This window comes from Myxocyprinus asiaticus, chromosome 16, assembly GCF_019703515.2.
Source record: "Myxocyprinus asiaticus isolate MX2 ecotype Aquarium Trade chromosome 16, UBuf_Myxa_2, whole genome shotgun sequence".
Lineage (NCBI taxonomy): Eukaryota > Metazoa > Chordata > Actinopteri > Cypriniformes > Catostomidae > Myxocyprinus > Myxocyprinus asiaticus.
Window position 1 is genome coordinate 11,204,888 of NC_059359.1, and position 71,834 is coordinate 11,276,721.

The 71,834-nt window shown below is 38.3% G+C and overlaps 4 protein-coding genes and 3 non-coding genes across 11 annotated transcripts; 1 reads left to right on the forward strand and 6 right to left on the reverse strand.

The window, feature by feature from the left end:
* Nucleotides 1–1,239: 1,239 nt before the first annotated feature.
* On the forward strand, nt 1,240–20,671 carry LOC127454484 (T-cell differentiation antigen CD6-like). Of its 4 annotated transcripts, none has more exons than XM_051721732.1 (14): nt 1,240–1,382; nt 3,331–3,396; nt 5,605–5,895; nt 6,149–6,457; nt 8,854–8,913; nt 9,018–9,155; nt 10,541–10,657; nt 11,471–11,620; nt 12,690–12,776; nt 15,382–15,465; nt 16,224–16,334; nt 16,425–16,502; nt 18,988–19,101; nt 19,283–20,671. In XM_051721732.1, exons 1-14 carry the CDS (start codon nt 1,331–1,333, stop codon nt 19,399–19,401), a joined length of 1,776 nt encoding a protein of 591 aa, XP_051577692.1. In that variant the 5' UTR covers nt 1,240–1,330; the 3' UTR covers nt 19,402–20,671. The 4 variants fall into 4 exon arrangements, with proteins under 4 accessions (XP_051577692.1, XP_051577694.1, XP_051577695.1 ...); XM_051721734.1 differs by having other exon boundaries at nt 16,428–16,502; XM_051721735.1 differs by having other exon boundaries at nt 12,693–12,776.
* A 66-nt stretch (nt 20,672–20,737) lies between these two features.
* Nucleotides 20,738–27,251, reverse strand: LOC127454496 (cilia- and flagella-associated protein 418-like). Its single transcript, XM_051721761.1, has 6 exons — nt 27,049–27,251; nt 26,593–26,689; nt 26,391–26,446; nt 26,167–26,232; nt 25,834–25,929; nt 20,738–24,058 (listed from the first exon to the last, which is right to left on the reverse strand). Exons 1-6 carry the CDS (start codon nt 27,186–27,188, stop codon nt 23,899–23,901), a joined length of 615 nt encoding a protein of 204 aa, XP_051577721.1. The 5' UTR covers nt 27,189–27,251; the 3' UTR covers nt 20,738–23,898.
* A 150-nt stretch (nt 27,252–27,401) lies between these two features.
* Nucleotides 27,402–27,483, reverse strand: trnas-aga (transfer RNA serine (anticodon AGA)). Its single transcript has one exon. It is a non-coding gene; the product is annotated as a tRNA-Ser (tRNA).
* A 2,471-nt stretch (nt 27,484–29,954) lies between these two features.
* Nucleotides 29,955–30,026, reverse strand: trnae-cuc (transfer RNA glutamic acid (anticodon CUC)). The gene has a single exon. It is a non-coding gene; the product is annotated as a tRNA-Glu (tRNA).
* Nucleotides 30,027–31,134: 1,108 nt separating this feature from the next.
* trnae-cuc (transfer RNA glutamic acid (anticodon CUC)) lies at nt 31,135–31,206 on the reverse strand. The gene has a single exon. It is a non-coding gene; the product is annotated as a tRNA-Glu (tRNA).
* A 126-nt stretch (nt 31,207–31,332) lies between these two features.
* On the reverse strand, nt 31,333–33,732 carry LOC127454493 (tRNA N(3)-methylcytidine methyltransferase METTL6-like). 2 transcript variants are annotated; one of them, XM_051721756.1, is made up of 5 exons: nt 33,155–33,732; nt 32,933–33,067; nt 31,935–32,105; nt 31,709–31,850; nt 31,333–31,600 (listed from the first exon to the last, which is right to left on the reverse strand). In XM_051721756.1, the coding sequence occupies exons 1-5, from the start codon at nt 33,419–33,421 to the stop codon at nt 31,443–31,445; spliced, it is 873 nt and encodes a 290-aa protein (XP_051577716.1). In that variant the 5' UTR covers nt 33,422–33,732; the 3' UTR covers nt 31,333–31,442. The 2 variants fall into 2 exon arrangements, 1 of the variants encoding a protein (XP_051577716.1); XR_007899562.1 differs by having other exon boundaries at nt 31,452–31,600; nt 31,709–31,818.
* A 3,031-nt stretch (nt 33,733–36,763) lies between these two features.
* On the reverse strand, nt 36,764–57,514 carry LOC127454491 (R-spondin-3). The gene is made up of 6 exons (XM_051721753.1): nt 56,756–57,514; nt 50,867–51,061; nt 50,565–50,708; nt 48,208–48,354; nt 47,926–48,105; nt 36,764–37,632 (listed from the first exon to the last, which is right to left on the reverse strand). Exons 1-6 carry the CDS (start codon nt 56,847–56,849, stop codon nt 37,433–37,435), a joined length of 960 nt encoding a protein of 319 aa, XP_051577713.1. The 5' UTR covers nt 56,850–57,514; the 3' UTR covers nt 36,764–37,432.
* Nucleotides 57,515–71,834: the final 14,320 nt, after the last annotated feature.

Sequence of the window (71,834 nt, forward strand, 5' to 3'; positions counted from 1 at the left end):
ATCAATATATATCAAAATGACAGTTGTGGTGTTATCAGTACTGAATTGTGTACACATATTTATAATGTACAGTCTATTTTATAAACAGCTACTGTCATCATCCACCAAATTTAGCTAACAGCTATTGATAAAGCTGGCTAGCTAGCTAACGCCGACATAGGCTATCTTATAAATGCAGTCAATGTATCATGCAAAGAAAAGTGATTACTTCAAACTACAGTCTCGCATAGCCAGACCTATATCCACACTTTATTTTAGCCCTGTTCCAGCACTGGAGAGTCAAATATAATATACAGTCTCAAAGTTTGTAGTAAAACAATCATAACTGTGTAATTTTAATTATGCTACCTCATCTGTCAGAATAATGCCGGTGAATCACGTTCAGTCTCTTTGTATGTTACGTCATTGTTTTGGCCGATGCTTGCGTCCCTATGGAGTGTGTGCATGAGCATGAGCAACAGGTAACTGGCTGCAGTTCACTTAACGGCCACAGGTGTCATTAATATCAAGGGTTTCTGAATCTTACATACTGCACCTTTAAAGTCTACATGAAAGAAAGATCCAGTTATGCCTTGATTGTAATATCAATGTAAATATTGAGCATTTACTTCTAAATGGTTTCCTAGTCAGATTTATGTACAGTACTACAAGCCAGTAATTGTATACCTGTGTAATGCAACAAAAAATAACCCAAAGGATAATTGGGGAAGGAGATGGATATCTGTTTTTTTTTTTGTGGTGTAACTGAAGTCCGGGGTAATGAGAGGGGGTTGTAGAGTGAGGAGAGGGCTTTGATGTCTTAAACAGCTCATTCTGTTTCTTATAATTTGGGGCTGAAGATAATGGACTATTAATTTACAAAAAGTTGTGTTAATTTTTACCTCTTTTAATTAATTGCATGCCAGGTGGATTTTAACAAGGGAAATATTGACGACTTCCTAATCGATTCTGCATAGCTGAGTGTTTTGTTCCTTAATAAAAGCCTTTGTAAAAATCAGTCTAGAATGAATGAAAGGGGGAAAAATCTCTGCTACAAAACTCATTATCTTTTGAAACATATTTTGGACCAATCCTATTAATATTAAATGAAAGCTTGCACATCACGACATCATTTGTACTTGACCTGTGACGGTAGCAAAATAGGGTGTGTGGTTGTGGTAGTTTATGCATGTGTGAGGCTTGAATTTGCCCCGCAGTGGAAACCTCAGCCAGCAACTGCGCAAACACCATATGCTGAAGGAACAGGGTCACATACTTTATTCAGTCTCTGAGACTAGACAAATTCTCTATAAGAGAAAAACCGAAATAATTCTGGCTATCAGACTGAGAGATGCTGCCTCTGCTGCTGTATATTGTTCTCCAGGCTGTGTCCCTATCTCAAGGTAAAATGTACGGTTTGTGTAGGCAGACTGGGTTTTTCATCTAGAGAGCATGTGTTCAGCTGCGATATATCGTATATTTTTCAATATATTTAACATTTTGCCTAATATTGTTTTAAAAAAGGACCCAAAAATCTAAATCTAGTGGTTCCTGATGATACTTTAGCAGAAAGCTTGTACAATACTCAAAGGGTATTTCACAATTCACCTAACTGTAGCACTTGAAAGAAAATCACTATCATAGATGGAAAGTCAACAGTGCTAGTTAAACAAAACAAAAGACTGCTTTGTGTAAGACGACTTTGTGGTTACAACAAAGCAAAATTTAACTACTGCAGTGCAATGCCATTTGTAGTTTTTTGTAGTTCATTACGAACGTTTTCTTAAGAGATGTTTGCACAAAGTGCAACTGGAGATTCATTTATGTGCTTGCAATGCACTTAGATGCAACAGGACACAAATTCACTGTAGATTGAACAACAGTTCTGTCACAAGACAGAACAATGAATTGGTACATTATTAAAATGGTAAGACTGTGAATACTGTTTAAGACTTTTCATATGATGGCTAAAAATCAGAACACAACAATTCATATGGCTGAATTTCGTCCGACAGTCCGACATTTTTAGATGGAATTTTCTCAGGTTGTGTAAAACAGGTTAAGCATAAAGCATTTGATATGGCAAGCAGGCATTCACAAGTGTGTCTAAACTTACAGAATAAGATTAATGTTATGTGTTACTTTAAAATGTTGCTGTAAAGAATGCATTACACAGACGAAAACCTGACAAAAATAGAGCACATTGTATTTTAATGTTTATCCGATGAAGCATTAGCAAATATTCTCAGCATTTTTTAATTAATTACACTTTTAAGACTATCTCTCTCTCTCTTTGTAAGACAATAAATCTAGTTTCCTAGAGAATATTCAAATATTAAATACAAACTGAAACACTTATTTGAGTGTTCATTATTTTATATCTTTCAATACCCTGTTTAAATTACGTGTTAGAACGGCGTAAGGTTACACCGATTTTAAAGTCAACAGTGTACTTTTTCATCTTTCACATTTAAACAGCACATTGTTTTGGCTTGTGTAATGTGTAAATAATACATAGCGATATAAGTTATTACATTTTTTTTTTTTATCTGTAAATGAAGACCAAAAAGGGTATAGACAAGAAAAATGGGACAGTATTTTTAGATTCTTAGTATTTTCTGAAGAGCGAGAGCATTCCAGTTAGTCACTAATGCAATTACCATATTTCTGAATGGATTTCAGACTGTGACATTATTTTAATGCATTTTGATGACCAAGAATGTCGGCGGCCCCGAGCTTCCATTGTCTGTATGAGGCAGATTTAGAGACTAATTTAGATAAAATATGTTTTTTGTGCAATAGTCCTTTGTTAAATTTGGTTTGCACCATCTTATTTAACTATATTTGACTTAGAAAAAGCTATATTTACTAATATGTAGTTTGGTAATATTTTGACACTTTCTGCAACCTCATTAACAACAAAACTGTAAATCTATCAATTATGACAAATGACCAGAAAATGGATACTTTATATACACACAACACTCAATTCAAACTTATTCCAAGTTATGTACGTTAATCACATTTCTGTATTTATTTTGAAAGTCAGCCTTAGCTACATTGTCAAATGCAAACCTGTGAATATAACGTTGCATCTTAATGCACGCTTTACCGAAGCTTCAGCAAAAAGCGTTTTTGTTTGTTTTTATGTTGAGCTGAGCCTGCTCTTTCATGTATCTTATTGTTTTCTGTTGGCTTTGATGATGATTATTTTTGCGGCTGACAGCACATCGAAAGGCCGTGGATCAAACATTGCGAGCGCTCTGTTCTACTTTTGCAAACAGATCTAACATGCACTCAGGTAACATGTACTAAGCAAAACTCATTATTTTAATCACTTTTTGTCTCCAGGGCTCAACAGTACAGATGACCTTCCTCCGAAAAGTGTGGCAAATGCTGATCACTCTGACAAACAGAGTGAGTTGAATGATTAATTTTAGTTTAAAAAAGACTCATATGTCCTTCCATTGGAAGTATCATGTCTAGTTCCGTGTTTCTAAAGGTACAGTCATTGGCAATCTTCTATCTCGATCAAAAAAGCTTGCTTAACATTCAAACAGCACGCTGATCGGCCCTTAGATGAATCAAGCTGTTAATCAAGATGTTAAACAATATGCATCAGAAATGTGTTTGATGTAAGCCTGCTGGGACCTCAAATCATCAAACAGAACATAGAAAAGATATCATCAAGACCACCAGACAATTACACTGTAAGAGCTGTGAGAGCAATCTACCACCCCAGAGATAACCGGTTCATAGATTTTATTACACAGTCAAATACATTTTCAAATGATTAAGCACTGCTGAAGGGAATAGTTCGCCTTAAAATGAAAATGATGTCATCTTTTATTCTCTCTCATGTCATTCCAAACCCATTTGACTTTCTTTCTGCCATGGAACACAAAAGGAAGTGTTTATAGAAGAATGTCCAAGCTGCTAGCCACATAGGTTTGGAACAACATGACTAAATGATGACATACATTTTCATAATTTTGGGTAAGCTACCCCTTTAATAACTGCATTCAAGTAATGATTCAATTGATAAATGATGTGCATTCTAATAATGATGCTTTACACACACTTACACAGAGGGATCAGACTTGAGGAAAAAGCCCTTGCATTCGATGGGGAGTCCCTAATTGATATCCACGCCTCTCCACCAACTATTTTACTACTAACAGTTGAGCATCATACAAGCAACCCTTAACACTATTCTCACTTTGGTTCAGCCCAAAGAAAGATCTTAAGAATCAGGCATTATTCCACAGATATACACAAACACAGTCTGCATCCTGTAGTCACAGATCTGGAGAATTTCATGAGTTTAAGCCACACTGTGTAGGCAATGTCATAAACTTTCTAAAAAAAGTTCTTTCCCCAGTGTCCTCCATGCTACAGTATGACATTTCCACAGGAAGTGACTCACGGGATGTGGCTGTGTTGCAGTGTACTGCTACAAAGTTTTGCAACAAAACAATTCCCCACAGTTTAGATATTCACTTTGTTGTGTGGGTCTAAACAAAAGTCTAGTGTCTGCTGTATTAGAAATACGCATTGACAACAAGAGTCAATAGTCTCAAACAGGGTACAGTTTGGTGTCCCATTTCTTCTTTAAAAGCATTAGAAGCACAAATCCCACGTTTTTTTGTTTTGAGAACTATTAGGTATGTGAGAAACTATTATGTGACATAAAATTAACCAAGCACGAACATTAACTAGTTTTAAACACATCAAATGTCTGTATCACCCCTTTAAAGTGGTGATTTTGGCCTGCCCCACCTCTAAGGTCTTGACCTTCCTGACTGTATCCAACAATGAAAATCAACAAATTAAAATTATGATGTCATAATTTTGACAATGTGTTGAAATGATATTCAATGCATTATAGTAAAAATATTGTTTAATAATTATTAACAAATTTTAATGACAAAAAAAGATAATATTAAGCTGTGTTACACATTTTACACGCAACTGCACGATTGTCCTCTAATTAAAAAATATTGCTAAAAATTGTGACACCCAAGAAGTAACATCATTTAGACTTTTTCTGAAACATGTTGGAAAGACAATTAAATAATCTAATTCTATCAAAATTTTTATGCAAAGTTTGAGTTTTGATTTTACAGATTTCTGCATTCATCTAGCTCAACCGATCAACCAAATATTTTTCTATAATTTATGGGATTTATAAGTTTATCAGTTCAATTGAGGCTACATTTGCAGCTCTGTTACCCTTTCAGCCCTGGGTTTTATTTAAAATAAAAAAATTATATAACTTTTTTATGTTTATTTATATATATAAAATTATTTGCTAGAAAATAACAAAAGCATACAAATCAGGGTTTTAAACTATATGCATACATTAAAGCAGGTCATATAATATTTAATTTGACCTCCAGAGGTGGGCGATTAACAGTTTCTGAAGGTTAAGCACCTGTCTTATATTGCACATTTGTTGAAAAAGATGACCTCATTTTAGGCCACATTTTATTTTTTATTTATGCAAAAGTGGCCAGATCAGTACAGTGATGCAGTGCAATGAGAATGATAGAAACAGTTGGTAGACGAATTTGTGAAATGTTCAATTAATTCCATGAATGACAATTTACTCTTTCTAAACTTTAGTTGAGCCCTCCATGCTAAGCCTGTCTCGGGGCTGCTCTGGTGTTGTAAGGGCTCTTCACCAGAACACTACAGTGGATGTGACCCTCAACCTGCTGGATTCTCAGGAAAAGAAACAGCTTGCCAATCAAATCTGTGAAAGTCTTGGTTGTGGCCAAGTTTTTGAACATGGTGTAACTGCAACAGTACGCAGCGGCACTTGTCTTGCAGGCTGCATCCTTAGAGACTCAAAACTGCAAAACTGCACTACAGATGCAGACCATGACTGCACAAATGCAACTGAAATAATTTGCGGTGAGATCTTAGGCCTTCATTCTCACTTCAAGAGATGTTTTGATTAGCCCACCACTTTTGTTTCACCCTAAAGAATAAACTGTCATCATTTACTTACCCTAATATCATTCCAAACCCATTTGATTTTATTTCTTCAGTAAAACACAAAGGGAGATGTTAGGCAGACAGCTTTGAACATGGTTCATCCAATTAGAATTTTAACTTGGAAATATCTGTTTTATAATTGTGATTTGGTGATACCTTTGTCCTCCAGAGCACCAGGCTGTCCGACTGGTTGGAGGACATGACCGCTGTGCTGGACGCGTGGAGCTACTGCTGTCTGGGTACTGGGGAACAGTGTGTGATGATAATTTTGACATGAGAAGTGGAAACGTAGTATGCGCCCAGCTAAACTGTGGCATTGCAAAAAAATTGTCCAATCTTGGGGCTGGAACGGGACCCATTTATATCAGCAAAATGAAATGCAAAGGCTCAGAGAGCAACTTATGGGTATGCAATCTCAACGACACCACTCCCAGCAACTACTGTGGACATAAAGAAGATGCCGGAGTTGTGTGCTCAGGTACTGTACACATTCAGTATACTAAAAGGGCAAGTGCTAAATAACACAAAACTTTACAAGTGTTATGGCTTTTAGTCAATGTCTAGTAGTTTTGAAGCCATCTATATTTTAGTGTACCCTTAAAAGTTGACAAAATTAACCTTTAGCATATGTACACATACTGATGACTCATCCTGCACTACAGATTTTTGTCCAATCAGATGCTCCCTAGAATGAGAATGTCCCTCCACATAATACCACCAACTGTACCACCCACTAGCAAATAGCAAATCATGGTTCATGGCTGTGACATAACTACATATGTCCAGCTCAAACTTCTTGTTTCAATTTGAAATATGTCAACACAAATGAAAATTGTTGCTCATCAAATGATTTAATGGAGTCTTAAATATTAATGTCATTACATTGAATTTGTACACAGCAACCTTGGAGGTCAAAAAAGGTTGCGTGTGTTTGAGGTTTTAGTATGTGACCTCTTGAGGTGGAAAGTTACTATAATCTGTTTCATATCTTGGTCTGAGGCAATTCATGTAGGTCATATATATATATACAGGTACATCTCAATAAATTAGAATGTAGTGGAAAAGTTCATTTATTTCAGTAATTCAATTCAAATTGTGAAACTCGTGTATTAAATAAATTCAATGCACACAGACTGAAGTAGTTTAAGTCTTTGGTTCTTTTAATTGTGATGATTTTGGCTCACATTTAACAAAAACCCACCAATTCACTATCTCAAAAAATTAGAATACATCATAAGACTAATAAAAAAAAACATTTTTAGTGAATTGTTGGCCTTCTGGAAAGTATGTTCATTTACTGTATATGTACTCAATACTTGGTAGGGGCTCCTTTTGCTTTAATTACTGCCTCAATTTGGCATGGCATGGAGGTGATCAGTTTGTGGCACTGCTGAGGTGGTATGGAAGTCCAGGTTTCTTTGACAGTGGCCTTCAGCTCATCTGCATTTTTTGGTCTCTTGTTTCTCATTTTCCTTTTGACAATACCCCATAGATTCTCTGTGGGGTTCAGGTCTGGTGAGTTTGCTGGCCAGTCAAGCACACCAACACCATGGTCATTTAACCAACATTTGGTGCTTTTGGCAGTGTGGGCAGGTGCCAAATCCTGCTGGAAAATGAAATCGGCATCTTTTAAAAAGCTGGTCAGCAGAAGGAAGCATGAAGTGCTCCAAAATTTCTTGGTAAACAGGTGCAGTGACTTTGCTTTTCAAAAAACACAATGGACCAACACCAGCAGATGACATTGCACCCCAAATCATCACAGACTGTGGAAACTTAACACTGGACTTCAAGCAACTTGGGCTATGAGCTTCTTCACCCTTCCTCCAGACTCTAGGACCTTGGTTTCCAAATGAAATACAAAACTTGCTCTCATCTGAAAAGAGGACTTTGGAACACTGGGCAACAGTCCAGTTCTTCTTCTCCTTAGCCCAGGTAAGACGCCTCTGACGTTGTCTGTGGTTCAGGAGTGGCTTAACAAGAGGAATACGACAACTGTAGCCAAATTCCTTGACACGTCTGTGTGTGGTGGCTCTTAATGCCTTGACCCCAGCCTCAGTCCATTCCTTGTGAAGTTCACCCAAATTCTTGAATCGATTTTGCTTGACAATCCTCATAAGGCTGCGGTTCTCTCGGTTGGTTGTGCATCTTTTTCTTCCACACTTTTTCCTTCCACTCAACTTTCTGTTTACATGCTTGGATACAGCACTCTGTGAACAGCCAGCTTCTTTGGCAATGAATGTTTGTGGCTTACCCTCCTTGTGAAGGGTGTCAATGATTGTCTTCTGGACAACTGTCAGATCAGCAGTCTTCCCCATGATTGTGTAGCCTAGTGAACCAAACTGAGAGACCATTTTGAAGGCTCAGGAAACCTTTGCAGGTGTTTTGAGTTGATTAGCTGATTGGCATGTCACCATATTCTAATTTTTTGAGATAGTGAATTGGTGGGTTTTTGTTAAATGTGAGCCAAAATCATCACAATTAAAAGAACCAAAGACTTAAACTACTTCAGTCTGTGTGCATTGAATTTATTTAATACACGAGTTTCACAATTTGAGTTGAATTACTGAAATAAATGAACTTTTCCACGACATTCTAATTTATTGAGATGCACCTGTATATATATATATATATATATATATATACATACATACACACACACAGTATAATTGGGAGTGCTGGGACATTCTGCTGTAATTTCCATTTCAGTTGGTTTAAAAATAAGACAAAAGAGAGCTGGACAGGTTTACCACAGTGGTACTGAAATGTCAAGGCACATATATGTAAGTTTCAGATTGTGAGCATATTCATAATGACAAATTCTTGTTCAATTGTATTCCTTTGATTTATCCAATGGATTGAACATTTTTCATGTAGAAAGTACTGAGATCTCGCCCACAACAGACAACACAACCAAGTTTATAACACATACTGCAGGTAATGCTTCAGTTCCTTCTGTTGTAAAAGTAAAAATACATGATTAAAATGTGGTGACACAGTATAATAAACAATCTAGCTTTTTTCTTTTTTTTTTGCTTTAGAGACAACCGCAGTGTCGGCAATGGAACCCGTCAGTAGAGTTTCAGCAGCAGCAATTGGCTGCTTCATCTTATCTATCCTGTTACTGCTGTTTATTTTATCAAATGCTACTGTCTATGTGCATTTCAAAAGAGGACAGGGCAAGTACAACCACTTTTTTCCATTCTGCACTTTTCACTGTTCTTACAATATAGACAATGTCATAATATAGTGTTTGGAAGTAAATACTGTGAAATCAAGTTAACCTAAATATCTCATAAAAATTCTGCAGCAATTTAAATTTATAGGCATGAGATGAAGAGAGTGTGTTGTGGTTAAGAGCATAATTATGAAAAGGATTATCAATCGTACCAAAAGAATAAAAAAGTTGAATTGAACCAAACCAAATCATGACCATTTTTTTTAATTTTCATGATTTCAGGATTATTTAGTAAAGAATCATTAAGTGATTGTTTACTAAATATTTAGTAATTCACATTATTTAATAAAGAATTATATCAAATTGTTGTCAGAGTAAATCTTCACATCCCTATTTATAACCAAAAATATTAAGCCTTAAAGGGATAGTTTACACAAAAATAAAAATTCTCTCATCATTTGCTCACCCTCATGCTATCCCAGATGTGTATGACTTTCTTTCATCTGCTGAAAACAAACGAAGATTTTTAGAAGAATATCTCAGCTCTGTTGGTCCATACAGTTCAAGTAAATGGTGATCAGGCCTTTGAAGCTCCTGTGAAAAAGGAGTTACATTTTGGTTTGTTCTCACCCAAAACCAACTGGATCGCTTTAGAAGACATTGATTAAACCACTGGAGTCTTATGGATTACTTTTGTGCTGACTTTATCTCCTTTGTGGAGCTTTTGGAGTTCTGGTCACCATTCACTTGCATTGTGAGGAACTACAGAGCTGAGATATTCTTCTAAAAATCTTTGTTTGTGTTCAGCAGAATAAAGAAGGTCATACACATCTAGGATGGCATGAGGGTGGGTAAATGATGCAAGAATTTTCATTTTTTGGGTGTACTAACCCTTTAATAGTATCCATTCACACATTGGTGTGTATTATTGTGTATGGATTACAGACCATAGACAACATTTTACATCAACAAATTTAAACCCACCCAGTTTTAAGGGCTAGTTGAAATCCAAATAGGAGAAATCCTCTTCATTTCAAATATCCAAAAAGCAGACGTCTCATTTAAAAAATAAAAAATAAACTTTTTGATTACATATCTGAGTTTGAGTTCAGCGCTGACTGTAATTTTAGACAATTCAAAGGTATCTTCTGACTTCTTTAACGATTACTAGACAACACAGTGTGTGTTCAGTATGTTCCATCTACATACCAGCAAGCAGTTTTTCATAGCACATGAAAAGAGTCCAAGGCCTCAGTGTGAATGTGAACTTGTTCTTTTGATATTAGCTTATGCAACAACAACAACAACAAAAAAAAAGCTTAAGATAGCAGCTTAGTGCTGCATGACGAATTTGAAGCCATTCCTATTCATCCTCTGTGCCAACAGCTTGTGCGATTCCTCAACATCACAGTAATTCCCACGCAAGCACAGAGTACCAGTCCAGTGCACAAATAGGAACCTACCAGCAGTCTGTCCCTGCCACGGGGGAAGTACGTCAGTACGGTGCGTGTTCACACATTTTTGTTGCCTGTAATATACAGTGGAGTTCAAAAGTCTGATGCCACCATAGGAAATGTCTAATTTGCATTTTTCTAATTTATTACAATTTATTTTGAATACAGATTATATTAAAGGCATAACGATTTGAGTGAGAAGTTGAATTAAAAAATGTATATGAATTTTAGAATATCTAAGTATTTGGTATGTACTGATTTCACTTTAAAAACATTGGAGCTAGCATGGACAGGCAAAACCTGATTATCCAGAATAATTTGTTATCCAAGTATGATTTGAGAATGTTCCAAAGAGGACAGTATATAGTGTGTTTTAATGGAACTCTTTTGTACAAAAGAGTTAACGTGGTCAGTGTGGATCATTGACCTAGAAATAGATAAATATTTCTTATTCATTTTATGTCAAAATGTTTCTTTGTTTACATTTTTTTTAAGATCCCCAAAAATATTTATTAAATTAGATTTTCAATTCAATCTCAGACTTTTGGACCCCACTATATAGAAAAACATTTTCTAAAATGATTTAGGATTTCATTAGTATTTCAGTTTAAGATAAATTTGAGAAAACCTAGCATTGCTTGGAGTTCCTACCAGTGTAAATGGAACAGTTGTTTAACAAATAGAAATGTTTGGATTAGAATGGAATGTTTTTTCCATTCTATTGTCCAACCTGCATAGATTTCTAAACAGGGGTTTCTAACTAACTAAGCAGAAACTAAATACTGTAATTATCATGAGTTATCTGTAATGGTCATACTTTTAATTTTGCATGATTCGAAGACTCTTCTTTCTCATTCCACAGAAATTCCTGGTCCAAGACCGAGCTCAGACTATGCCTATAGATTTTCCAGGAGAACAAATCGAACCTCTCACAACTCTGACAGCTCCGCTGATTCAAACTATGAACATCACAACAGCGATCGAGTACAAAGACTTCAAAACAACTTACACAGTAAGTTGTTGTTTTTTTTAAAAATAAGACACATCAGAGTCCCCATCAAAAATACACCAGTCAGTAAAGGAAAATGGTTTCCCTGTATTTTAGTGAGCATTAAAGTTGGGGTGTCATATATGAGAGAATGTACACAGGAGAAGGCATCCAGAACTTGTAAATAGGGCTTGAGCCTTATGAATTTGTCAGAATACAGTATGCCAGTGTTACATAATGTGGAAGACTGCTCAAAGGGGCCGTATCACAGACAGTCTTTCTTTATGGTGTTGAAAAGGTGAGTTCACTGTGTGTAAAAACAGACTCACAAGATCAGCTAACTTTTGTGTTATATTTCATGTCACAAACAATGTAGAGTTCAATACAATGTAACAACCAAAGCAGTTATTATTGTCGAATATCTTTTCCCAAAAGACCTCTGAGAAGACATCAAACAAACTGCGAACAAAAACTCAATTGCCTACTTTAAGCTGACACAGTATGGTTGCAGTTAAAGGTGCACTCAGAATTATTATTTTTTTATTTTTTTTTTTTTAGTTTGCGTCGCCGATTTGGCAGTCGTCTTGGACATCCATCATAATGAAAATGTTTTCAGTTACTCATTGCCACTGAAGAAATGCCTTATTCTCTGTCAGTGTCAGCTGTGATGAATTAATTTAGTATGTGAAAGTTTTCAGTTACAGGGGTGTTACTGAGTTAAAGCAAGCAGTATTTAGATGAAAAAGAGTCAGCAGCGGTACCACAGATACAGGACAAAATAATTCACTGGTTTCTCTTTTTTTGCCGTGGTTGACACAATCACATATTCTTGTTGAAGAAGTAGAGGGTTTGCATTAAAGGATAAACAGTGGCTTGTGAGGAACCAATTCTGAAATGTACGAATTCTTCATTTGATTATTTCAAGAGGAATATCCCTAAATATTATGTCTCTTTATTTCTCTTGAAGGGTAAACCTCTGATTTAATAATGTGACAGTATTTATCCTCTGAAAGACTGTCTTTAAGTGTAAATAGTATGTTTTAGTACAGAAATAGATCTTAAATGTTTGAATTCTTCTCTGCTCTACATGCAGCAGTAGATGCGAATTATTCAAGCAGTACATCCTCCGGAGAGGGCTACGAAAACGCAAAGACCGACATGAACAACATTCTCAAGTCACGTAAGCACACATAAAAATATGTTAGGTTCATGAGCTAGATAACCACTATACCTTCATTTGATTAATTTGATAGTTAGAACATGCGAAAATGTACAGTGGCTCCAAAATGAATTTGGACAATAAAGCCACACTTAAGAAGGTAATACTTCATCACATTAACTATGGATATGTTCCATTTTTGACAACCAGAAATCTGTAAAAAATCCTTATATATACTGTATGTGTGTGTGTGTGTGTGTATATATATATATATATATATATATATATATATATATATATATACAGGTGCATCTCAATAAATTAGAATGTCGTGGAAAAGTTCATTTATTTCAGTAATTCAACTCAAATTGTGAAACTCGTGTATTAAATAAATTCAATGCACACAGACTGAAGTAGTTTAAGTCTTTGGTTCTTTTAATTGTGATGATTTTGGCTCACATTTAACAAAAACCCACCAATTCACTATCTCAAAAAATTAGAATACATCATAAGACCAATAAAAAAAACATTTTTAGTGAATTGTTGGCCTTCTGGAAAGTATGTTCATTTACTGTATATGTACTCAATACTTGGTAGGGGCTCCTTTTGCTTTAATTACTGCCTCAATTTGGCATGGCATGGAGGTGATCAGTTTGTGGCACTGCTGAGGTGGTATGGAAGCCCAGGTTTCTTTGACAGTGGCCTTCAGCTCATCTGCATTTGGTCTCTTGTTTCTCATTTTCCTCTTGACAATACCCCATAGATTCTCTATGGGGTTCAGGTCTGGTGAGTTTGCTGGCCAGTCAAGCACACCAACACCATGGTCATTTAACCAACTTTTGGTGCATTTGGCAGTGTGGGCAGGTGCCAAATCCTGCTGGAAAATGAAATCAGCATCTTTAAAAAGCTGGTCAGCAGAAGGAAGCATGAAGTGCTCCAAAATTTCTTGGTAAACGGGTGCAGTGACTTTGGTTTTCAAAAAACACAATGGACCAACACCAGCAGATGACATTGCACCCCAAATCATCACAGACTGTGGAAACTTAACACTGGACTTCAAGCAACTTGGGCTATGAGCTTCTCCACCCTTCCTCCAGACTCTAGGACCTTGGTTTCCAAATGAAATACAAAACTTGCTCTCATCTGAAAAGAGGACTTTGGAAAACTGGGCAACAGTCCAGTTCTTCTTCTCCTTAGCCCAGGTAAGACGCCTCTGACGTTGTCTGTGGTTCAGGAGTGGCTTAACAAGAGGAATACGACAACTGTAGCCAAATTCCTTGACACGTCTGTGTGTGGTGGCTCTTGATGCCTTGACCCCAGCCTCAGTCCATTCCTTGTGAAGTTCACCCAAATTCTTGAATCGATTTTGCTTGACAATCCTCATAAGGCTGCGGTTCTCTCGGTTGGTTGTGCATCTTTTTCTTCCACACTTTTTCCTTCCACTCAACTTTCTGTTTACATGCTTGGATACAGCACTCTGTGAACAGCCAGCTTCTTTGGCAATGAATGTTTGTGGCTTACCCTCCTTGTGAAGGGTGTCAATGATTGTCTTCTGGACAACTGTCAGATCAGCAGTCTTCCCCATGATTGTGTAGCCTAGTGAACCAAACTGAGAGACCATTTTGAAGGATCAGGAAACCTTTGCAGGTGTTTTGAGTTGATTAGCTGATTGGCATGTCACCATATTCAAATTTTTTGAGATAGTGAATTGGTGGGTTTTTGTTAAATGTGAGCCAAAATCATCACAATTAAAAGAACCAAAGACTTAAACTACTTCAGTCTGTGTGCATTGAATTTATTTAATACACGAGTTTCACAGTTTGAGTTGAATTACTGAAATAAATGAACTTTTCCACGACATTCTAATTTATTGAGATGCACCTGTATATTATACACCAGTCAGCCACAACATTAAAACTACCTGCCTAATATTGTGCCAGATGGGCTGGTTTGAGTATTTCTGTAACTGCTGATCTCCTGGGATTTTCAAGCAAAAAACAAAACATCCAGTGAGCGGCAGTTTTGTGGACGGAAATGCCTTGTTGATGAGAGAGGTCAACAGAGAATGGCCAGACTGGTTCAAACTGACAAAGTCTATGGTAACTCAGATAACCGCTCTGTACAATGGTTGACGCTGTTTTGGTGGCATGAGGGGGACCTACACAATATTAGGCAGGTGGTTTTAATGTTGTGGCTTATCGGTGTGTATATATATATATACTGTATATATATATATATATATATATATTGAAACCTAATAAACAAAATTTTTCTTTCAAATTAATACCATTTGGTTTGTTATGTTGTTACATAATGCCAAGAAATTAATAGAATTTTACAGGGACACTGTATCTACCAATATTTTATCTTTTTTTCCTTAAGTTACCAATATTTTATCTTTTTTACCTTATCTGAGGAAACACCATCACCTCATGAAAAGTCACCATCTTCTAGTGGCCATCATTTACCAGGCATAGACTGTCAAAGCCAACATCTCATTTATCAATATGACCAAACCTCTAATTTTACAGTGATTCTCCTCTGAGAGATTGCCTTTGAGACTAAATATTGTCTTTTATTAGTGAAATAATTTTCAGATTTAAGAATTCTCCTTTCTCTTTGGCAGAATTTTTGAATGATTCAGACAGTACATCTTCTGGAGAGTGGTATGAAAACACGAAGATCGACATGGAAAACAATCTCCAGTCTGGTATGCTCAAATAAAATATCAAATAAAAATAAATATAATAGTATATATATATATAATTTTATTTATTTAAATATATTTTTTAATTTATATAGAGGAAACTGTGGCTAGTTGTCACACATTTTATTACAGTGAAAGTAGGTTACATTTTTTTAAATATGCATATCTTGAGGTCTTGATTAAACAAGAAGCTAAAAAAATTTCATAATGTAACATACAAAAATATGAAACCCTTGTTGTGGCAAACAGTAATTTAAAAATGTAATAAAATTTCAACATATATAAAACACATGTGACAACTTGCCCCAAAATAAATATGAGGACCTGCCCTGACTTGACATTTATGAAAAATGACCTTGTTTTCATAATACAGTTCAAGCCTTTGGTTTAAATCTATCTTCATTATGTTGTTGACCCTTGCCTTAATTTATCCCAGGGTGGTTTTGTCATGTTCATTTAAAAAAAATAATAAATAAAAATTAAAAAAAATAAAACAAAACAGATAAAATTCACAAACATTTAAAATAGTTATTTTAAACCAACATACAAAACCACTGTAAAAGAAAACTTTTAATTCAAAACCTTATAGCTACTGAGATATAGCGCTTGTGACAACTTGTCTGTATGACAACTAGAGCCCCAGTCTTCCCTGTGTTAAAGCATGCAGGGTATTTTAACTAAACCTTCAGTAGATTTATTAAATCAAGACGGAAATGTTGAGTAGAGTTCACCTAAACTTCAGACATCTTTTATTTCTCTAGATAACGAGGAGAACCCATCACTTCCTGAGAAGTCACTACAGACACTGCACAGTGCTCAGATGACAGCAAACACTGCTGCTTATGGCGAGCCTCACTTACCCAACAGTCAAGGTACACCTTTGATATGACAATATTGACAACAGCATGTTTTGCTCAGGGATTCTGGAATGTATGAATTCTTCTCTGCTTGGTCTTTGGCAGTAGATGTGAATGATTCAGACAGTACATCTTCTGGAGAGTGCTATCAAAACATAGATGCAGACACCTTTCTTCAGCCTGGTATGTTCAAATGAACCATATACAGCGGGGTGCAAATGTTTGAGACCACTAGTAGGGCTTGGCGATATGGCTACAAAAATTCTCTATATTTTTCAACCTATTGGGGATATTTGATATATCTCGATAATTATATGTTTGCTCCAAATGTACATAAAAGTGATTATTTTATTTTATTTTTTTTTTTAAATCAGAGGAACCATCCTTTCAACATAACAACGAGAGTAGCCAATTAGATAAAAAATGTTTAACACAATAGACAAATAATGAAATAAAATCTAAAATAATGAAGTCATATTTGTCACAGTTTTTCACTAAATGAACACAGGGAAGAATTACACTTCAGGTCAAAAGTTTTGAAACACTTGACTGAAATGTTTCTCATGATCTTAAAAATCTTTTGATCTGAAGGCGTATGCTTAAATGATTGAAATTAGTTTTGTAGACAAAAATATAATTGTGCCACCGTATTAATTTATTTCATTATAAAACTAAAATTTTATTACAAAAAAAGTTTTTGAAATTGATGACTTGGACCAAATAATAAAGAAAAGCAGCCAATAAGTGCCCATCATAGATGAGAACTCCTTCAATACTGTTTAAAAAGCATCCCAGGGTGATACCTCAAGAAGTTGGTTGAGAAAATGTCAAGAGTAAATGTCTGCAAAATCTAAGCAAAGGGTGACTACTTTGAAGATGCTAAAATATAACACAGTTTTGATTTATTTTGGATTTTGTTTAGTCACAACATAATTCACATAGTTCCATTTCTGTTATTCCATAGTTTTGATGACTTTACTATTATTCTAAAATGTGATATATATATATATATATATATATATATATATATATATATATATATATATATATTATTAAAGAATAATAAAGAAAAAAAACTTTTGACCAGTAGTGTATATTTAATCATTTTCATTTATATGCACCAATATATAACAATATATAGTTAGGCTATATATTATAATAGTTTATTCACTTATTTTTGGAACCCAGATGAATATTATTATAATATTAAATTAATATTATGGTTACCAGTCAGGTTTATTATTGTAATATAATACTCAATTATTATTATTATGGGGATTTGCTTAATACAATAGTAGGCTATATTTCTGTCGTATTCACTTTTCCTTTACCTGGAGCTTGTATTTTGGTGGAACACTGAAAATGCAGTCAGTGTGTGTTTACAATGTTACTCATGATAAATTGGTTGAAAGCGGTGAAACGCTGTCATCTCCTTTTCTGTGATACTGTTTTGCGTTTTTAGATTTGTATAATTTCTTGTAGCAGATTGGCTACAAATGTTTGGAATTACACGAAAGTGTCAACCTGCGGCACTTTGCTTTCACAATGCAATTAATCGCGCTAAAATAAAGTGTTCACTCAGAAGCACGCACAAACCATGTGGTCATTTAAAGGAATATTCCAGGTTTAATACAAGTTAAGCTCAATCGACAGCATTTGTGGCATAATGTTGATTACCACAAAAAATAATTTCAACTCGGCCGTCCCTTTCTTCAAGAAAAAGTAAAATAAATTGAGGTTACAGTGAGGCACTTACAATGGAAGTGAATGGGGCCAATTTTTGAAAGGTTTAAGGCAGAAATGTGAAGCTTAGAATTTTATAAAAGCACTTAAATTTATTTTCCTGTTAAAACTTGTGTATTATTTGAGCTGTTAAATTGCATTGTGTTTATGTATTGTGGATTATTGTAATTTTTATGTTATTTTTATTAAGTCTTACAAGGAAGTGTCTCTATGGGAAATGTAGCAGCCAAATAAAAATTATTTTTTAAATTATGGCAATACTGCTTAATTTTAATAGGCTACTGCCAGCAAAATCATTGCAATAATATTGTGAATATTTAATATAATGCCCAGCACTAGTGAAATATTCCTGTTTTGCGTTTTTCTAATTTGTCACACTTTTTTCAATACCAATTATCAGCATATCAAATTAAGTGAAATGTTTAATTGAAAAATGTACATGAATTTCAGAATTTGTTAGTATTTCTTAAGTTCCTTTTCTGTTTTATTGACAGCATGCGTTTGAGCTGGCATGCAGTCCACATGTTTGTGCAAAACCTGATGACCCATGTTATGCCAGAATGATTTGAGAATGTCCCATGAGCATCTTGTGTTCTTCATTGAAAGCAAGGAATTCTGATATTTTGCACAAAGGAGTTAATATGGTCAATGTCACAAATTTGCTTACATTTGAATAGTGACCAAGAAATAGTGCTGAATCTTCATTTTATGTCATAATGTTTCAAAATCCTAAAACTTTCCAGTTTCTAATTAGATTTTGAATCCCAGATTTTAAATGTGGTCTCAGACTTTTGGAGCCCACAACAGACTTATTTTAATTATATTATAAATTATTTTAACTGCACCTTTCAAACAGCTTTATTAGAATTTACGTACAACTCGGGTCTCTTCTCCTGTTTTTTTTTTTTGTTTTTGTTTTTTTAAGGTAAAGAAAGCCCATCCCTTCCTGAGCAGACACTCCTGAATCACCACAGTACACAGATGACAGGAAGTACTGCTGGTTATGAAGACCACCATGCACCTGGAAACCTCAGTCAAGGTACCACTTGTACTTAACCATGTGGCAATTTTCTCTCCACTCTGTTTCTCACCTTTTCTAAAAAACCCAACTTAACTCTTTTGAAGTTGTCTTCTGTACATCAGACCTTAAAGCAGGCATTATAAATTTGGAAGCAAAGACTGACAAACAAAACATTATTGAAACATGTTTTTATTTTTAGAAACGGATAATATTAGCATATCATCGGAGGCATCGTATGTAAATGTTCCACCAATAAAAGATTCTCCTGAAAGAGAAGTCTCATCAGACAGCAACTACGACCAGGCTGAAAACTGGTGAAATCAACGTGGCTACTGCAAGAGACATTTGTGCACGAAAGTAAAATACAGCGAAACACCAAACAACATCCCAAAAAGGATTGCTTACTCTTTATTCCTTATTCAACATCTGGATGTGTATAGTGCTGTGCATTTATTCTTTAGAACTGAGGATTCACAACAATGGTGTCCCTAACACTTGAACACAGATGTGGAATGTAACACAAATGGGCACTTGTAATACCCAAGTGTTTCTAAGGACTATTAAGCAAGAACTGGGATAATTAACAAATGAATAACATGCAAACAAACATACATTTACAAATGAAAATAAACATTTTAAACAATGACCAAGATCCAGCATCCTAATGCTTTTTCTATTATTTAACTTCATCTAATTATTTTATAATATCAAAAGTCATAAAATTGTCCTGTGTGAAAATGTCCCTATTTAAGTATGAAGTTCTGGCCTTTTTATAGAGGGCAACAGTGCCTGCTAACTTTTTCAACCATCTTGGTTCTGGAAGTAGTTTTCCCATTCTCATTAGGGATTTCATAAAATTATTTATAAAAGAATTGTAAGCCATGAACCAGGCATAGACAGTGTGGGTATGTACTTTATGTCTTTAATGAGGGATTGAAGCATTGCAAATGACATCAAATTAAAAACAATGGAAATATATAAAACTATTGAGTTTAAGTAGTTAATTAGAAGTATAGAAACAATATATTTTATCCTATTACAAAATATTCAGATGTATTAAAAAAAATTTCACTGAGCACTTTATTAGGAACACCTGTACACCTTCTTATTTATGCGATTATGTAATCAGCCAATCATGTAGCAGCAGTGCAATGCATAAAATCATGTAGATATGGGCCAGGAGCTTCATTTAATGTTCACATCAACCATCAGAATGAGGAGAAAATATGATTTCGACCATGGCATGATTGTTGGTGCCAGACAGGCTGGTTTGAGTATTTCTGTAACTGCTGATCTCCTGGGATTTTCACACACAACAGTCTCTAGAGTTTACTCAGAATGGTGCCAAAGACAAAAAACATCCAGTGAGTGGCAGTTCTGCAGATGGAAACACCTTGTTGATGAGAGAGAGGTCAAAAGAAAATGGCCAGACTGGTTTAAGCTGACAGAAAGGCTATGGTAACTCAGATAACTCTGTATAACTGTAGTGAGCAGAATAGCATCTCAAAATGCACAACACGTCGAACCTTGAGGCGAATGGGCAACAACAGCAGAAGACCACGTCAGGCACTTTATTAGGACCATAGTGTATATATATATATATATATATATATATATATATATATATATATATATATATATATATATATTTTTATATATATATTAGAGCTGTCAGAATTAACGCATGCGATTAAAAAAGTTTAACGCGTTAATTTTTCTTAATTGCGATTAACGTATTTACCGTTAATACAGCATAAACACTGGTGTGAAGGGCAGAACCTTTGTAATGTGTCCGCCTGGAATCATTACACTGACGCACGTGCCACAGCCCTTCTACCAGGGTGGACCAACAAGCTTAGCATAAAACAGCATAATGCAGCTGTCCAATAGACATTCTATGGGTGGAACGGTCATAACATGCTAGTTGACTGTTACGCTCTCTCCTATAATAGAGCCACGGAGGTTATCTCAGTAAATAAAAGAATCTCTGACAGCGCTTCCCTGTCAGTGATAAAATGATGGAAAAAAGAGCTCTTAACACTATTTTTATGTACAAAACAAGCCCAGATGGGACTTGTGATAGAAATCAAGTATTTTTCAGCCTATGTAAGGCACATTTTAATAACCACAGACGCAAACCAAATCTTAAGTATCACCAAAATGCAGAATGAGACGTTTTTGTTTGCAAGCCCTGTTCATGTGGAGTTCAAAGCAGTGCTTGACGCTGGCGTTGAGGCCTGACGCGAATCATGAACCCAGCTTCACAATTGCTGTAACAAAGTGCATAGCCACAGTCTACCAGCAAATTAATTTTGTGGAGGATGAGAGTTTAAGGCATTTAATTCCAATTGCAATGAATATACAATCTATGTGGGGACTAGTTCTTTCAATTAGTCAAACTCCCACTTAGACATTGAGAAACACTTAATGTTACTTGAATTGGTGATATTTTAGTGCATTGTCTTTATATTGTGGAAGGCTTTGTTTGAAAAATTTTAATAAAGCATTATATTATGGGGGCCTGGTAGCTTGGTTGGTAGCTCAGCAAGTAAAGATGCTGACTACCACACCTGGAGTTGTAAGTTTGAATCCAGGGCATGCTGAGTGACTCCAGTCAGGCTTCCTAAGCAACCAATTGGCCTGGTTGCTAGGGTGGGTAGAGTCACATTGGGTTAATCTCCTCATGGTTGCTATAATGTGGTTCTCGTTCTCGTTGGGGCACGTGGTGAGTTGTGCATGGATGCCGCGGAGAATAGCGTGAGCCTCCACAGGCGGTAGGTCTCTGCGGTAACGCGCTCAACAAACTACGTGATAAGATGCATGGATTGACTGTCTCAGATGTGGAGGCAACTGAGATTCATCCTCCGCCACCGAGATTGAGGTGAGCCACTACATCACCATGAGGACTTACAGCGCATTGGAAATTGGGCATGCCAATTTGGGGACAAAATCCACAAAAATAAATAAATAAAGCATTATATTGCTACATATTGTTTTGTTTTGTTTCCTAAGATGGAAATAAATACATTTAGACAAGTGATTAAAACCACTGACAGGTGAAATGAATAACACTGATTATCTTGTTACAATGGCACCTGTCAAGGTGTGGGAAATATTAGGCAACAAGTGAACAGTCAGTTCTTGAATTTCATGTGTTGGAAGCAGGAATAATGGGCAGTGGTAGCTCAGCGGTTAAGGCTCTGGGTTACTGATCAGAAGGTTGGGGGTTCAAGCCCCAGCACTGCCAAGATGCCACTGTTGGGCCCTTGAGCAAGGCCCTTGACCCTATCTGCTCCAGGGGTGCCATATCATGGCTGACCCTGCACTCTGACCCCAGCCTAGCTGGGATATGTGAAAAAGAAGAATTTCACTGTATATGTGTGATAAATAAAGAAAATTATTATTATTAATTATTATCTGAGCGACTCTGACAAGTGCCAAATTGTGATGGCTAGAAGACTGGGTCAGAGCATCTCCAGAGCAGGTCATTTGGGGTGTTCCCAGTATGCAGTGTTTAGTACCTACCAAAAGTGGTCCAAGGAAGGACAACCGGCGAACAGGCGACAGGGTCATGGGCACCCAAGGCTCACTGATGCGTGTGGGGAGCGAAGGCTAGCCCGTCTGGCCCGATCCCACAGAAGAGCTACTGTAGCACAAATTGCTGAAAAACTTGATGGCCATGATAGAAAGGTGTCAGAACACAGTGCATTGCAGCTTGCTGCGTATGGGGCTGCGAAGCCACAGACAGGTCAGAGTGCCCATGCTGACTGCTGTCCACCGCCGAAAGCACCTGCAATGGGCACGTGAGTATCAGAACTAGGCAATGGAGCAATGGAAGAAGGTGGCCTCCTCTGATGAATCACGTTTTCCTTTAGATCATGTGGACGGCCGGGTGTGTCATTTACCTGGGGAAGAGATGGCAGCAGGATGCACCATGGGAAGAAGGCAGGCCAGTGGAAGCAGTGTGATGTTCTGGGCAATGTTCTGCTGGGAAACCTTGGGTCCTGGCATTCATGTGGATGTTCCTTTACAAATACCACCTACCTAAAGATTGTTGCAGACCACATACACCCCTTCATAGCAACAGTATTCCCTGATGGCAGTGGCCTCTTTCAGCAGGATAATGTGCCTTTCCACACTGTGGCTGGACCAACAAGTCCGATCCATGGAGGCTCCACCTTGCAACTTACAGGACTTCAAGAATCTGCTGCTAACGTCTTGGTGCCAGATACCGCAGGACACCTTCAGATGTCTTGAGGAGTCCATACCTCGATGGGTCAGAGCTGTTTTGGCAGCATGGGGGTACCTACATGATATTAGGCAGGTGGTTTTAATGTTGTGGCTTATCGGTGTATAGTGAAATTTAAATAATGCAGACTGATGCCTTCAACAAAGACATACCTGTATACCATTGATTAAAAACCTCAAAGCTCACAGTAGGTCTTGCTAGTCAATTGTAGGTGATATTAGAGGAGGGAACGTTCTCATTCTAGATAGTATTTTATTGGAGAAAAAATTGCACACGCCCCCTGAGCAGGAGATGATGACATCTACATGCCAAATTATGTAAAACCAAACAATACTACATGCACAGTACACAGAAAAACAAAACAAAAACAATAATATATTCAAAGAAGCTGACAGAAAAAAGAAAAAACTTTTTTGTCATCCAACCTCACAGATTGCAGTTTTGCAGAAAAAAAAAACTTTTTGAAAATGGCCAGCATTGTTTTGTGAGGAAGAGAGAACAAAGTATTTCTTGCTTGATGACAAAAGATAAAATTGTCAGAGGAAGAACTGCTGCATGTTCCGTTTTCATACTTTGTGTTTGCCACAAACCCATTTTAGCTGGTGCTGATCTCTCAGGTCCGAGAGCGACAGGGCAGAGTGCCAGCTACACTGGCAGGCGTACGCCCGCCCACCCTTTTTCCTTCTCAGTTTGGCTTTTAGTTTGTAATAGTCTGGCATGTTATTCCTAAAGAGAGAAAAGAGAAGCTCGGTGAGGATTTGAATATACTTTTACATGTAGTTCACTGATGTCCAATTAAACCTTGTGCCACAACGTTCTATGGCACATTGGCCCCCTGCTTTGGTTTATCCCTGGCACTTTATTACTGACCGCAGACCTCATCCTTTGTACATTTAAATGCTATTCTGCAAAACAAAATGTCTTTGTGTCAGTCCTGTAATGCTCTCATTTCAAATGGGTACTGGCTGTTTTCAACAAGAGCAAACATACTGCACGTCAAGAAAGCTCTAAAAGACTGTGAATATCCAGACTTTGGTGAATCCCACAGAAATGTCTAGGTCATATTCTCTCTTAATTTACTCTCATGCCATCCCAGATGTGTATGACTTTCTTCTGCTGAACACAAAGATTTTTAGAAGAATATCTTAGATCTGTAGGTCCCTCCAATGCAAGTGAATGGGGTCCAACACTTTCAAGCTCCAAAAAGAACAGACAGGCAGCATAAAAGTAATCCATAAAACCCCAGTGGTTTAATCTGTCTTCTCAATTGATTTTAGAACTATTTTTTTTTTACTGTACATCTTGTCATTGCATTCTCTAGGCACGATCCTGATTTTAAGACGGATTACACTAGTGCTTGATGCATGCGGAGAGAGCTAGCAACTGTGATCTTGAACTCATGATAGCCAAGGAGACTGTTGATGTCAAGATTTATAGGGAAAATATAGTTATATTTTTGTCTGTTCTCACCCAAACCAATTAGATCACTTCAGAAGATATGGACTGAAATACTGGAGTCGTATGGAATACTTTTATGCTGACTTTATGTGCTTTTTGGAGCTTCAAAGTTTTGGACCCCATTAACTTAGAAATTTAGGGCTGAGATATTCTTCTAAAAATCTCCGTTTGTGTTCAGCAGAAGAAAGTCATAATGGGATGGCATGAGGGTGAGTAAATGATGAGAGAATTTTTATTTTTGGGTGAACTATTCCTTTAAGATTTTTTGAAGACATCAAAAATAAGAGGTTTAAAGATTTCTTTCTTTGATGCTAAACTAGAGCATGTAATATTAGCAATGGAAAAACACATGTAATATGCAGCTGCAATCCCTGGAACAAACTGTTTATTTCTGAGCAACTATATTTCCTGTTTAAAGGGGAAACCTGTTCAATTAAATATATAAACCTTCACTGTCAACCACGTGCTATCCTAATTAAAGTTACAGGCTTCAACAGCTCTTTGACAAGTAAAGCTCCTTCAACTTAAGAGCATGGCTGTGTCTGAGCATGCAGCAAAGTTCATCATGGCATAAAAACAGAAGATAACTACATAAAAGACATGGTGCTGTGAATGATTCATTGTCTATTTGATGCTAAAGTTGACAGAGCGCCTGCAAGTCACTACCCTGAAGATAATACGGAAATGACGCAGTCCAACTGAAAACAGGTTTACACAAAAATTGTGGCGCATCGCAGAATGCTTGTCTTCAAAGGTAGCTCTTCATCAGCCACTTGGGCCTGTCTAAACATTTTATAAGGCTTATCTATAAGAGTGCAACATGATGGCCACAACAAAGGCATCGTTAACAGACATTCTGATACTGTGCAAATCAAGGACCAAAGGATGTATGACACATTCTAACAATATAATTTAACGGATAATGAACAAACAATATGCCACATCTGCAAGCGGGGGATCTGCGTGTCTTTGGTAGCATGGATCAATGTTGCCCTCTTCTGATTAAAAGATGTAACCTCCTGCTTTGTCTGTCATGGGCACACCTGAAAAATAAATAGTCGCAGGATGAGTCCCACTCAAGATCGTCAAATATGGCTACACCAAAGTCGCAAGATGTGCACCTCAACTGGTTGCAGGCCCTACAAAAACAAGAGAGTTCGGTTAATGACTTAAAATGGAATCACTAAAGGTGATCCCTTGCTCAGAAGTGGTTTTACAAGAGCACTCTCAAAAAAAAAAAAAAAAAAAAAAAAAACAACAAAAAAAGATACTCTGATATTGTTTAACTTTATGCTTTTTGTGAATGACATAATGATATGCATGCTGTAAATCTTCAAGTTAAATCCATCCCACAAGATAGATCATGTATCTTCCACCTTTGAGAAATGCTGGTTCCAATTCCATGTGGTACAGAACTTCCACCAAGGAACACGGGGCAACACCTGAGTAAAAAGGTAACAGTTAATCAATGATAGCTCATCTCATATCTTGAATCTGGTAAAGTTCCATAATTTAAAGACTACTTTTGTCCCAAATAACTTCAAAAGATCTGTTTGAGAGTTATAATCCAAATAACACTTAAAATTCTAATTATACTTACTTGGATATTGTCTGAGAACATGAGTCACTTGTGGAAATCTTTGTTGCAATAGGGTCCTATCCAATTCATAAGAGATTTAACAGATTATTAGAATATGTGCACTGTAAACAACAACAACTAACAATATTAATCTGAAACGAAATCATTTGAAAATAGTTTAATAAACACTGTATGACAGGTTTTGCACAGTTATTTTGCTTACATGTGTACTTATGGGCTGATAATCATCATCCAATATTTCCTGTAGGACAGCATCAATATCATCATTTTCGTATTCACTTCCTTTGCACCCCTGTTTTCTGTAAGGCGTGGAAATATAAATCGAAAGGACTGAAAGATTTTGCTTGGTAAACCTTATTTTGTTTAGAATGCAATAAAAAAATAAAAATAAAAAAACAGGCTATATTAAGGATACACTGGCTAAAATGACCAGAGAATACCATGTTACACTGTTGTGTTAGCCTAATGGTAAACTCACTACATTTGTGTTTATCGTTTCAGTCAGACGGTTAACTTCAGAATAATTTATACGGCTAAAATGTATCAGTAATGCTTGTCTATGACTGTGTATGTAAATATCTTTGTTTAAAGTTATTAGCATAAGCGTTATATAGGCTAGCTATATTAGCTCAAGGCGCTAATTTCGCTAGCCTGCTACCTCGACTGTTTCTTTTCCTCCTGCTTCACGCAGTTTCGCTTCGTTCTTTTTAAATCATTAGATGGTTGTTTTGATGACGAACTGCTGCAACAAAACTTTGATTCGACTTCATCAAGTAAATCGTCCAAATCATCCGCCATAACTATCCGGACGAGAACGCCACGACCGTTCCCATAGAAACACGTGGACCATTTCCTTCCTGTCTAGGGCTTCATCTAACTAGTCAGTCTAGTAAAATTTAACAAATTCAACTATAAAGTGACAGATTAAATACGATTATATTTGATGTTGTCTCAACGCAATTATGATGCTTAGAGCAAACTGGTTGTAGATCTACCAAGCAAAACTATTTACGTTGTCGGCAGGATTCGAACCTGCGCGGGGAGACCCCAATGGATTTCTAGTCCATCGCCTTAACCACTCGGCCACGACAACTCACATGGTAAACAATTGGTAACATTTAAAACTGATCAGTTCATGATACATATTTTGTTTTTGAAAACACCTAAGTACATGTGAGTTTTTATACTCATTGATCTCTCACAGCATTCACAAACACAGCAGACAGCACAACAAGACAATAAAAGAAGACATTACAACAATGAAAGTATTAATAAAAGTAATAAATACAAATAAAGAAATCGAAAGTTTATATAATTTGTATAAATATACGGTCACAATAATCAACTGCGCGGCTACGGAAGCTCTGGTGAAAAAACAAAAAAAGTGTCTCAGTTCCTTCCTGAGCCTAAGTCTTAAATTATTTTCTCTCTTCCAAAATGTTTTCTTCTCTTTTCAAAAATGTTTTTTTCTCTCTTCAAAAAAAAAAAAAAAAAAAAAAAAAAATAAAAAAAATGCATGCGGTACCAACCTTGGCCACCAGGTGCCACTATCAGTAAACATGTAATCTTATGCTTTTAATGCTTTCTCTGTTGCTATATAGCTGAATAATAAATTTATTATTTATTTAAGGGTTTGCAAACCTTAATCAAGACAAAATCAGGTTACATATGTTTGATATGGCATTCGTTGTCGTATAACAACTGGAGTTATTTTTTTTCCAAATTGTTGGTCTTTCTAAACCATCTATGCCGTTTGCTCAGTGTTACATGGTGGAAGCGAAGGAATGTATTGAGGAAAATGGGAAACATGGGGGAATTATTATTATGTCTGTCCTTTTGAAGTGTTAGGGGTACATCTGGTAATGTTAATATTGTTGTAAGTAATATAATTTCTAAACGAAAAGATAATTTATAAATTAAATCCTCGCGACTGAATGGGGATGTCATGTGCAGACTTTCATGGTGGAATTTAATTATAATAATATATTTTAATATAACATGTTGTCTATGCTTTTGAAACACACTGTCTACTACAGAAGTGAGTTCCAGATGAAGAGTGTCAAATAAATATCCAAATATTGTTGGTCTGTCTAAACATGAGCTAGACAGTTACGCCGATGTAAAATGCTGATCCCAAACAAATTGGTGAGGGGTGAGGAATCACCTATAGTATCGCTCACCGGGTTCCGCCGGGGGGGAAGAACAGTAGGCTACACACACCTGTTTTGTATTAGCAAACGCACGTGGGATACAGCCTTCGTAGAACACATAATCAGCGTTCAAGATTACCCCGAAGTCGCGAATAACCCCTCCCAATTTACTCAAGGTGTTTTCGCAATAACAGCCAGCCCAGGTGCCGGCACGGCAGCGCCTGCAAAAAAAAAAAAAAAAAAAAAAAAAAAAAAAAAAAAAAATGAGCAGTACCAACCCCCCCCTAACAACAGAATCATTATACTTTTATAGCTTCACGCCCATACTGCTAATACAAAACAGGTGTGCGTAGCCTACTATTCTTCCCCCCGGTGGAACCCTTTGAAGAAAGAAAAAAAAAAAAAAAAAAAAAAAATTTGAAGAGAGAAAAAAATTTTTTTTAAGAGAGAATTTATTTATTTATTTATTTTTTAAGAGAGAAGAAAAATTTTTGGAAGAGAGAGAAAAAACAAATTAGGAAGAGAGAAAAAATTTAAGACTTAGGCTCAGGAAGGATATATATATATATATATATATATATATATATATATATATATATATATATTTTTTTTTTTTTCACTCTTATTTTTTCCCCCACGGTGCGGTTCAGAGCTTCCGTACTATAGCAACTATAATGCAGTGTGACACTAGTTACCAACTACTCAACAGAAAAATTTGTTAAGCTAAGCTAAAAGCTACACTTCAGAGAAAGTAGCATGTTACACTACAGGCTACACGCCAAAAGTAGCTTGCTACATTTAAGCTGTTTTGGTTTTCCCCCAACCAGATGCATGGAGCCTACTGTCATAGACAAAGCATCTAAAATACTTATTCACATGATGTTTATCAAAGCTATAGTACAGTGTAGTGCAATACCCCTATTGTCCAAGACAATTTTCGAAGCCCCATAATCTAGAAGTAAATACCTATCACGATTAATTTCGTGATTCCAAAAGTTTCAGGAACTGTCAGTTTATATGTTGTATAGGACTACATCATGGTTTAAACTAATTTCAACATTTAAATGAAGTTATCATATTTCAAAATAAGTTATTTTAAATAATTTTATGACATCTCGAAAATTTTTAAAAGTGTGCCGTGGCAGAAAAAAGGTTGGGAAACACTGCAGTATGGTATGGTCAAAAGTATAGGTTCGCTCCTGAAAAGCTACTTGATTTAAAAATTAGCCACGCTACCACCTGGTTACTCAGAAATGTAGTTAAACTAATAGCTTCGCTATTTGTAGTCAAGCTATTGCCCATAACTGCTAGTCAGCATAATCTTTCTGGTACTAGTACGCATCTGATTGCATTGAACATAACCTCCTATAATAATTAAAATTAAACAGGCTCTCACAGAAATGGAAAACATTCGTTCCCTGACCGGGAATCGAACCCGGGCCGCGGCGGTGAGAGCGCCGAATCCTAACCACTAGACCACCAGGGACAGTACTCAATTGCAATCACATACTCAATACAACGTTTACATACCTGCAATGGACAAATTTTTACCCCACTCTGAAGTCAAGAACTTTTAATAACACAACTGAAAAATGTTTTATTTTATTCTGAGAAAGTAACAAAATTTACTGCATAAAGACAATACGCTATAGCAAAATAACTTATAAAACACGCGTATAGGAAATATGGCTTGTTTATCTTGGAGGTTGTGAGACAATCCTTCAAAGAAATTAATATGAATCAATATAGAATATGACTGAAATCACCGCAACTACCTCTCAAAAATGGCACAACAATTTTCATCAGCCTCATGTTTGCTATTGTTGATGGCATAAATGAAAATGACTAAATTCCTAAAATGCAGAGTAATCAATAGATCGAGCAGATGAAGACAGCGTGCATAAAGCAAACTTGGTCAGTGAAAGAATCTATTATTAATCATGCAAAATAATCACTCATGGTTATTTTTCATGAGCTGTAATTGCAGAAACCGGGAGACTAAAAGTGCATGCTGTCGTTTTTTGTTCTAGAGAATTGCCCGTTTTATACAAGCAACATGCCTTATGGACGAATGATTGAACGAACAAACGAACGACATGGGGTTTTGTATTCTGTCCCCCAATATTAGGATATTTGAAAATAGGTTTATATTACATCTTTATAACTTTTGTGAGAATTGGAATGCAATTTACAGTTAATTTACAGTAGACGGCACTGTTGGTTTTCATAACCCTTAACTAAAGACAGATTTAGCCACTGGAGTCTTATGTATTACTTTTGTGCTGCCTTTATGTGCTTTTTGGAGCTTCAAGGTTGTGGCCAACATTCACTTGCATTATATGGACCTACAGAGCTGAAATATTCTTCTAAAAATTTTCATTTGCATTCTGCAAAAAAAAAAAAAAAAAGAAAAAAGAAAGCCATGTTTCTGGAAAGGCATGAGGGTAAGTAAATGAAGAGTTTTAATTTTTGGGTATAACTAGAGAATGAATATAAAAATGAAGTCTGGTACTAGTACGCATCTGACTGCATTGCACATATCCTCCTATAATAATTAAAATCATACCGGCTCTCATAAAAAAAGAAAACATTTGTTCCCTGACCGGGAATCGAACCCGGGCCGCGGCGGTGAGAGCGCCGAATCCTAACCACTAGACCACCAGGGACGTTGCTCATATGCACTCACATACTTCAATAAGAAGTCATGCCCCTGACACAATTTCCGCTTAATTAATACACACTCTTTCTACATTTTACCCCACTCTGAAGTCAAGAACTTTTAATAACACATCTGAAAACGAAAATGTTTTATTGATTCTGAGAGAATAACAACATTTATTACATAAAGACAATACGCTATAGCAAAATAACATAAAACACACGTATAGGAAATGTGGCTTGTTTATCTTGGAGGTTGTAAGGGAACAGGCTTTCTGAATTTACTCTGCAGGAACACTCTGGGAACACACAGACCCTCTTTTTTATTCACCGTTTCTCTCAGCACATACTCGTTCACAAGAGTCTCGAATCCTATCTGTTCGAACAAACTAGCCAGGTATTCTACAAGAAGATGGAGAAAAAAAGAACATGAATGTAAATAGAGTTTGAAGTAGAACATTTACTTTAATGCAGTAACACAGATGATAAAAACACATATGCTAAACTGACCTCTAGAGAAGAAAAAGGAACGAGTTCCATCCTGCCTCACATAGAAATTCTCCCCCAGTTTGTTGCCTGATTTAAATCTCAGCATGGCATGGTCATACAGTCCATAGTCCCTGAATAGGACAACACCTCCAAGTTTTAATACCTGTTAGTGTTAATAGTGAACATACATAAATTAACTTACTTTGAAAGTAAGCAGTAATCTTGAATCAATCTTGAATTTGTTTACCTTAAAAATGTTTTCTAGGGCTTGTTGCATCTTGTCAGGATGAATTGCAGACAGAACAAATATAAGTGTGGCTACATCAACTGTATCTGCTTGTATAGTAGCCTGCAGATCATCCTTAGTGAGGTCACACTGAAAAGCAAGGCATCGCTCTGTGCAATACAAGGCATTTTGCTGCAACAATAATGTATAATCATTAAATGGATAGTTCGCCAAAAAACTACAATTATCTTATCATTTACTCACCCTCATGCCATCCCAGATGTGATGACTTTCTTTCTTCTGCTGACCACAAACAAAGATTTTTTAGACAATCTCAGCTCTGTGGGTCCATAAAATGCAAGTGAATGATGGCCAGAACTTTGAAGGTACAAAAAGCACATAAAGGCAGCATAAAAGTAATCCACACAACTCCGGTGGTTATGTCCATATCTTCAGAAGCGATATGATAGGTGTGGGTGAGAAAGAGATCAATATTTAAGTCCTTTTTTTTACTATAAATCTCCACTTCCATTTTCACTTCTTTTGTTTTTGGCGAATCACATTCTTTGTGCATCTCACCAACTACTGGGCAGGGAGGAGAATATATAGTAAAAAAGGACTTAAATATTGATCAGTTTTTTACCCACACATATCACATCGCTTCTGAAGATATGGATTTAACCATTCGAATTGTGTGGATTACTTTTATGCTGCATTTATGTGCTTTTTGTACCTTCAAAGTTCTGGCCATCATTCACTTGCATTGTATGGACCTACAGTGCTGAGATCGACTAAAAATCTTCGTTTGTGTTCAGCTGAAGAAAGAAAGACTTACACATTTGGGATGGCATGAGGGTGAGTAAATGATAAGAGAATTTTCATTTTTGGGTGAACTGTCCCAAAATAGAATAGAAGCAGAGCTATTGCGAAACAATTGAGCAAATGCATGTACATCTTGATGTCTTTGAGAATGGTTGATGACAGGGTTTAAAAGGATGCACATTTATAGCACCATTTACCTTCACAAACGTAACAGCTCGTGGGGAGAAGTCACAGGCATAGATAAAAATGTTGAGGTCCTCTTCCAACAGAGGGTAAATGCTGTTCCCAACTCCACAGCCAGCCTCCAGCAACACCAACTTCTGTCCTTCGGACTGAATTTTTTTTAAATAAAAAATAGATGAAGGATAAATGCAATAATCTAATGTTCCATTACAGCAAATGCATACAAGATAGTTTACCTCTCTGCAGTTTTTCAGTTCATCAAACTCTCGGGTGGTCCAGTGCCTGTCTTTGAAAAAGTTGGTTGTATTCCTTTTATAAAACAAGTCCCAGTTTTTCTGAGCTTCTGTTTCGAGTTTCAGCTGCTTGAAGTCTGACATTAATACCCTGTCATTCTTCAGTTTCTCCATCTCTTCTGGTGTCAGTGTCCTTTCACTCTGATCCGTAAACTGATTTGGAAAACCAGGGCTGGATTCAACCGAATCCAACTCACCGGCCACTGACATGATTGTTTGAGCTCCTAATCGTTATGATTTAAACTAAGACAACAAGTTAAAACAGGATGCTGTTCAAAATATCCGATCATAAAAGTTCCAACATGTTATATTTCTTAAAACTAAGCATCTCGATGATAAAACGCACATAAAGTTGTCAGCTACCTAAATGTACCTAATCGTCTTGTTTATCCACCTATATATAAGAGGCAAGCGAGCTAACTTATCAAGAGTAAAAACATTCGCGGAAATGTATTTTTTTCTGCTAAACATGAAGTATCATGCTACGAGAGCATCGCATATTTCCATCTAGGTCTGTCTTGTTCGCGGGAATGTTTTTGTGGTTAAGGACGAACTTGATAACCATCATCGCCGCCTACTGACTGGAGGATGCGCGCCTAGGGCCGGTTGCACCACCCGTGCTTAAAGGGATAGTTCACCCAAAAATGAATATTCTCTCATCATTAACCCATCCTAATGCCATCCCAGATGTGTATGACTTTCTTCCTTCTGCTGAACTCAAATGAAGGTTTTTAGGAGAATATTTCATCTCTGTAGGTCCTTTGAATGCAAGTAAATGGTGACCAGACCTTTAAGCTCCAAAAATCACATAAATGCAGCCAAAAAGTAATCCATACGATTCTAGTGGTTTAATATATGTCTTGTGAAGCGATGCAATCACTTTGAATGAGAAACAGATCAATATTTAAATACATTTTTACTATAAATTCTCCTCAATGCCCAGTAGATGGTGATGTGCACAAAGAATGCGAATCACCAAAAACAAAAGAAGAAGAATGTGGAAGTGAAGGTGAAAGTGGAGATTTATAGTAAAAAAGGACATAAATGTTGATCTGTTTCTCACCCACACCTAGTATATCGCTGAAATATTCAAAGACAAAGGACAACTGGCTCTAGCAAGGACAGAAAGAGATGTGGAAGACGAAATGTACAACTAAACAAGAGGATAAGTACATCAGAGTCTCTAGTTTGAAAAATAGACGCCTCACATGTCCTCAGCTGAAAGCTTCATTGAATTCTACCTGCTCAACACCAGTTTCATGTACAACAGTACAGAGAAGACTCAGGGGTGCAGGCCTTTAACCCCATTGAGCTCTTGTGGAATCAGCTAGACTGTAAGGTGTGTGAGAAGTGCCCGACAAGACAGCCACATCTATGGCAAGTGCTACAGGAAGCGTGGGGTGAAATGTCACCTGAGTATCTTGACAAACTGACAGCTAGAATGCCAAGGATCTGCAAAGCTGTCATTGCTGCACATGGAGGATTTTTTGATGAGAACTCTTTGAAGTAGTTTAAGAAGTTCTGAACATTTGTAATAGTAATTTTTCAGATTATTAATGTCCTGACTATACATTGTTATCAGTTGAATGCCACTTTGGTGAATAAAAGTACCAATTTCTTTCCATAAGAACAAAATCTGTACATTATTCCAAACTTTTGGCTGCCAGTGTATGTATGTATGTGTATGTATGTATATATATATATATATATATATATATATATATATATATATATATATATATATATATATATATATATATACAGTACTGTGCAAAAGTCTTAGTCACATAAAATGTGAACATTGGGTCAGTCTGGGATTACACAAAGAGACAGAAGTAATTGAGACAGCCTAAATAAATAAAAGAACTGTGGCAAATTCTCCAAGAAGCTTGGAACATCCTATCTGCCAACAACCAAGAGAAACTGTGTCCAGGTGTAAGTAGGAGAATTGGTGCTGTTTTGAAGGCAAAAGTGTTCACACCAAATATTGATTTAGCTCTTTTTCTGTTTACTGGACTTTGTATGACGTTAATTGATTAATGAAAACTGTCTTTTTTTTTTTTCCCTAAGAAATCCTCACTTTGAAAGTTTTTCACAAGTGCCTAAAACTTTTGCACAGTACTGTGTGTGTGTGTGTGTGTGTGTGTGTCTATATATATATATATATATATATATATATATATATGGCAAATTATATTAACATGTACATTATATGTACAGAACTTAAATTGCACAATTAAATTATAGAGTCAATAAATAAAGAAAATGGCAGAATACTTACAAATTGCTGCTTGTGCTATTACAAATAATTCCTAATTTCAAATTTAACCCTCCCCTCATAGTTTTCATTGATGCAAAATCATCAATGACTTTGTCAAATCTACCAGCAATCATATGGTTGATACTTATTTTCCCAAGACCATTGAGTCGATCCAGTGTCACGGTGTACCTATACTGTTAAATATGGTTATCTTATGTTTATTCAGAATGTAAGAATGCATTATGAACATCTGTAATCCTAACCATTTAGAGCCTTTTAGGCTGAGAAGCCTTTCAGGAACAACTCGGGGCACCATTCCCCAATCGCGATCTTGCGAGCTCTGTGCAGTGGCGATAGATCAGGTACCCTTTTGTGCTGCCCCAGAGAGTGTTGCCGCCCTAGGCGCCGGCCTATATGCACGACAGGGTACCTGATCGATCGCCATAATATATATATATATATATATATATATATATATATATATATATATATATATATATATATATATATATATATATATATATATAAATATAAAGCTGATTCTGATGTGCTTTTTGGGCCTTCAAAGTTCTGGCCACCATACATTTGCATTTTATGGACCTACAGAGCTCTAAAAATATTTTTGTGTGGTCGGGCCTTAAATGTGCAGCAGCATGTCATACGTACTTAACGCAGCATGTCTTGTGTTTGTCTAATGGTGCAGCAACAGGAGCATGTCCACAACTCAGCATATCTGTGAATGTTCTAGCAGTAGTAAATCTCTGTATGTACTATGCAGCAGCAGATAGTCAGCCAAGACCAGTATCCTATCAATATGTCATAGCCACATTAACATGCTAAATCTGTCTGAGAGTTGTCATGACTGAACTCATGTTATATGCTGAATTTTAACAAATGGTAGGTGTAATATCTGTATCAACACCATTGGCAATATTTTGACAGTATTTTAAAGTAGACCAGCTAGATATTGAAAAAAGCCAAAACTTACAGATAAATTCAATTTACAAAAATATAAACTACTGTATGTTGTGTGAGTTAAGGTATAGAGATGATTGTTATATCATGAAACAGCGTATTAATACTATTAGTAAGAGAGCAATTTAAATAAGTTAAAATTTTGCTGTCCTTCAGTATGGATAAATCATGGAAAACATCACATCTTTGTATCATGAAATATTGTTATCAGTGTATCACCTAACATTTATAGCTCTCCTACTGTTGTGTTAATCAGTAATTACTGTACATTTATTTTTGTTATTAAGACAAGAAATTACAAACAAATACAAACTCAATATTGTTTATTTGACATAAAGGTGTTTTTGATTTCTGGTCAGATAGCTTTAGGGAAAGCTCAGATCTTTTCTGAAACTGAACAAAAGTTAATAAAATGTTGCAACAAGAGTGTTGTTGCTCATCCAGTATTAAGACAGCCAGTCCATTAGCCTGGTCCATTTTCACTAATCAACATGCAGTCTCAGCCTTTGGCGGCAGGCAATGTCCACGATGGCAGTAAGCATGCTTATTTTTAATTTACTCAGCCGAAAAAATACAGACGTTTATACAACAACTCTACATAATGTCTCCAAAACCTACATTCAAACCATGATACAGCGCTGTACCTGGACCCCCTATTAAAAAAACCATTCCACAAGCAGAACATCATCAGATCATCAGACTGCATTTTCTCGAAAGCCCTGCCCCCTTTATATAGTTCATCCTCAATCCAGCACCAGACCAGGCCTGAAGGGGTGAAGGGTTTCCTCACAGAGAAGTTAGAGGGTTGTCCTCACTGTCTGCAATGGTGTCGATGACAATTGCCCCCCTCTCTTGTGCATATACAGTATACGATTCAATTATACAGGTAGCAGCAACACCCTCTCAGTGAGGGGTTAAGAGGGTTAAGGGGAGACATGGACTGAAAGGGGAAAAAAGGCAGGGGAGCAATGAGGAGCACTATGACTCTATACTGTTCCAGGATCTCTGCACTGGTCCCTCCGACGACGGTGCTCTGTTTTGTTCCTGTTTTCCGAGTCCTCTTGATTGCTTGTCTCCTCCCTGTCTCGTTCTCGCTTCCTCTCTCGACGAGCTTCGACATTCCCTTTGTCCTGTAGATTGAAGCGTTTTTTCTTCTCTCCCCGCCGCTGCCCTTTCCCTGGCTTACCTGCAAAGACAAATGGCAACAGTGTGAGCGCTTACTGTGGAACAATATGCCACACTCATCTTGCAACCTAATACAGAGGGATTCAGTTTAAAGTGCACTCAGTATTTTTTATCAGTCTTAGAGAAATTTTATTCGACATATGGTGCTAGCCGCACATTCATGAGCACAGTCATATTTAGATCAAATGACCAGAGAAATGATACTGTATCTCAATAATCCCTTGTAATCTGACGCTTTCACTCACGGATCAAGTTAATCATGGAAAATAGCTAATAGTGACTGCGAACAGGGCATTGTGAACAGAGAGAATAGCGCATAGATACACTGCCGGGTCTGGGGGGTTGGGGGTGGAGATTTTTCTTGTGTTCCCCCAGAAACTTCTGACGGTCCACCCGGATTGATGGCAAAACGATCAATTGTAGGGTAACCAGATGTCCTAGTAACGGTTTATCTGGGACAGTCCCGATTTCACATGGTGTGTCTCAGTGTCCTGACAGTTCTCAAAAACCTTTATATAATTTAACCCTTACTAGATAACAGTGTTGTAGTTGAGACCAGCTTATGTGAATACGAGTCCAGGCCGAGACCAGAAGAGGCAGAGTCTGAGACAAGACTTGTATATCTAATGCAATACCAATGAATGAGCTACGTGTACAGTGTAAACAACTAAATTGACTAAGCAAATCATATATCAAATATGCCTCATATATTATTTGCTTATGCTGGTTTAAACAACATTTCTGCTATACAAAATGCAGTATTTCTGTACTATAACTAAAATGAAAAAAACAAACAAAAACTAACAATTATGTATTAATTGTAAACTGTTAACGCATTAAGTGAACCGAAACCTTTGCTTTCAATGTGTTTACCGATACAGTTTCTTCAGTTGCACTACCATATTCCATCCATTTTAAGCATTTCTGATATACACTCTACAATATCAGGAAGATAAGACCCTTCCTCTCTGAACATGCCACACAACTGCTTGTCTAGTCACTTGTCATAACTAGACTAGACTACTGCAACGCTCTCATTGCAGGCCTCCCTGCATGTGCAACTAGACCCCTCCAAATGATCCAGAATGCAGCAGCACGTCTGGTCTTTAATGAACCAAAGAGAGCACATGTTACATCACTCCTTGTCTCTCTCCACTGGCTACCGGTTGATGCATGTATCAAATTCAAGGCTCTGATGCTGGCATACAGAACAGTCACTGGGTCTGCTCCAGCATACCTAAAATCATTTATGCAGAGCTACGCGCCCACTAGAAGGAACGTCGCCTTGTTGTACCAACACAAAGAGGCACCAAAACACTTTCCCGGACTTTCAGCTTCATCGTACCACGTTGGTGGAACGACCTTCCCAACTCCATCCGTGAAGCTGACTCACTCTCTGTCTTCAAAAAACGACTAAAAACTCATCTTTTCCATGAGCACTTAACCAGTCATTAAAAAAAAAATAAAAAAAATTCTGTTGCACTTTATTCTGTTTTGAATGCTATTATGATGCTAGTGATACTTTGTAATACAGCACTTTTCATACCACTGTCTCCTATAATGATTCGCTTATGTTTTCCTCTCTTGTAAGTCGCTTTGGATAAAAGCGTCTGCCAAATGAATAAATGTAAATGTAAATGTAAATATACAAAATACAGTTCAGGTCTTGACAGCTACAGCAGGGAATAATTACTTTTCAAAAATATGAGAGAGACCACCCTGTTACACAAACATACACAAGGCTCCAGATAACCTCTTTTATTATAGCCATTTATAATACAAGTTTAAATGTTATATCTATGAGGTATTATTGATACAATGTAAATCTTTAAATAATACTAAAACTAAACTTTTTTTCCCACTAACTTTTGTCTCAACCTCAGATACTCTCAAAAGTAAAACTCAAATTAAAACAACATAAAACAAACATGGACACACACACACACACACACACACACACACACACACACATGCAGCGCAGCCGCATGCGTCTCTCTCTCCCTCAAACTGGCGTCTCCGGCCCCCCTGTATCTCGCTCTCCCACTGATCATCTGATTCAGCACCGGACGTGCACACTTATGGCCCGGCCACGCCCTCCTCCTCATCACAACTATGTTCTTTAAAACGTGATTAAAAACCACTCCTTTAGTCCCTTTCGGCTTTCCGTAGTAAAATCACATTGTGTACAATAGACAATATTATAGAATTGTTTCGTCGTGTGTTTAGAAGTTAGCAGACTATTAAAAATAGGTGCTAATGAGGAAAACATTATTTCTGGATATGCCCAAGTTTGGGATGTTCATGGCATCACATCTTAATAAAAGAGTTTAGGAAAAACCGCTAATGTCCTGGCTCATGTCTTAATGCCTGTAAATTCCTCAGGTAAATCTGTATATTACTCTTTGTTTCTGTGGATACACAAAGTAAACACAGTTTTCAATATCTCACCAAGACAGCCATTTTGACCCTTCTCACAAACAGCCACAGTAGCGAGTCGTGAGTGCTCTTCTCACATGCGTGCTGAAATACAGCCGCCTGACAGGCCAGTCTGGTCTGGAGTACTACAACAGTGTTAGATAGGTAAAGTTTGTCAAGACAAACTTTGATGTTGGCTTGAATTAGCCTTGTCTGAAAGTTTAAAAGTGCACTCAGTAATTTTTTTAATTTGTCATCTTGGACTTACACTGACACCTAGTGGTGTGGATGCAGCATCATTCAAACACAATAATTTTCAGTTACCAACGCCATTATAGAAATTCAATATTCACAGTCAGCCATAATTAACTTAATTCATGAGTAAAGGGTCAAATAACAGGACATTTACTGAGATTAAGCGAGTAGAATGTGGATGGTCATGTGATTCTAACATGGCAACCCCTTTAGTGGACCCTCTCCATGTAGAATAAAACAGCTTTTATAAGGTTTCTGGTATGACTGGAGTCTCCATCTCATGCGAGTGCTCATAATTTTATTCATATGTTTCAAAATTAAAATTAATTTCTTTAGGAGCAAAACTTTTTAAATGAGAAAAAAAATCACTAAGTGCACCTTTAAGACAAAAACAAACAAACAAACAAACAAACAAACTAAAAGGTAGGTAACAGACATAGGTTACAGATTCTGATTAGTTCAAAAAGTCATAGCAACCCGAGTCAGAACAGCCTGAAGGTCTGTGGCAAGTTTGGTGGATTTAGCTTGAAAGCTCTAGCAGGAATAATTTTGGTCTTGGTTTAGGGATTTTGAAAAAACTAGGTGTTCTAGGTGGTTGCCAAGAATTTCCAATATGGTTGTAAAGGTGTGCCGAGTGGTTTTCAGCACAATGTTATGTGGTTGCTAGAGTGTTGCTAAATAGTTGTTAAGATATTTTGAGTGGTTACTTACATTACTAAACACTACTTTCAAACATTCCTCTCCATGTTTCATTGGCTGGACAAACAGATGGTCCTGTCCAAAAACTGACACCATTGGTTTAGTCAATGTTAATGTGTCAGGCTGGTCTGGATTCTCAAACAAATAAAGCCATGTTTTATAGTGCCACAGAGCCAGAGTGTTTAAACTTTTGTGGTAAATCAACCTATAAATGATTTACTTATAGGTGTAGCAGTCTCTGAATATTGAGCTGGGATTGGAAAAAGTATAACGCACAGGAGAAAAAATGACACAATGCTTTTAACCAAAAATCAATAACACTAAAAATCTGAATTTGGCAGGCTACTGTGCTGATGTTTTGTCCATGCAGGCATGTTCAATCATTCTATTAATCAGGCTTTAGTGATTTTCCCATCATCCCTCATCTGTCACCAGTTCCAGATGGCATTATTCATTCAACCAAAGATGGCCATTTTTCTTATACACTTCTGCTGTTTTTCTTGGGAGATACCCCTTGAGTAATCATCACTTCATTTATAAGTAGTTTTTTTTGTTTTTATAGATTATTAAAAGTTTGATAGAATCCAGGTTGAATTAATTACAAGAGCTATCTACAGAGTTGTGAAACAGTAGAACCATCTGGTGTGTTGTATGATGGTCAATCACAAGATGACAGTATTGTACAACAAAGTTGTCCATCATATTTTTCTCTTTAACACTGTCAAGTAATGACTGACTCATGTCAAGGTTCCCATACATATTGACCGCTGAATTTCCAAGACATTTCGAGTCGTTCGTGAATACTGAAATGTTATTTATTTGATTAATTTTTCATAGATTTCACTCCTGGTGAGCAATTTCTAGTTTCTAAATGTAGAGCTTATCATAAATAGAAAATTATATATGATCTATATGCATTTCCATAACTTAAGATTTTATTCATTTCCATGATTTTCCAGGTGTGGACCTCACAAAGGTTACTCCTAGGTGGGGGTCACCCATCACTTGGAGAGTTACACCAAGAACCATATCACCATTGTGTTCTTGATCAATAAGTCCAGTTTCTTCCAGGAATATATTGTTCCCGCAATTAGCATACTGTATGTCTCTTTGGAATAAAACTGTCAAGCTGTGCAAGCAAGTTGTAGCCACCCAGCTGAAAGTTTGCACCAGAATAAGCAGATAAACTTGTCTTGCTTTTTTTTTTTTGGCCTTTACAATAACAGAATTCATCTTAACTGATAGGTCTGTCAAAAATAGAAAGCCTTAAATAAAAATTCTGTTAATATTATGTTATCTCCTGTTGCTCAATGCTTACAGCTAGCCAATTTCCATTATTGTCAGGGGCTTATCAGTGAGTGTGTGGGGCACGAATGAGGATTGGAAAAATGCTGAGGTGGACAGCCACCTCTCCCCCGCCTCTGCCCCTACTCCCCTAAGCTGGCTCTATTAATCAACCAGCCGCTCTTTGCTCTCTCTGGTGCTGGAAGAGCACGACTCCCTGCTTGCTGCAACCCACACTGACCCACACATTCCTGGGGTCCAGCAAGAGCGATAGGGGGCCACCGCAGCCACGTCTGTATTGTGTGATTCTCACAAAGCATGTAAAGAAAATTTCCTGGTCATATTTAAGCTAAAATCAATACAAAAAATATGAAATCATATTTTGCATAAACAAAATGAAGTCTACATTTAGGACCATTAAAAACCCTACCGATTTGGTGCGATTTAATAATATGAAAAATGATGCATTAAAAAATTAATTCAATTAACTTTGCCCCCAACCTGTACATACATTTCATAATGAGAAATGTTCCTATCATTGGAGCAATTCAAGTTTGATGTACCACTTTGATGCAACCAAAGTGAGATGCTCCAAAATGTCCATTTGACCCATGAGTACATACTCCAAGTAGGCCAAGTAGGCCAATGTTAGTTCATGCTTCCTAATGCACTAAGAAATATTAACTAATGAAACCTTATTGTTACCAAAGTATCTTTAAATGGAGGTCTTTCTCAATAAACATTGATTTATTTGATTAATTGCAAATAATTTGATTAATTGGCACATAATGTAATTAATTTGACAAAAATGTAAATAGATTGACTATCCTAGTATAAAAAATTTACAGTTTAAATTATATAATTTTTTTTTTACTTTGCAGTAGTGAGAATATCATAATAACCTTCTTGTTTTGCATTGTGGTAATGAGAATTGGGGGATAAAAGGTCATAAAGATAATGATACAATGTAAAGAAATATTAATGGTAATAAAATAGTTTTTATTTTCTATTTGCAAAATTTATTTTTATTTTATTTTGTACAATAGGACCAGAAAATCTTCTTGACAGGTTTTGTGAGAATCACCTGTTTAGTTTACTGATAGAAATAACCTGATAAGAGAGGAGGCACGACGGCTGCTCTCCACCTCTCTTGTTTTGTGACTGAAATTAGTCCAGGGAGATGAAGTGAAAACCCCCTCAACACCTCCCATGTGCTCGAGCCCGTTGTGATTGTACTGTGCATTCTGAACAGGCTGACTCATGAGGGGTGTCTGACCGATCAAAACATACAAATGCGTGCACACACACATTTTCCTCCCATCCCCACCACTCACTGTTGTCACCTCCCCTCTCGCAATCCTGTCTCTTTAAACACAGGAAGTTCCCTCTGCGCACACTGTTTTCTTTGTCGTAATGATTTGGAGATCAATGGATTAGTCATAATCCTCTGCATTTCTACAAACCAAGGCATAACAAGACCAGAGTGCTGTTGCGATTATTATGGATATGTTTACTGCCACCCTTTCAGGCCTGAAAGGCTCTCAACTTTTTCAATAAACTGTCAAGCAATGATTTGGATCCAGCAGTTTCCCCTGGGATGGAACACATCTATTGAGCATCTGGTCACCCCTGTTGGAGCAGATGCAGTTAACCCAAAAATGAACATTCTGTCATCATTTACTCACCCAGATGTTGCTCCTTTCTTCTTTGGAACACAAAAGGAGATGTTAGGCAGTATGTTAGTGTCAGTCACCATTTACTTTTACTGCTTATTTTTTCCATACAGTAAAATTGAATGGTGACTGAGATTGTCATTCTGCCGAACATCTCCTTTTGTGTTCCACTGAAGAAAGAACGTCATACAGATTTGGAACAAATTGATGAGCGAGTAAATGACGAGCGAAATTTCGCTTGTGAGTGAACAATCCCCTTAATTGAGTTCTCGGTTATGTTGGATTGAAGAAACTCTAGACGAGACATATGTGAGATTACTGAGGTCTTTTTCTCAGAGGTGAAATTTGAAAAGCAGGAGACTTTACATTTCTTTATTTGTTCTCCATTTTATCTCATTGCTGTCTAGAAACAACTGAAACCTTTGTTATATTTTTTTCTTATGAGAAACCCACTTAAAGTTGTCACCAAGCACAAGTTTACAGGTGAACTATCTACCCCCAAAAATAAGCACATTCATAATTTTTTTGCCATCAACAACCTAGCCGAATCAATGGAATGCAGTTCCGTACTCCTTTAAGATACAGTATGTTGCAAGCTTGGAATGGAACTTGCAAGTATAGAATGACTTCAGCTTCTCAGTTGTGTCTATCTAGATGTTTCAAGATAGGCAAAAGAAGGCGTCATCTGGTTATAATTATACATTATTCTTGAAAGAGTGATTGAGAGGGGAAAAACTGAGGAGATCTTAGAGGAGGACGTAGATGAGAGAGTGAAAAGTGTGTTAGATGGAAAAGTGGGGGGCGTAACTGTTGCACAGGCAATAAAATGTGAAATGCTTCAAAATCAACCCTGACAGACCAAATTGTCAGAGCCTATAGGGGTAGTAGAAGACGCAGAGGTGGAAATGGTTGAAACGGTATATGATAGCGGGTGCAGTGGGGCATAATTTCATTAATGAGCCCAGGGGTTGGAGTGGAGGGGGTCACATCCTCCCCAGCAGGCGTGCTGTTGTCCAGGGGCTTTTGGCAGGAGCCAGGCAGGGATTAAGGGCTCTGGCTCGTCCCACAGGAGGAATGCCCGGGCTTTAAACGCCCAGTATGGCTGATCTCCTTAAGGGAGGTTTGTGCTAGTGTGCAGGGCAAAGGCAAGTAGGGCTCCACACAGAGGCGGGTAGTTCAGTGGGTGATTGAACTATACACGTGGAAAAAACAGTGCTGGTTGAATGGCAGATTCTGCTTTTACATAAAAACTAGAAATTATATTTTCAAGAAAATGTGAGTTGTGCTTGCCCAAGCACAACTCGCCATCATGATGCTAATGGGGTGGTTGCTAGGGCATTGCTAGGGGGTTGCTAGGGTATTATGGGTGTTTGCTTACTGGCCCAAGTCAAAAGAGCCTTCTCCAAGTCTCTAAGATATTTGCTGCAAACGAAAACTGGAAAATGCTGCGTTAAGTGGCTGAATACAGAGGTAAGATGAAAATAAGGGGCTTTTCAAACTGTTCCAAGACCAGTTTCCTCAAGAGTTCCATTCATTCAAAAACGCTGTCGGTTAAGCCAATAAGTAATTAGGCAGCAAGGCAGAAAGTCAGCTGCCTATGTTTTCGGATGCAGCCATCAACCTGATCTCATGAAAATTATGTGACTGTGGCTAAATTTTTGCAAACTGATATTACATGGCTCCTGACAACCTGAAATGGACTGACAACATGTCCAGGGTGTTTCCCTGCCTTCAGAGTTCAGACCAGTACAGCTGGGATAGGCTCCAACACTCCCTGCGACCCTACATAGGATATGTGCACCCGAGTTCGGAAAACAGTGTTCACATCATACAAACGAACTGAACTTTGACGTCATTCAAACCCGGGTGTGCACCAAAAGTCCTAGAGATTAAGCACCCTCTATACCATGGCACCACCACAGTAATTTTTTGTAAGGGTAAAAAAGTTACCCCTTTGTGCCCCCCAGTTTTTGGAAGATAATCATAATTTTTTTTAAGACTGCATTCATATGTCAAATTTTTCCAAATGGTTCCATGTGTCCCTGTACAAACCCATGACATACAGTAGTTGTACCGTAAGTACCGTATGAATAGCTTGCACACGCTCTGACTATAGGTAGAAATTGTGAGACGGGGCCAGACGCAGGCTGCTCAAGTTGCATTCAAACAAGCTGTGTAAGAAAATGGTCAGAAGGATTCAGAGGGAGAACACGAAAGAAAAACAAATGACAAGGGGAGAAGAACAGAGAGGTACTCAGCTTGGGCAACAACAAGCAAAGCAGTTTCATGTGTGTGTGTATCAGGGTTGGGGTGGGGGGGGGGTTTGGGGAAGGAGAAGGAGGATGTATCAGTGTCAGAGGGCAGCTTGGGATTACTTTGAGCTGGCGGGGGTCGGACCACTGACCCCACTGGTGTATGTACAACATAAACACGGACAGGACAGAGCCCCAGCACATAATTAGTGCTCAGTTGATGTTCCAGGAGTTGGGGCAGCTGGGTAATCACAAGTGGGGGTGAGGTCGATAACCGAGCCTGCAGTGTGTAAAATGCACCCTCAGCCGTGGCCTCGGTGGATCAACATTGCACTGACTCCTGGCTTATATTTAGCATGCAACGTAGAGAGTCTTTATAGGCACAAAACGCTTCTCTTACATGTGTTAGAAGCAGGTCACAGTGATATTGCCATGTAGAACGTTTTCCTGGATCAACATTTGTTTTGGTGGTCATGGAAAAACATTCCTATCATATTAACTATCCTTATCCCTAATCCTAACTATTAAAGGAATAGTTCACCCAAAAATGAAAATTCTGTGTCATGATGTCATTACGTTTGGTCACAAGATGCATAAGAACTGATGAGGTTTAACATTATTGACGCATTACCATTTTTTTTATTTGTGAGCTGTATAGATGAGTTGATCAATAATTTGATTTGAGTCAATAGCGACTTAAAATTCAGTTTTCAGTGAGGAAATAAGAGGAAATTGATGATAAAACATTTTGAAAAGTTGATAAAAATGTTGTTTCAGAACCAACCCCAGCTCTAAGCCTAACCCTAACCATAAACTTAAAAGGATAGTTCATCCCAAAAAAAAAAAATTCTGTCAAAATTCTGTCAATTCAAAACACCTGGTTTGTGTTCCACAGTTAAAAGAAAGTCAGATGGGTTTAAAACAACATAACAATAAATGATGAAAGAATTTTCATTTTTGGGTGAACTATCCCTTTAACCTTAAAATCTGATTGGCTGATTAGAACTTTGTTCCAGGGCCAGCAAGGATGTTGATCCAGAAAAACACAGTCCTACTTGGCAAAATCACTGCCATAGTTAGTGGGCTTGTGGTGAACAAAAAGACATACTTCCAAGAGTCTAGATAAAAAATATAGATCATGCCAGGCGCTGAGATGTAAGATTTATATGTGGCTTTTGCTTTTGTGTGCTTGACCACTGTATTCAGAAGTTGGAGAAATTAGCTCACATTTTATTAATTCTCCACACCCCTTTATTTCCCTTTCTGTTTCTCCTCTCTGTGCTGAGGCCCTGAGTGTTTATAAGGTGGAGAGTGATGGGGCGTCGAGTTGGCCCGCTGTCTGTCAAAAAGCAGTAATATCCCACAAATACCACTACACAAATAAACATTCAAAACATTACTGTCCAAATATGGTTAGGCTAACAACGCTGCGCTCCTTGAATCTGCTCCATGTATTTAATTTGCATTGGCAGAGAAATATTTCTGGCTCATACATTTATAATTATATTTCAAGACGATACAAAGCAAGCAATTTTATGATAATAAAATGGGCAGAGTCATTGTTTTGGAACTAATAAAGTGGAAATTGGGTAATAGCCTACCAGTAATTCCAGGTTACCCATAATTAGTGGTGCTTTCTAAGGCAAGCATCTCTATTATTATTGCTTATACATAGGGTTTTGGTCTAAAAGCTCAAATTATTAAACTACCACTTACATCTTCTTCTTTTGACAAAGCATTCCCTCTTTTCAGAAGTTGGAGGGCATGGGCTCCCCTTAGAAGTGGGATTTTGAACGACCTTCCGGGTCCGTGTTTCTTCACCCCATTTGAAGCCACAAGTTTTCCCTGAGCGCGAGCAGGGGCCCCACTCACTCCAGTCGCTCACTTCACAGTGCACTGAACAAGAAGTGTTAACAGCAGAATGAGTCAGTGAAAGCAACACATACACATACCATACAGCATTGAGTCTCTACCGCAGGTGTAGGTGATAGCACTAACCTGTTGGAATGCACTCCATAATCTGGTCATTGGACTCAAACTCCTCTGGGCAGATGTGGTAACATTGCCCATGCAGGAGGTAGCGTCCCGGTGCACACCTCGTACACGTGTCACTGTTCTGACAGGAGTCACAGTCTGCTGGACATGCTGTAAAGTCATGTGCATACACACCACCATCAGTTGACAAAAACTCAGTACCAGACTATTTAGGCTCCATTCACACAGCAGTGGAATAAGGTTGTCAGTCCTGTTTTAGAGTGCTAAATACGGTTATATTCACACACAAACTGTGTTATACACGATTTAAGTCAGTTTTCAGCGAAAATCTTGACTTGCATTGAAAGTTCACAAGCACTTTGAGAAAAGCTTGTTTAGCTAAGATTTTCGCTGAAAAATTATCTAAGTTTTGTGTTGTTTCTCACCAAAACTTTTGTAAATTTTGCCTTCGGAATGCTTGGAATATGTCGCACGAGCTGCATGGACTATACATTTATGATATTTTTGGGTCCTATTTTAAGCTTTAAAGGGGATGACTGGGGTCTTCATCTCATGTGAATGCTCATTAATTTATAGATATGTTTAGGAGTAAACTAATTTTAAAAGGAAAAAATGACTTAGTACACCTTTAAATCGAAGCACTATCCACCGACAGTGTATTGAAAAGATGGACCGAGAGACCAAGCTGTTGTATAAGCAGGACAATTTGAGAGAAAGACTGTAAGTAAATGTAAGTAAAATACTGTAATGTACTGTAAGTACTGTACTGTAATTAAAAACTAGGGTAGGGTATTGATACAGATTTTCAGATTTGATTAGATTTTGATTCACAAGTTCTTGAATCGATTCAGATTACAAATTGATTTGTTTCCAGTTAATTTGGGTATACACTATTTTAGTTATAATGTCCATTTTGCTTACACATGAAAGAAACACCTCTCAGCTAATGCTGTTAATTACACAAGGGACCTTCTAACTTGGTACTTAACAAAAATATAGATTTTACACATTTTATTTTAACATTAGTTTTTCAACATTTTGTTCAAATGATAAAAAAAAATCCATGTATCCCATCAATAAATATGATGTCCTAAAATGTCATATATATATATATATATATATATATATGTTAGAGCTATCAGACACATGCGATTAATTTAAATATATATATATATATATATATATATATATATATATATATATATATATATATATATATATATATATCAGTGGCGAATTCTCAGGGCCAGCAAAGCCTTCTCTACTGGCCTAACATGCCAAATAAATACATATTTTTCATCCTTTCATTCTCAATCACCTTTTTGCCTATGTATTTTTAATCACTTTCCACTCTTAATTAATCTACAAACAAATGAAAAGTTTATCCAGTCCAATCCAATTCATTCCTTGATTCAAGTGTGACAACTGTTTCACAAATCACATGCCTGAAGCAGCCACCCTGTCAGGCCTTCAGAATTTCCACAGAATCCCTCAACAGTGCAAATGAATGGGCAACTAAAGTCAGATTGTCAGATTCATCAGCCAGTCAGATTGATTTATTTGTTCTTGGTGGGTGTGATCTTCAGGATATGTCCCAGTCGAGGCCTTCTAACTGGCCTTGAGTGACGCAATCACACTTTAAGTGATGTAATTTGAAAGCCACTGAGAAAGAGATTCTTATGGATTTTAAAACATGACATGTTCTGCATGAACGTGTGATTGCTTAATTTGCCCGCCACTGATATAAATATATATATATATATATATATATATATATATATATATATATATATATATATATGTATATATTGTTTACAAATATTATTAACAAGTAATTAACGAGTGAGTAACGAGTGTTTTTGATCAACAACTGACTGTAAAGAACCGAAAGTGAATAAAAGAGACATTTTTCAATGAAAAATGGATTGGATGGATCTCATCTTTGGACACACATTACACACAACGAGTCAAGCCAAACTTTTACTCTTAACACGCAGTGAAAAGATCATGGAGCTTAACTTCTTTGCCACTATACTACTCAATCACTGGTAAGTGAGATCTGAAAAGTTACCAGCCAGTGGCTAATCACAGATATTTTTTGTCACATATGTGAGTGGTTTACTCGCATTGTAGAGAGTTGTGCATTGAGAAAAGATTGATCTTGGAATTTTAAGTATCGATATTGGATTGTTCAAATGAGGAAAGTGATTAATCAGAAAATCTATATTTTTACCCAGCCTTAATAAATACAGTCAATACTTGTGAACATGCTGTAGCCTTAGTTTTACTAAAAGTGGAAAGAAGCCACAGAAAAAGACAAAACAATACTGGGAGACAATTTCTGTATACTGGGCACTCACCAGGAACACACTCCTTCTTGGTGTCACTGGGTACCAGCCCATCTGGACAGCTCTCCTGACACTTGCCCTTGTGCAAGTATGAGCCCGCTCTGCAGCGCAGGCAGAAGTTCCTGTTAAAGCACGAGTCACACTCGGACCCACACTCTGGGAGACATATTACACATAAGTTACCACATTGCGTGAGTTGAGAGAAAAGTTTGCTTTACCATTCATGTCAATACCAATTGCTTTATTGTTGTAACTAAGATATAAAGTCTTTTGTAGTGTACATTTTTCAAGTAGAAGCTGAACATGTGTCTTACTTATGCAGTCGTTTCTGTCAGGGGAACGAGTGCCGTAGAAACCATTGGGACAGGAAGCCAGGCATACACCGATCTGTCTCATACCGTCCCTCTCCAGGTGAATGAAAAGCTTGGGTTTGCATGTCAGGCAGCCATTGTAGACTGAGCAGGTCTGACAGCCTCCCTGGCATCCCTGGGAGCTCACCCCTGAACCCTCTGCAGTATAAACATAATTTTTGCATTAGAATCAAAGAGAGCCTGAGCATGTTGTTGATCAAAGAATGATCAATTGCCTCAAAGAAAATCTAAAGATCTGTGGAATTAATGTATACGTCATATAAATTTTTCTGAAGTGTGAAACCACTGCTGTCAGTCCAGGCCTTTCCAAGTAATTATGATAGGTAAACTTCTGCTTTTCTATACACAACTGCAATATTTACATTATATAAAGTTTCATAATCCCATAGCTCCATTGGTAGAGCATTGCACCGACAACATCACGGTCATACTTAAATTCCAAGGAAAAAGACATACTGACAAAATGTATAGCCTTTTATTGGTTTTGATAAAACCGTCTGCAATATGAATAAATGTAAAGTTATCACTATATTCTCACATTTAAAAAAAAGATAAAATGCCTGAATATAGAGCCCAAATCTTTTTGGTAAAAAGGAAAACATTGCTTTTTCTGCCAGTACCTTTAACCTCTTAATAACATCTTAAAAACATACTTGGACTGGAATGGTGGGTACAACTAAATAGTTCCAGGTTTAGCGAGGAAAGAACACAGCCATCAATTAAGGCTACAACAGTGACCATAATGTAGTGTAATAATAAACACGACAGGAAACACAGTCATCTGTGGATTCTCCCGGCAGAGAAACTAATCAGCAGAGACACGTTGCATACCGGGGTTTGCACGCGAACAGCAGCACAGTAGCCTTTGTGTGCATAAGTGCGCAAACAGAGTGGCCTCACTGTGACAAAGACCCAGACAGAATCAACTCGTCTCCGCCAGAGACCTCCAGCCGAGAATACATGCTGATGTGGCCCACCACAAATGCATGATGAAGAGTTATCTCAACATCCTTGAGACATATTTAGAAAACACTCTCACTCCATGGACTCCCTTAACATTAAGACTTACCGTTAAATTGTGACATTGATCACTGCCCTGTTGTAAGGCATAAGAACACTTTGGACTGAGCAACTGGGTAACAGTGTAAGGAACGGTTCAGACTGAATGCGTTCTTGTGCTAAAGAACGCAAGACACAGAGCAACAAATATATAAGAACCAGCGTGATCTCATGAAATTTATGTGTCAATGGCAAAAGTTTTGTAAACCAAAATTACATGATTCTTGGCACGTTTGGCTGCAGTTTCCCAGTAAAATGTCCAGCAGGGGCACCAAAATCAAGTGAAATTATATTGTAATCAGACGGGGTTTTTAAGGTTAATAGGCTATTAGATTAATGTTTTAATGAGTAAAACAGTTGTAGTCGTGATTTGTGTGAAAGTGAATAAAACGCACAAATGCTGTAGTATCTCTAGTGTTAATTTCACGAAACTGCAGCATAACGTAGAAAATGGCACGTAAACTCAGTCTGCAAAAATATAGTTATTGTAACATTCATTCTATGAGACTAGGATGAAAAGAACGCAGGTGTCTCAAAGACATGTTTTTTTTAAAAGTTAAAGTTCTTTCAAACATGACCCAGCGTCTAAAACTGTGATGCTTTTGCAAAAGATGCTGAAAATCGGCAAAAAGCAACTTTTGAATACGTCTGCCTAGTGCAAATTTACATAGAAAAACAATAGAAAACAACGCAGACAGATGCAAAAACGCATTTGATGTGAATGGTTCCTAACAGACAGGTGGAGTTTCTAAGGCTACGTCCACACTAATAGATTTTCCTTTGAAAATGCATTGATTTCGTTTGGTTTACGCTTATCATCCATAATGCAACGGCGCTTGCTCCACTGTAAACCTCCATTACCGCATACTTCTGAAAACAATGACGTTAGACAGCTGAAAACGAAATGGATTAGTGTGGATGTTGCCTAAGAAAAAGGCCTTTCTGTAGACAAGAGGAGTGAAAGTGTGTTTTTCTTCAGAGTTCTAGTTTTTGCTCCAGGGATTGTGAATAATATCTATGCACCATGGCCTCATTGTTTTGGCTTGAGAACTGAAGAAGTCAAAAGTGATCAAGTTCACAGTGACAGTGAGAACATACATTCACTGATCTAATCACATAATACTGTAAATTACAGTGTAGTACCTCACTAAACTCGCCAGTTTAGAAAATGAAAGGTGCTCCTTGGCTGCCACAGGGAGCATCTCTGATTGAAGTCAATTGGTTCCAGGTGTCTCTTACAGGTCAGTTGCAGATGGTTAAAGGCTCTGAATTTTAGGCGGAACTGACCCAGTATTATGGCATCTGGATGAGGGCGTGGAAAGGCAACTTCTGAGAGTTAAAAAATAGCCCTGACTTTCACTGATATGTAATTAGATATGATAGAGCTTGAAAGGATGCTACGTATTGAAGGTTTGGGTCTTCTACAGCCAATAGCACAGTTAAAAAATGAAGTAGCATTATTAATTGATGGACAAGATAGATAGATGTACAGATGTATAGATGTTTAGATGTATAAGATGTACTGTATAGATAGATAGATGGATGGATGGATGGATGGATGGATGGATGAATGGACAGATAGATAATGTTTTTAACCCGTTCTTTCCCCTCTTACATTCCATACAACTGAACTGAGCTAGGGCATCATTGATGTTTTTTCTGTTTCCCTCCCCTGATTCCCAAAGTTCACTCTTGGCCGCCAGATTGCCATAGATCAAGGATATTCTGTTTGACATATCTAAGCAATCTTTACAACTGCTGTCCATTTCCCCATATGTGTTCCTGCCAAAGCTCTCTGATACACAGAACCCTTTACACAGAGGAATTCTGCCTGCCCTTGCACTGCCACAGCCCCTGGGTCGGCTTGCATAACCACACGAGCACTCCTGAAATCGCTTTGCCACGGTTCAAACTTGATGACCACAAAAACAAGTATTCCCAGAATCTATCGGTAAAACGGCATAGTTAAAACTTAATTAAATAACAAAATGTCAGATGTAGAAATTAAAAAACCCAATGACTTGTGGTCTGAGTCAGTGAAGCAGGCAGACACAATTCATTTCCTGGGATATTTACAACATGGGAAGGCCACACACAAGCTAAGATAATTTATTAAAAGCTAAACAGGCATGACTTTGTTCACTAGGAAATTAGTTATAACTATGAATATGGAACACACTGCCATTGACGAAGCTGTGTGGGGCGTGTTTTGTAAAGACTTTTAAAAAACTGAATAGTAACCTCACCTTGAATGTCCCCTGTGACCCAGTACACTGTATACTACAAATACACACACACATCAACACCAAACTCTACGCAACACGCCTAGTCTTACTTTAAAAACAAACCACTCTCTACACAACGGCTTACAAAGCAAATAAATGAACATGCTCCACCAGATATCCATGCTATAAATCCATTTGGAATAAAAAAGGTGTCTATTTTGCATATAAATCAAATTCCTGTGGCTTACAGTTGTCAACACAGAGAGACACACACAGAAGACAGGAAATATCTGAGGTCAGGCGACCGTTTGGTCACTCACTGTGAACCGATAAATTATTCATGGTCATTCACCCAGATTTCTGTCCATCATTGGAGTTTCTTAATTAGCATCAAGATTTGATCATGGCTGGTGCATACAAACGGACTGATGACAGTCAACATCATTCAAAGTTTGTCACACTTTACTGACATGGGTCACAGTGTCTGCCACCCTCATACACCCTACAACCATCACTGGACCAAATACATATACATAATAATCCCTCTGCACACCTCAGATCAAATTTTGGAATAACATCAAGATTTTTAGAAGAATTTTTGATCATAATTATGATTAAATTAATTCCTCGCTCTTTAGATCAAATCTGAGGGGTGTGTAGGCCACTGAACAAATTAGCTGTCAGAGAGATGATTAGGCACATATATTTTTCTCATGGGCCACAAACTTGTGGTGAAGACAATACCCTGACCACAGTCCTCAATTCTGGCATCATCTCTATGTTCAAATGGAAATATGGACGATGGTTTCATATTTTGAATTCCTTAATATAAATTTTTCTAAAGTATAATGAATGAAAAGGATTAGTTGAAATAACCCAGTAACCACCACATAGTCTTGATGGCATTTTTGTGGCTCCCTTACACCAAAAACTGTTCTCGTACATCTAACTGGCTTTGTCATTGACTAATATGGACCAAGTGTTTATACGTTCATTCTAATCATGCCTCTTTCCTCATAATTTTAAATTAGATGTTCACTTATTAAAATAAAAATCCCACACAATTCCACAGCTCTGGTGATTGTCACATCACTTTTAGAGGCAAGTCTCCAAAGGTTTAGAAAAACTATTCATATATACACTTCATCTGTAGCCTAGCTGGAAGATGGCCCTTTTCAATGAATTGAGGAACTAATCATTTTACCGTATCACTAAGCTTAAATAAATTGTTTACAACCTTTACACTTACCATTAATGTTAATGTTAAAGTGTAATTATAATGAATAACGTGTAGCCTACTAAATGTGTAGCTATTTTCTGAGGCACCTTGTTGACATATTGTTATGGTTATTTTCTATTATCATTTATTATATTCAAATGTAATTTTTGTAACAAAAACACTGAAATGTAAAGTGTAAGCCTTATAGCTAATCATATTTTACAACAGCCCAATAATCACTTCTCGACAGGATCTTGAAATTTTAACGAGTCTGTTCTGAGTGGAAACGGCGCGAAAAGTAGTGTGCGCGAGCACCCGGGCGTCAAACGCGCGAAAACGGAGCAGACCAGGTACTGTACTGAGGCGCACTCGAAAGGGGCTTTCTGCGTAATGTTGTGGCCGCTAGAGAGCGATCCAAACAAGAGACTGGTCAGACCGTCGATGGTGGACGACAGCGGAGAGGAGCAAGCAAGCAAAGTATAATAATTGTGAATGCATTTTCTTAGAGAAGTTATGTTGCAAACAGATTAACTGCATGCTCTCACTGATTATACAAATAACAGCAACAGACACTAAACCTGACTGAAATGCTTGGCTACAACTGATAACAATATAGATTTTTGTTCTAAAAATTAATGCGTGTGAGGTATATATCTTATAATATTTAGCCACTTTATGTGAAAGTATGCATAATGATTATTTGCCAAATCATAGGGAGGGTTGTCCGAGTTGTGTCCCGATTTTCCTTTAGTGATATCTTTTTTTTTTCTTTTTTTTGTTCAAACGCGCGTCTTTATTGTGATAGATTATAGATAATTATATCTATAGATTATAGATAAATTGCATTAAAGAAGCTCAATTCTCATAATTATAACCCAGTTTCCAAAATAGGCTATGGCTTGATCAGTTTGTCATAGTAAGTTGCGCTAAACAGTCATAAGCAATTTTTTGGAAAAGTTTACTTTTTACATTTTTTTTTTAAATGACAATATATATATATATATATATATATATATAGGCTATGGCTTGATCAGTTTGTCATAGTAGGTTGCGCTAAACAGTCATAAGCAATTTTTTTGAAAAGTTTACTTTTTACATTTTTTTTAAATGACTATATATATATATATATATATATATATATATATATATATATATATATATATATATATATATATATATATATATATATATATAACTAAAACAAAAAAACCAGTATGTTTAAAAACATTCGCTCTAAAAGTGATGCGCACAGATGTGCAAAATAATAATAAATAAGTCACGGTGCAGGTGTGCTTAAAAAGCATCAAACGAGCTGCGCGCGGAACTTACGTTTGTTTAGCCGGTGCCTGGAGGCGTGATGCTGACAGTTTGTGTATTCCATACAATGCAAGATCAAAACAATGGAGATCAGTTGTAATTGCATAGTAATCAGGGGAATGATGCTGTCTTGCCAATATCAATGTCCTCGACCAACCTGTCACTTGTTGCACCGTGATCTGTGAAATACTCAATATGTTATTCCTAAAGCGGGCAGAAGCCCCAGCTCTGCTCGGACGCGAAAGAAATATAATTTGCAATGGCCCAACAGCACTTGGGCCGTTTCGGCAGTAACATCCTGGAGGCAATCCACGTAAGTGCCAATGAGAGATATCCTTAGAGAGAGGTAGGCTACTCATTCCATGGAAACAATGAAAGTGTTAGTTCTCCATCCAGGGCTCTGTAAGCAAAACTTAAAGATGGGGAGGAGGGGGGAACAAATTAAATTGGCATGGTGATAAAGTTGGATTCTCCTCCTGAATGACTGTTCCTCTGACTGTATTCCTCTCTGTGGTCCACCAAGGCACGTCCAGGTGTGAAGATAACTTTATTTATGAAGCCTGACATGGAGGAGGTCCTCGCGTCATCATCATCGCAGCATCTCCAACAAATTTCAGCGATAGTTTTGCCGCTTTAGTTATAAATAAACGTCGAAACTATCGCCCTGTTATATCCAGCGCGATCTCGATGGCTCAGTTTCACGGTTGAGCAATTCACTATATCAGCTTTTCGCTCGCCTGCTCTCAGCGTTTGCTCGCTTGGTAACTGATGACTTCAGCTCTCTGCCGTCTCTATCCCCCTCTCTGAACTCCAAAGTTTATTTAGAGGCGAGCCCCCCACGTCAGACACCCTACCAGCTACCAATACTTGCAGAAAAAAAAAAAAAAACAAAACAAAACAAAAAAAAAAAAAAAAAAAAAAAAAACTCGATTGTGATTTTTTTTTCAACATCAACTTTTTCCCAAAAATTGAGAATTTGATAAATGAAAATAATTAGAAATGCAGATAAATGGGTATAGATTGTATAGGTTTTATTGGAAGTAATAGAAATAAATTAAATTAAATGAGAAATTAACCAAGAACAAATTAATTACTTTTAACTTAGTCTTTTGTTGTTGTTGTTTATTTGAATATTGCAATTTTATTAGGAATACAGCATATTGCATCAGTTTCCCAGGTAATGCAAATGTTGTATTTTGAAGCCTGTATCACAAATGTTTGAAAATGCAATTTTTCAGTGTTTCAGCATATAACTCTGAACTGTTCAAATTGAATCATGATCTGCCTTCATGTCGGGAAAAGATCTAAAGAATAGATATAGGATTGAGCATATCTCATAGCCTATATCTGTAGATTAAGGGAATGAGGTTGCATGAAGTTATTTTATTACTTGTTAAATGTATGCATAGTAAAAACCCTGAATTTACATAATTGTTTTAAGCCCACTATCTTCTCGATCACACTGCGAGAGGTGCAGACTCGCTTCAGTAAAATTACTTTGTGGTGCTATGCACTGCAGTATTATTGTACTAATAAGGAAAAATTATATTTTAATCCTCTAGAGGGGGTCAGTGCTATGAGAACCACATTGCTGGGCACAGACTGCATACGAGCAAATAAACTGTGGGCCTTTTGTTTGAGGACGTCTGAGATGCATTTTCAGTTGCAGCAATGGCCACATAAAGACAAATCCTTGCATTTTTGCGTGTGCACTCTTTAGCATAAACAATGGTAATGATTACTGGTGTACGTGAGAGATCTGCACAGTGCAGTGGTTCCCTCTCTTCCCACAGGGAAGCTTATTTACACGTCTGGCACTGGGACAGAGAGGCCTGCTTTTCTTAACCAGCGTGTTGATGTTTATAAGAATATGAGGCGGACCAATGTTTCCGTGTTGTGGCTGCTCCATCAATCATAGTGGGTGCAGGGGGAAAAAAATGCCATAACTTTGTAGGGCTCCTAGTAAAGCACAGTTGTTAGAGCCCAGTACTGCTGGAGAGGGAGGTCTGCTTTCAGATTACAGGGATTTAAGGGCAGTTTTTGTTCTTGATTATTCATTAATAAGTAGTCTTTGGTAAATTCAGCTGTAAGGGATAAAACATGGTCTGTGGTTGTCGATGTGGGGGGTGGACATTCCAGTGGAGTTGATCTTCATATTAGAAGGGGGAGGGGGGCAGAATAAAGCCCCTCTTTGTGCCCCCCTACTCCTCCGATAAATTAGTCCCAGCGACAAACTCTTATGGGGAGCGGGGAAGAGGAGGTGAGGTAATTTGGTCACTCCATGCGATGACCGATGAGAGAGCCCGTCAGCAGCCTGAAATGAAGCTGGGCAGGTGCACCATGCCGACATGGAGCATAGGTAACTAGAAGTGTGTGAGGCCTGCAACATCACACATGGAGCAAAAATGACCCTAAATGGCTGCATGTATGCTGACTGTGGGACATCAGCCTAATCCTAACACCCTATAGACAAGAAAAATCCCAAATGAGATATGTTTAATATTTTACTCCTCAAGACCAAATTATCTGGGATATGATATCATTAACCCTATAAAGCCTGACATATGAAATAATAGTCAGAAGACTCTACATTTTTTAAATGGATTGTTTTTTGAACTCATATTTGATACATCAGGCTTTAACCTCCTGAGACCCGAGAATGACTGCTGCGTGCATTTTCCATTTCCCTTTTTGATTTGTAACTAGCACCTAAAAAACATGCAAAAAATATCTAGAGCAATAGTTTTCCTAAAAATTTATGGCAACATAGTATGTGGACAAAGGACTAAGTTGTGAATTTTTAAATAATACCAAGCTATAGAAAGTCAGATTGTTTTTTTAAATCAAATTGTTTATTATGTTTCCAGGAGTGTTTATTATTCATGTTTTTGAGACATTACAGACATTACTTCGGAAATTTTAATAATTAATTGTGATACAAGGAATGGCCAGCATCATCCTATCACTGCCAACCATGTTAGAATAAAATTATACATGATAAATTCTGAATCTATGTACTAATTACCATTGTCCCATGTCTACCAAACATGCTGAGTGTTCAAAACATCATCTGCAGCCTGAAACTGAACTTATGTTCAGATTTTAGGAGTGAATGCACTTAGCTGCATAGAAAGCTATAGGATGCTCCCTTGTGCCCTATTTAGTGAATGACTTAACCTCCAGTGTGTCTGTCTGCACTGGTCTCATAATAGTATGAATACATCTTATTTTCATTCTAACTCCATATAAAGCCTCTGAAAGCAACATTTTTCAGCTTTTGGTTGAACCCATTGATTCTCAGTGTGATACTGCAAAGCAAATAGAGTATTTCTAAGGAAATGATGCGCTAATGTACATTGTGTTTAGCAAATTTCTGAGGTCATCTGATACAGATCTTGTGTTATGTGAGGTGAGGAGTAAAGGAAGGCTTTCTTGGAAGAACCACAGCATTCTTGTTCCCAGACTTTGCGAACTTGACAAGAGAGAAACGTGATCGATTCAAGGAATGCAAGAAATTTTACATCAAAGGAAGGTCACTTTTGCACTGATATTCCAGGCCAAATTGAGAATAGATGCTAAGGATGGGCGTAAAAAATTCACATGCCCACAGCAAGCGATGTCCTTCATAAAGTCAATGGAGTGAGTAAGCCATCTTGTGGTACTCACATTGCAGCTGAGTGGACCAGTTCACTGAACATTCACCTGACTGTTTGAAGATTCTGCGTGCTCTTTTTGTGCTGTTCTGCCTAGCGGCTGGAATTTATTTTGTAGAGCAACACACCTTCAGGACGATTTTGTGGATGACTCTACACACTCTTTGTGCTTTTTCCGCCTATTGGCTAGAGTTTATTTTGTGGAGTATTTTTTGGCAAAGTCATTGGAGTAAGTCATTTGCTTACACTCATGTTGCAGCCGAGTGGACCAGCTCACTGAACATCCGCTTGACAGTTTGAGGAACCTGCACATTTTTTTTGTGCTGGAGTTGATTTTGTAGAATAACACACCTTCAGGACAGTTTTATGGATGAATCTACATGCTCTTTGTGTTTATTCTGCCTGTTGGCTGGAGCAATCCGATGGCAAGGTTGTCGCGGGGGCTCTCGTAGGTGTGCATGGACTGTCTGAGTTTGGAGGGATGGACGCCAGTTGGTTAATGTGCTTTTTTCTTTTTTCCATTTTTTTTGTTCTATGGGATGTTCAGGGATTGGTTGTTGCACTAATGTTGGAATGTGGTCTTTCTAATCTTGTCTTTGACACACAGTCTATTTTTTCTTATATGTCAAAATGTCAAATGTTAATATGAGTGGATTGTCTCTCTCCACGTGGAATGTGAATGGGTTGGGGCACCCCATAAAAAGAAGGAAGGTTATTTATCTTCTTAAGCGTAAGAAATATGATATAGTGTTTCTTCAAGAAATGCACCTTTCTCCAAAGGAAGCTGAAAAATTTGGAAAGATATGGGGTGGGCATTTCTTTTATAGGGCTGGCTCGAATAAGAGCAGGGGAGTCATTACACTGATAAGTAAACATCTACAATTAAAATGTCTCAAACAGAGTAAAGATAAATTAGGAAGAGTCATTATTGTTTTAGCTGACATTCGGGGACAAAATCTTATTTTGGCTAATATTTATGCACCTAATGTCGATGATCAGGGTTTAGTTATAGATCTTGAAGGGAGGTTGCAAGCCGCTGGCACCCCTCATGATATAATATTGGGAGGAGACTTTAATATTTTGATGGACTCAGTCCTTGATCATAGTGAAGCAAAAGTGTGCAAGCCCCCTAGAGCAACATTGATGCTTCACAGGATGTGTAAAAATCTTGGTCTTACAGATATTTGGACTTTTGAACCCATCTGGTAGGAACTATACATTTTTTTTCATCAGTCAATAAGATTTACTCTAGAATAGATTTTTTTTAAATATCTAAGTCCCTAATTTCATCTGTCGTTGATTGCTCAATTGGAAACATTTTAGTCTCAGATCACGCCCTGGTGTGTTTAGAGGTGTTGCCACTTATGAAGAAAAGGAAATCATATAGTTGGCACTTTAATGTATCCCTCTTGCAAATTCCTGAATTCCAACAAATGCTGAAATCAATGTCTAAATGGAGACCAACTGGTCCTCAGTATCCTCTGTGGGCATGGCTTTGAAGGCACTTAAGGCGGTTCTTTGGGGCCGGATTATACAGTATGCCACTTTCACCAAAAAATCCAAAGCACAAGAACTCATGGAATTGGAAGGGAATATTAAAAGTGCTGAGGCAGAGCTGAAGCACCGAATGTCATCTAATGGCCTCAGAGAATTGACCCAATTGAAATACAGATATGTGGAGTTTTGGCTATTCAGGGCAAGACAGTCATACTTTGAGTCGGGGGACAAAGCAGGGAAGCTTCTGGCTAGATATATAAAAAAGAGAGAGTCTTTTTCTACCATTCCCTCAGTGAAATCTGCTAGTGGTGAAATATTTACCTCAGCCACTGTTATTGATAATGCTTTTAAAGAATTCCATCTTGATCTTTATGTTCCACATCTTCGTCTACTGAAGAGGACATTAGAAACTTTGTGGAACCATTAGAACTTCCTAAACTGTCGGCTGAGCAAAAAAATTCTCTTGATTCTGAGATAACCTTGGAGGAGCTTGGTGAGGTAATTAAGACCTTGTCTACAGGCAAGGTTCCGGGGCCAGATGGCTTTGCCGCCAAATTGTTTTAGATCTTATGCTACAGAATTGACTCCACTCTTGCTAGAAGTTTATATGGAATCATTAAAAAATGGAAAGCTTCCGTCAACCATGACACAAGCCCGGATCAGTCTGATTCTTAAAACGGACAAAGATCCAAGTGAGTGTAAAAGTTAATGTCCAATTTCCCTGATCCAGCTAGATGTTAAATATTGTCAAAAATTTTGGCTAACCGATTAAGTAAAGTTATGACATCTCTTATACACATAGATCAGATGGGGTTTATTTGGAGCCATTGCTCTTCTTATAACATTAGGCATTTCATCTGTATCATGTGGTCTGTGGCGAATGATCAGACTCCAGTTGCTACCATCTCACTTGATATGCTCGATAATGGACATTAATATAGGGTATAAATATACAAAAAATTGGGTCCTAGCCAGTGTTATGATTGGCAGATAGATTGTTCTTAGGGGATGGAAGTCGGCTGGTGTGCCCTTATTTCAAGAGTGGTGCACAGAGATGTGGAGGGTGGCGGCATTCGAGGAAATGTCATGTAGAAGGTTAGGCTATTTGGATTAATTTAATAAAAAATGGGGCAGCTACTTGGCCTTCTTGGAAGGCTCTCAGGGAGGGGCAGTGGAGAGAGAAGTATAGTTTTAAATGTGTGTGATTATTTTTATTTATTTATTTTTAATATATTTTTCTTTCTTTTTTTCTTTCTTTTTGTGTGTGTGTGTATATTCAAGTGTGACCACAGGGATATTTGTTGAGGTCAGGGTGGGTTTGGGGATTGGGAGGGGGAAAGGGAATAATGGGGATTAAATGTTGATTCTGTGAATATATGTTTTGCTTTTCTTTGACAATTGTGTGAATCAATAAAAACTGTTAATCAGAAAAAAGAAATGTATGACATTACAGTTCTGCACACCAAATCATAAATGAAAAATGTGTGTATATATATATATATATATATATATATATATATATATATATATATATATATATATATATATATGCTTTTTATGCACCAAACACAGACATTTTAAAAAAGTGAAATTCTAAAAAAAAAAAAATTTTCTGGGTCTCTGGAGGTTATAGTAAGATGACATCATAATAGCTTGAAATGAAACAAAATGAGATCTTTATAGCAGCTTGGATATATCAAAATACATATAAATATTGGTTCCCTATCTGTCACTCACTCGACATTGATTCGATGTAGTGACACTAGGGGTCACTCTTGGGAGCCCCAAACACCTCTGCTTTGTGAAAAAAGGCCAATGGGAATTGGCAAGTGGAATTTGCATGCCACTCAACAAGACAAATGGGTATAAAAGGAGCTGGTATGCAACCACTCATTCAGATTTTCTCTTCAGAGCCGAGCGGTTGTGTTCAGCGAGCTGAATTACTCTGCCGATCCATTCACCTCAAAAAGCTGTTGGATTTATTGTGCATTACAGCAGCTTCTCCCCCTCTTGCACTGGTGAAGTGCAGAGAATGCCCCATGGCACTTCAGCAGCTAAAAGAGTATATTCTTCCTACTAAAAAAGTATATTTTCCCTTCTTAAAAGAGTGGCATTAACGGAGAGCGTCTTTTTAAAGATGCCTCTCTGTTTGTGTGTATTTCCTGGTTGTTTCCTGTCGTTACCTCTCCACTTCCGATGGCCACGATCACGGTCTTACGTGCTTGGGCACTGCCCACACGGAAACAGCGTTCGTGGACGGGTCATGTTCTCACTGCGAGAGCATGACCATGGCAACGTTGCGGTCACGGTCATTAGAGAGAAAGACCACCCCAGCGGCTCCCCGCCTCAGTCCTTCTACCTACGGGTTTGAGGCCGCGTCGGTTAGCACTGGGGGCGATTTGGGGACCCCAATGGGAGCCACTCCGCTGGGTAACTCCCCACGGACCTCCCATTCCCCAGTACGCTCGTTTGCCCCATTGGGATGAGACCGCCGGCTCGTCTCAGGGCGAGTTCGCGATCTCGTTTCGGCGCTCGTGAAGTGGATGAGCACTCGATTGCAGCATCGGAAAGCGGGCTGTCCAGTCTGATGCTGAGGACTCGACTGGGCTCCCACCTTCGGGTGTGGTCACCCAGTCGCAGCCTGACGTGCAGCTGGCAGCCATGCTTACCCTGGCGGCTGTGTGTGAAGGCGTTCAGACAGAAGACAGCGGTTCCACTGAAACCTTTTCAGAGGATCCTGAGGCATATGGCATCCTCAGCAGTGGCCACACCGCTTGGGTTGATGCATATGAGACCGCTTCAGCACTGGCTTCAGACTCGAGTCCCGAGATGGGCATGGCACAATGGGACACATCGCATGGTCGTCACGCCGATCTGTCACTGCCTCTTCAGCTCTTGGACCGACCTTGCATTTCTACGGGCAGGGGTTCCACTAGAGCAGGTCTCCAGACGCGTCGTGGTTATGATGGATGCCTCCAAGACGGGCTGGGGCGCTGTATGCAATGGGCACACAGCCGCCGGCTCCTGGACTGGCCTGCAGCTGCATTGGCACATCAACTGCCTTGAGTTGTTGGCAGTGCTGCTCGCCCTGCGGAGGTTATGGCCGTTGATCCAGGGCAAGCACATGTTGGTCCGGATGGACAACATGGCGACGGTAGCGTACATCAACCATCAAGGCGGTCTACGCTCCCGTTGCATGTCACAACTCGCCCACCGTCTCCTCCTCTGGAGTCAGCAGCATCTCAAGTCGCTGCGAGCCACTCACATCCCGGGCAACCTCAACACCACGGCGGACGCGCTGTCACAACAGGCTATGCTCAGGGGAGAGTGGAGACTCCACCCCCAGGTGGTCCAGCTGATTTGGAGTCGATTTGGTCGAGCACAGGTAGACCTGTTTGCTTCCCGGGAATCCTCCCACTGCCCGCTTTGGTATGCCCTGACCAAGGCACCCCTCGGTATAGAAGCACTGGCACACAGCTGGTCCCTGGGATTACGCAAATATGCGTTTCCCCCAGTGAGCCTACTTGCACAGACCCTGTGCAAGGTCAGGGAGGAGGAGGAGCAGGTCATCCTAGTAGCACCCTACTGGCCCACCCAGACGTGGTTCTTGGACCTCACGCTCCTTGCGACAGCCCCCCCTTGTGACTTTCCCTGAGGAAGGACCTTCTTTCTCAGGGATGGGGCACCATCAGGCACCCGCAACCAGACCTCTGGAATCTCCACGTCTGGCCCTTGGACGGGACGTGGAAGAACTAAGTGGCCTACCAACCGCGGTGGTAGAGATGATTACTCAGGCTAGGGCTCCCTCTACGAGGTGCTTGTATGCCTTGAAGTGGCATCTGCTCGCTAAGTAGTGTTCTTCCCGACACGAAGGCCCCCAGAGATGCACAGTCGGATCAGTGCTTTCCTTCCTGCAGGAGAGGCTGGAGGGGCGGCTGTCCCCCTCCACCTTGAAGGTGTATGTGGCCGCCATTTCGGCACATCACGATGCAGTGGATGGTAAGTATTTGGGGAAGCACGACTTGATCATCAGGTTCCTGAGAGGCGCTAGGAGGTTGAATCCCTCCAGACCGTGCCTCATCCCCTTGTGGGACCTCTCTGTAGTCCTTCGGGGTCTACGGGGAACTCCCTTTGAGCCCCTGTAGTCAGCTGATCTAAAGGCACTCTCTTTAAAGACTGCCCTCCTGACTGCTCACTTCCATCAAGAGGGTAGGGGACCTGCAGGCATTCTCTGTCAGCGAATCTTGCTTGGAGTTTGGTCCGGGTTACTCTCATGTGATCCTGAGACCCCGACCGGGCTATGTGACCAAGGTTCCCACAACCCCTTTTAGGGATCAGGTGGTGAACCTGCAAGCGCTGCCCCAGGAGGAGGCAGACCCAGCCTTGGCGTTGCTGTGTCCGGTGCGTGCATTACGCATCTATTTGGATCGCACGTAGAGCTTTAGAAGCTTCAAGCAGCTCTTTGTCTGCTTTGGTGGACAGCGGAAAGGAAGCACTGTCTCCAAACAGAAGATCGCCCACTGGGTCATTGACACCATTGTGATGGCATATCACGCTCAGGACGTGCCGCCCCCCCGTGGGGTTACGAGCCCACTCTACTAGGAGTGTAGCGGCCTCCTGGGCCCTGACCAGTGGCACCTCTTTGGCAGACATCTGCAGAGCAGTGGGCTGGGCAACACCCAACACCTTTGCAAGGTTCTACAGCCGGTTTTGTCCTGTGTATTGTCAGGTACGAGCAGGTAAGTTTCGGGACAGCTGCCTGGTGTACCACTTGCGCATAGCGCCTTTCCCCTCCCTTGGGGTGAAGATGTGGGCTTTTGACTCCCAGTCGTGTTCACAAGCTGTGATCCTTGGATGACTTTCCTCCTTAGCCCTGTGGCAGATGAGTTTGTGGAGAAACTCGCTGCCGGCCCAGTATGTGTGCTAATTAGGCCCTGTATTGGGGTAGGTGCTCCACATGTGCTGGTTCCCTGTAGGTGACCCCATGTGATATCTTCCGCTAAATCGTTTCCCTGTCAGTAAACTGCATCTTCCTTGGGCAGAGGCCCCTCTGCCCCCGGTCACCATGTTTGTAGAAACTCCTCCCCCCTTGGGTAGGACCTACCATGCGACTTCTCCACATGACATACTTCCGACAAGACTCGGTAAGACCATGTGATAAGAACATGGACAAATTAATTAAGAACAAATTCCACTCTTTTTGGGGAGAAAAAAGAGGAAAAGAGGCCACAGCTGGGCTAGCCTGTCCCTATTTGTTGGGCAGTCAACTTGTTCCCGAAAGACTGTTCGACGCTCATAAGAGCGTTGGGGGGGTGGGGGGTTACGTGATGGGCGGTCTGCCCGTCTCGCACCGGCAATCCACATAACACAGTTCAGCTAGTTGTGGCGTTTTGTATAGGGACCCCTAGTGCCACTACATCGACACAACGTCGAGTGAGTGACAAATAGAGAATGTCCTGGTCACTTTCATAACCTCCCTTGATGGAGGGAACGAGACGTTGTGTCCCTCTTGCCACAACACTGAACTACCCGCTGAAATGGCCGGGACCTTGTCTCGGCTCCTCAGCACAAAACCTGAATGAGTGGTTGCATGCCAGCTTGTTTAATACCCGTATGTCCGGGGGAGTGGCATGCAAATTCCACTCGCCAATTCCCATTGGACATTTGGGGCTACCAAGAGTGACCCCTAGTGTCACAACATCGACACAATGTCTTGTTCCCTCCATCAGGGAATGGAGGTTAGGAAAGTTACCAGGATGTTTCCACTTTAACTATATCTTATAAAAATTATGTCAGTATTTTTAAAGCTCTGTGTTTTTTATTGTGGTGGGCCTAAATGGTATGTAATGAGGATTGACAGATATGCCTCAAAAGCCTGTTGTATCATTTTTGATACACACATTTCAATGTGATTTTTAAATAAAATTATGAATGAAATTTTAACCAAGTTGCTTCAATTTAGCAAATACTCATTTTCACATATAAGTAATATTATAAACGTTATTGTTACTTTTACTTTATCATAAACAGCAAAGATTTCACAGCAGAAAGACGTGTGCATCACAGTGGCTTTATGGTTTTATTGGGTTAATTTATTGATCTATTCTCTTACTGTATATCTCATTTATGTCCATTTTTATTTTTCCTAGGAATTATAAAAAGCTACATCTGATATGAAGTTGATGCTTCAACGAAACAACTGAGAACTCCATAAGATCTGCGGCAGTATAAAAGATCAACCTCTGAGCAATCAAATTTTCCTCTGGGACTGCATCTAATAGAATATTTAAGACGGCTTGACAGATAGTATATTTTTATTTCAGGACCTCATTTCAGACACTTGATCCAAGAGGTATTACAGAGCCAAAGATCAAGCAGTGTAGCGTGTGAAGGGTCTCTGTAGCATCAGTGTGTGGACCACATGGATCCATCCACTCTCATCCACCCTGATCCTCTCACATTCTCCACCTATAAACTCACTAAGGAGAGATCCCAGCATAGGGAAGAGTGTGATCTAGTATTATGCAGAGCTGCCTAATAAACAGGCAGCTGCTTTATGAAATTGTCTTATTTGGAGTCTGGGGGATTAAAACAGCAGTGCATGAGGTAGTTAGTGGTATTGAAGCAATAAGGATCAAGTTTGGTGGGGGGAGATGAAGACTAGAATGAAGATTGTGCCATGTGGTAAGGACAGATAATCAAGGGTTTTGGACTTGTCAGCTGCATAAGCACGTGTGCTGTGGACTGCAAACTGACCTGCTCACTGCTCAACAGAATGAATGGTCTTTTGGCAGACGTATAGAAGGCACTCTGCAGACGTTTTAACTGGCCCAGAACTGCATACGCCTCACTGTTAAAAGAGCCCAGAAGAATCTCCTGGCAAGCTGGACTAATTCGAGCATGACTGTGGCATTAACTACACATTCCTTCTGATGCTCACCTCTCATCAATGGACCAAAAATCTGAATTAATGAAATGTTTGATGAATTGAAATGGAACAGTCTGACAGCTAGGACATCTAGGTGAGTACATTTCTTCATTAAAAGTATTAGTACACCCAAAAATTTGAATTCTGTCATCATTTACTCACCTTCATGTCCTTCCATATCCATATGACTCTTTATTCCATGGAACACAAAACATTGGAATGAGGACTCGAAAATGCTCCAAAATGGCAATAAAAAAGCACCATAAAAGTATAATTAAAGTGGCCCATACAACTTGTGTTCTATATTCCAAGTCTTCTGAAGTCATACTATAGCTTTGTGCAGGGCCGGCCCAAGCCTTTATGGGGCCCTAATCAGAATTTGATTTTGGGGGCCCCTCGGTGCTGCCAATACGATTGACTATTGTCAATGCTTGATTATTCGCACACTATAAATCTAACACACCCATTATCAATTTTATTAGTTGTAGCTGTGTTGCTTACATCATACCAATGTCTGCCTGGCATGTTTTTACCCTTCTATGGTTTTTAATTGTAACAGTAGCAAACCCACAAGAAGTAGAAGGACCTACAAGGAAATTACATTAATAATTATAATTAGAAATATTAATCTCAGGATATTCTACAGTAAACTGAGCAAATACAAAGGCTGCTGTGCTATTAACTTTCCTGCCACATCCACTGAGGTTGAAACAGACATGGAAGGAACAGTAGGATCAGTGGATGCAGGTGCTGGTAAGTGGTCCTCGCCTGCAGAGGATGGACCTGATGAAAGTTATTATTATTATTATTATTATTATTATTATTATTATATATAATATAAGATAGCCATGTTAGATGTCATATTAGAAGGTAATGCAACTGTCTGTCAAAAACAAAAAAAAGACCTCACAAAAGGCATGGTTTATCCATATAAATATACTGATCTGGGATTGTTGAAAACTCACCTGCTGTATCATCATCAGCTGTAGCACTGGCACTTGGGGCAGGTGGCGTTGGTTGTGCCCCACCTCCAAAATATTTCAACAGTGCTCCTAGGGAAGTTTCATAAGAGTACATAGTTGACGGAACAGAATGTTATTTTAACTACATACATTATTATATACAGCAGCAAGCCATCTGTACACCTAAAACAACAACTCTTAATCTATAATTATAATTATCTTCCTATAACTAGCTAACTGAGGCATAATGATATTGTAATATAATAGCAAAGACCCCAAAATGGTAGGCTAATGTAAATAATGTTAAGCTGTTATCAGTACCAAGTTTATGGAACAGAAGCTTATATTTATTACAAAAATATATACCCAGGAACAAGTTATTTTTACACAGAAGACAAAAACTTTAATCTAAAACTAGCTATGTAATATGTTGTATTATAATATATTAAGGTGTCAAGGATATTTACGGATGTTTAATCAAACGTGAACTTTCCTAAAACAAGAAGATATGCTACCTAGGCTATGTTAACTAACTAGCCAGCTAACGTTAGCTCGCAACATAGCCTAGCTACTTAACATACCTTTATCTTGCTGTTTTTTTCTCCTCCTCAATTTTCTTCTTTTTCCTTTTCTCTGCACCAGAGGGATATGTCCTTTTTTGTGACATTGCTGTTTTGCTGCAATGCTGCTGCCTCTTCAGTCAACTAACTGTCTGACTGTGCTTGCATCCTGCAGCCCGTTGACATAATATTGCGTTTAATATTGCATTTTTGTATAATTACCATTGTCCATTGACATAATATATATATATAAAAAAATAAAAATAAAGCTGTAATTTCATTTGCTCTTGGGGGCCCCCTGGTGGCTGCTTAGTTCGCTTATGCCTCTGGCTTTGTGTGAGAAACAAACCAAAAGTAAAGTTGTTATTCACTGATAATCTTTCTTTCCAGTGAGCTGTTAACCACTGCGACTGGACTGAGTCAGTCAGTTGAACTCTGGATGAGTCCAATTTGAGAATGAATTATTAAGAGACCAATTGATTCATTTGAAATATCCCATTCAAATAAATTATTCATTCACACATTGGACATCGCTACTTCTCTCATGAACCCTCATGAACACGCCAAGTAGAGCTAGAGTGGATATCAATATTTTCAGTGATGAACGCCTTAAATTACGGTCTATTCCTGACATAAAGCTATATTATGGCTTCAGAAAGTTGTATGGACCAGTTATAACACTTTAATGATGCTTATTGTGTCATTTTGGAGCCTAACAGTCCCAATCCTCTTAAATTTCATAATATGGAAAAAAGTGGTCAGGATATTTTTAAAAAATTCACATTTTGTTTTCCATGGAAGAAAGAAAGTCAATAATAAAAGTAAATGTAAATAATGGCAGTATGTTCTTTTTTGGGGTGAACTACTCCTTTAAGCATGACCACTGCTACATCCAACACATGCACTAATTCAAAGTGTGAAATCTCTTTGAAACTGATCTAATATGAGAAAACAGACAGAGTAAAGCCTACAACATACGCAGACTTGAGTGGGATTTGCAGGCTGCTGAATTCCTGTGGCGAGACAGCTGCTCGGTACAGTGGAGTCGAACCCACAGAGCTGTAGAGCTTTAATCATGCCAGTTCCAACACTTCATTCAATCGATTCGTTGCCGAGCAACACGTGAGCCAACCTGGCCATTCTGGGTGAGGGGATCGGGCGTCTATATAGGATCTGCTGATTTAATTAATCAGCATGATGCCGTTAGATTCTTTCATTTTGATTAAGGTTTCCCCCACCTCCTGACAGGAGGTCTGTCTGTCCCAGGCTGCCCTTATTGTCCCACAGTAATCACTCTCTGCCCTGGACATGGCTGGGCGACATGGGGAATGATCATCCCCATGTGTGAAAGTCTGCAGTTTTTCGGGCCAGCCCGTTGAAAGAAGGCCACTATGGGTGTTATGTTTTAGGCGCCCTTGACCTCTATTGCATTTGTTTGTTTGCACTTAACCACTTATTATAGCAGGGATTTTATGATGCCACCCCTAACTT

Excerpts from the sequence above, each read along its gene's own strand:
- LOC127454496 (XM_051721761.1), bottom strand. The coding sequence starts at position 27,188 with ATGGCGGATGATTTGGACGATTTACTTGATGAAGTCGAATCAAAGTTT. Across the intron at positions 26,690-27,048 it reads GAGGAAAAGAAACAGTCGAG|AAAACAGGGGTGCAAAGGAA; the intron begins GTAGCAGGCTAG and ends CACGCCTTACAG. Across the intron at positions 26,447-26,592 it reads ATCAGCCCATAAGTACACAT|GACCCTATTGCAACAAAGAT; the intron begins GTAAGCAAAATA and ends TGAATTGGATAG.
- LOC127454484 (XM_051721732.1), top strand. The coding sequence starts at position 1,331 with ATGCTGCCTCTGCTGCTGTATATTGTTCTCCAGGCTGTGTCCCTATCT. Across the intron at positions 3,397-5,604 it reads TGATCACTCTGACAAACAGA|TTGAGCCCTCCATGCTAAGC; the intron begins GTGAGTTGAATG and ends TCTAAACTTTAG. Across the intron at positions 16,335-16,424 it reads TCACTTACCCAACAGTCAAG|TAGATGTGAATGATTCAGAC; the intron begins GTACACCTTTGA and ends GGTCTTTGGCAG.
- LOC127454491 (XM_051721753.1), bottom strand. The coding sequence starts at position 56,849 with ATGCAATTACAACTGATCTCCATTGTTTTGATCTTGCATTGTATGGAA. Across the intron at positions 51,062-56,755 it reads CAGGCACCGGCTAAACAAAC|AGGGTTCAGGGGTGAGCTCC; the intron begins GTAAGTTCCGCG and ends TTTATACTGCAG. Across the intron at positions 48,355-50,564 it reads CAAGAAGGAGTGTGTTCCTG|CATGTCCAGCAGACTGTGAC; the intron begins GTGAGTGCCCAG and ends ATGACTTTACAG.
- LOC127454493 (XM_051721756.1), bottom strand. The coding sequence starts at position 33,421 with ATGTCAGTGGCCGGTGAGTTGGATTCGGTTGAATCCAGCCCTGGTTTT. Across the intron at positions 32,106-32,932 it reads GAGCTGTTACGTTTGTGAAG|CAAAATGCCTTGTATTGCAC; the intron begins GTAAATGGTGCT and ends TTATTGTTGCAG. Across the intron at positions 31,851-31,934 it reads CCCTAGAAAACATTTTTAAG|GTATTAAAACTTGGAGGTGT; the intron begins GTAAACAAATTC and ends TAACACTAACAG.